Below are 72089 nucleotides of genomic sequence, written 5' to 3'. Positions count from 1 at the left end.
ATATATATATATATATATATAGATATATCTATATGTATATATATATATATATATATATATATATATATATATATGTCTGTATACATATACACATATATATATATTGATGTACATATATTGCTATAGATATGGAGAGGGGGGGACACAGAGGGGGTGAGAGTGACAGAGGGGGTGGGACAGGGGGTGTTGAGGTCGTCATATACAGTCATACCTGTAGATAGTCAGATCAGTCTGTCTATGTATATGTATCTACATATATCTATATCTGTATGTGTGCATTACATACTCTATCTATCTACATCTGTCTATGTATTCCTACATCTCTATGTATGTATACATATATGCATATCATATATATATATATATATATATATATATATATATATATATATATATACATACATACATACATATTTTGACATACATACGTATCCATATGACAGGTATACCAACATGTTTGTCTACCATACTGTATACACACACTAACATACTGCTAAACATACATAACTGTGAAACTTACTTTGTACATTGCACTACAACCTACAGTCAACCTACATTGATATGTGCACATAGATGCTCTCACATACTGATGTATGTACAGCCTTCACTGATAGTTGCTGTATGTCCCCTGCCCTTTACACATCTTCATATACATATGGATACAGACCAATGACACATATGGAGGGTTCACAGTATGTAGACCTTTATAGTATTACTTTACATTACCTGTGTTTGTCACAGCTGCTTGTGTTGCCATCTGGTTTTCTGTCCTGCTGCTCCACTTGCCAGTTGTCAGCTTTCAGGTGGCTGTTGCTGAACAGTTTTGTTTGTGTCTGCTTAATTTCAATCTTCTCTGTCTGTCTGTCTGTCTGTCTCTCTCTCTCTCTGTCTGTCTCTCACATCCTCCTCAGGGTGCAATGAAAGTATTGCATGTGTGGACTGGGAGTACAGCATACTTTTGTAGGTATCTGCATATGTCCATGTGATGGCCTCTGCACCAATTGTTAGCCAACATTTGCTAATTGCATGCAGCCAGTTGTGTACTGATTGCAGTTCTCACTTTGATTTCAGAACAGTGCTATAAAAAGGTATGTGAGATAGGCGTAGCCCTTTCAGATTTTAAGGGCAGGGACCATGCTGGTATGCTGTGGATAATGTTCTGTGAGTGTAAAGGTTGGTATCTCTCTCATATTTCCAGCTGTGTTGTAGATTAACATTCCTCCATTCATTTCTCCAGTTTCCTGTACTAACTGTGTATGTACACTGACACCTACAACTACTACTACTGTTAATGTTTGTGTGTGTGTGCTTTCCTTTCACTTTTGCTTGCACTTTGTTGCTAAGGCTTCAATATTTGCCCTTTACAGTCACTACTTGTATGCCTGCTAGGTGTCCTGACTGTAGTGTGCTGCTGTGGCTTTCCTATTTTCCATGTACATTCACACCTTGGAATGCTTGCTATATCTGCTAGGGTGTTACAGCATGCAGTGTGGTCTGGCCATGGTGTGGGCCTTGACATCTATTAGGGTATTTGAGTATGCTGCTGAGCAGGCCCCAGAGACTCTCAGGTTCATCTGTTATCTGCCTCATGGAATGGTACATATCAGTGGGGTACACCCATTAAATTGTCTGGTATGCTGCAGTTGTGACTGTGGGTTAGCATGAGCATATGTATTACTACACTTATTCTGCCATGCAAGTGGTGAATACTTTCAGGACTCCATAGTTACCATTGCATGTGTTGTTACACCTTTCTGCCTACTGTTTGTACATTTCACATGGAGTCTGTGGGGCATCCCTGTAAATCATTCACTGTTGCTATGTCTAGGCTCTTAACTATTCAAATATGGTGGTGTCAGACCTCTCATGTGTACAAATATTTGCAGGTTGTCCACATTTCCGCCTCATATTTTGGTCAATATCTCATGCACAGCTTTTTCTGGCAAATCACTCTGGGCTCAAGTCAGAATATAGTGACAAACATTTAAGTTTCAGACTTCATACCCTTCGAAACATCCCACAAAATGCAGACCCTGTTACTCTCTGAACTGTCTGCGTTTGTTGTAACATTATTTGTAATGTGTCCCTGGTTTTGGGCCTTTGCTCCACATATTTTATTACTTGGTCTGGATGTGTTCCTGTAAGAGGTTGTGGGGTATGGGCAGTGATTATCCTGCTGTGAGTATGTGTGTGGCTTGCAAGGTGCTACAGTGACATTATTACCTACTAGCTACCAACTAGCATGGCTGTTTCTGTTCACACACTACTATTATAGAAATCCACTAGTTTTGACAGTAATTCTAAATGACATGCTTTGTGTACTACACATCCTATATTCCCTTTACATTCATTCCTACTATTACATGATATATTTATTTTAGCACAATGTTCTTGTATAACAGTCATGGCTTAGTGGTAAATCATGCAGACTACTGTTTCCAAGGTCCTGGGTTCGTGACTGCCAGTGGGATTTTATTTTGCTTCTGAACTGACTACAGGACCTGTCAATCAAAGTGACTAAGGCACTTTTAAGCAGTTGTAACCAGGTTAGCGTGGGTTTGTGCGGAGCTCACGCATGCACATTGGTGTTTAGCTCCGCACACACAAGCGCACACCCGCTTACAACCGCTTAAACGTGCTTACTCTTGCGCACACCCACGCTATTTTCTTTGAAAGAAATGAAAATGGGGAGACAGGAAAGTGGTGAAAAAGGGGGTCACAAAGAGGGTAAGACAGTAGGGAAACAAGCTTGGGTTTTGCAGGAGGGATGTAGGTAAGGCCCATAGCTGCTCATTTCATCAGCAACAGCTGTGCATATGTTTGTAATTTGGTGTGACATTTGATACCTTCCACCCCTGAGAGAGGTGTAAGGACAACAATAATACTTGTTGTACAGCCAATTGTAATCGATAGTTTCCATGTCTGGTAGACATATGTGCGGAATGGGCAACTATGTATGGGGCATAATGTTTTTGTGGGTACAGAGTGCCCTTTTTTTTTTTTCAGGTGAGAGTGGTATGTCAGGTGAAGGAAGTCAGTATAGCTGGGGAGGTAGGTTGGGTAGGTCAACAGACAAGACAAACAAGATGCATACAGGGGCGGTGTATGACACGTGTGTGGGGATACACAATTGACGGGGACGGAGGTTTGGATATCCAGAGCCCATGAGCCCACAGATGGCAACAGTGGAACTGATATCCCCACCCATGGGCAGTTGCCACTGTTCCTTCACTGCCCAGGATGGGGCTGTGCTGGGGGCTGTGTAGGCCGGGCAACAGGCATGCCCGTAAGTTGTGCCACCTGTGCCTCAAGCTGGCGTAGGGGCTCAAGAACAGAGTCCTGGATCTCCCTACACACCACAGTCCGGACGCTACGGAGGGTGAGTGGTGGTTCTCCTCCGGCCACACTTGCAGAGGGGGGACGGGCCCCATCCCCTGCAGCGCTTTCACCCGCAGGTGGCATAGGGCCACCGGAGGAGGGTCCAGACTGGGCAATAGTGCCAGGTGCACTCGCCAGCTGCGGTGGGAGAGGTGGGTCCACTGGAACCCGCCTTCCCTGTCATCCTATGTTTTGCATTATGTCATGACAGTTTGGGTTAGTAACATACAATACCATTCGCAATTAGTTGTAACGGCATGCATTAGTATTCCCATTAACCAAACACCCAGATATTCACACCATTGAACAGCGAGCATAACACATGCATAATTTGAACAGCAATACACAGTCCAACAACATGCAGGGTTGACTGATGGCAACAGGCCATCAGGTTTGGATGTATGAACAGGGCAGATGCATCAACGGACATGCAAATATTTATGACCCATCAGGACAAATGTCCAGGGGAGTTAATTGTGATTGCACATACCATTTTCACGTGGAATGGATTATATGTGGTTATAGGGTGGGGTGAAGAAAATATTATTAAAACCTTCGAATACCAATACATATGCTGTACATTTCTAATAGCTACAGATATATACACACTACTGTTCTAACTACAGTTTCCTATATGATTACTTCAATTTGGTGATAGGACTGTTACTGCTACATCAATATACATTTTATTGTTATTAATACACGTTCATATCTGGCTTTGTTCAGCTACATCATCCTGCTACATTTGCTTTATATAGCTATAGACAACTGTGGATGTTTGATATTTCAGACAATCAAACTATCTGCATATTGCAGACTGAGAGCAACATATCCAGATTTTGGGATACACATTCCAGCTGCAGCAACACTTTGGACACATTTCACAGTTTGGTTCTACTTGTCACATTCATTTCATTCAGCACTGACTTCAGTATAGTTTATACAGGGGTTATTACTGCTTTATTGGTGGATTCATAACTCTTTCTCACACCCTCTCACTTGTTTTCATTTTGCTATTCAGGATGGTACTTACTTCTAGGCTTTATTGACATGTTTTACCTGTAGTTATTACAATCCTTTCCAGCAGTCTCACTTCTGTCATGTTTCAGTATTTCAACAGGGATATATTTCACACATGTGATTTGCTCATCTTCTGCAGCTGTACTTTTCAGCCTGCTGCAGGTTGTGTACTATTATATTACAGGTGGGGCATCTTTATTTCAGACTTTATTTCAGACATTTTCATTTTTCTGTTTGGATTTCAGACTGCAACACACTTTTGTAATCAAGCAATACTTGCAAACACTTTTACACTGTTACTTGCACATTTTATTACTTAGTGACTACACTGCACTCTTTTGCTAACTGTCATACTTTTATATTTCTTTACAGTTACTGGGAGTGGATTACTGACCTGCCTGGTGGTGCAACCGCACCAGCCTATCGCCATAGGCTCTGCGGTTCACAGAACGGACACCTGCAGCTGTAATATAAATGAAGTAATATTGGAATACACATCTCCATAATATCAGCTAATTTAATTTCTTACATACATAATTAAATGTAACTTACTCAGTAGTGGGGCATTGGGCATTTGCCGGGCCTCCTGGATCCAAAGGTTCAATTGGTCCTGCTTGTGTCTCTTCAGGTCTGCATGGTGGTGACGGACCTGCTCACCAGTCCTTGGAATCCCTGTGGCACTGGTAAGATCATGAGCCAATCGGTCCCACGCCTCAGCCCTATATGCTCCCCACAGGATCTGGCCCTGCATGAGTTGGGCCTCATGATTGTGGACTAGGAGCCAGACCATGTATCTGGACTCCTCAACGCCCCACCTCTGTGCTCGAAAGCAACTACCCTCACCTACACCTGACATTCTGGCTGCAAGTCAGTTCTACAATCATTTATGCTGTGTATTCCCGCCTATGGGGCTTATATATGCCGTTTTTCCCGCACTTATCTGTGATTGGCCATTTTGGAATTGTATCCACTTCACAAAACCTGCTTTGTTATGCTCCACTTTCTATTCATTCCTATATATTTGCTATTACTGCATTTCTAAGTATGGCTGTCATAGCTAAGTGGTTCAGTACCTTGACTATGGTGCATGGTATCCTGGGTTCGACCCTGGCCACTGCTTTTTATATTTTATGACTGTCTAGACAGGCTAGGGGGTGTGTCTGTGTAAAGGCAGTTTTGTTACAGCTTGCTCAACGTTGCCCGTCGGTTAGCTTGTTGGCGCGGTGAGCAGCTCCGCGCAAACGGGGTGCGCTGGCTTACGCCTCATTTGGCTGTTAGCATGCATAGTACGCTCAGCTCAGCTAGGGGCACACAGTTTCAGCGTGTGAAACCACTGCTCACCTACAGGCACTCATTTTGCACCTGTTAAACCACTGCTCACCTACGGGCAGATGCACTCACCTTGTTAAACTGTAGCTCAGCTATAGGCACATCTGGCATTTTTTTATTGTTTTGTTACCTCACATTTCTTCAAAATAAATGGACTAGTTCATTACATTTTACATAAAATGTGATTTTATATGTGTACATGTTTGTCAGGGACTTGTTTTGTGCTTATTTTTCTAAAAATAAAAGTTGGTGTTGTGGGGGCTCGAACCACGAATGCCTGCTTTTCAGCTGACGTCTCTACTGCTACACTATTGCTTTTTGGCTTACTTTGCATATTTAGTTCTTATATGCTTTCCCACTGACTGCTAACTGTAGCTGCGCTACGGGCACGCCCGCGCAAACGAGCACACTCACGGGCAAACATCTTTACAATTTAAAAACAATATATGACATGTTCATTTATATATTTTCTGTTCATAGTCTGTGGGGGCATGTGTTGTGTTGTGTTTATTCACATTTCCGTGGACTCTGTCGTGGGTGTTTACTTTGGGCACTTTTACTCTTCTGGGGGTGTGTCCGCTTGCAGGGCTCGGCCTACGGACACGCCCCCTACTGTCTTACATGGATCGTGTTAGCCTTAGGTGTGATTCAGCATGCTCTCATGAATATGCAGAGCATGCTGACATTACTCCGTTTAACTGCAGCCTCCGTGTAAGAGTTATAACTCTTACACGGAGGCTTCGTGAATCCTGCCCATACACTTAGCACTTTTCAGTTCATGATTATTTTTGGAGAATAAAAACATTGTTGTTTTATTTATGTTTACAAATCTATATAAGGTATCAGGAAAGGTGTTTAATATCTATTGTTGATTTTTCAGTGCTTTGATGTTTAATGCATTGAACTTTCATTATAGTGAGTTTTTGGCAGATTCATCTCGACGTTTTAAATTTCGACAAAGTGTAATTTCGGTGAAGTCAAGTAGACCCATATATATATATATATATATATATATATATATATATATATATATATACACATATATATATGTGTGTGTGAGTGTGTGTGTGTGTACGTATGTATGTATATATATATATATATATATATATATATATATATATATATATACACACACACACACACACACACACACACACACACACACACACACAAACATATATACAGTGAAGGGATAAAAGATTAAAGTTCATTTCCAACAAATATCAGTATATAGCTGCTTAATTTACATGCTGGTTACTCACCTTTCGCATTCAGTTAATTTGTAAAGTCACTGAAAGGAAATAAGAATGATATGCAATTCACAGATTTGGTAGAGCAAGTTAGATCATGCTGCCTTATAATTCCTGGTGTATTCACAAGCACTCTCTGAGGACCTACAGATTACACTTTTGGTGTTCCATGGCTTCTTCTGGACAAGGCTTCTGGTCAAGGTTCCTCAACTGTCTCTACTTCTGGCCACAGATTGCTGTCTCTCTCACTCTCTCTCTTTCTATGAAGGGTCTCTGCCATTTTGACACCCTCCTAGGGATTCATTAGGATCCCCAGTATGGGATGTAGGGCTTGTGGTAAAAAGACTCTGATCTGATACCATGATGCGTTGTTTTGTAATTCATAGCCACATTGGCCGCAATGAGGAAAGACCTCGTTATAAGCTAATTTGCATATATATGAATCCCAGTTAACTACCACAAAGTGCAGAGCAGCACTTCTCATAGTAGTTAACTGTGGTGACTACATCTTGTAAAAATAGGCACCCCCCCCAGTTACTAACTGAAATCCTTTTTTTTATTTTAATTGTAATCCCTGGTGTCTAGTCTTGGTGTATGGGACAAATATCCTCTGGAGAAGATGACAGGGTACAGGGTTTGTTGGACTGCTTAATGCCGTTTAAGGTACCCTTTTTCTGGTATCTAATAGTTCTCCTCATCTTTTATTTAACTATGTGCCTTTAAGGAATGCCATATCGTGTGTCCCTGCTATCTAATATTTCCCACTCCCCCATCCCCCTACTGTTAATGTGCCGTTACAGCATGAAAATTTAATTTATCCATGGTATCTAGCGTTACCCCATTGATGTCCATAATGTTAAAGTGCCATTAAGGCACAATAATTTACTTTATCCCTGGGGTCTAGTGTCACCCCCCCAATCCCTGTATTGTTAGAGTGCCACTAAGGCACTAGAATTTAGAAATATCCCTGGTATCTAGATGTATCACCAACCACAATGTTGCAGGCTCTGCTCATTACTCTAGGGGTAGGTGGAAGTACAACAGCCAGTCCAGCTCACCCACTCCACATCTACAGGCATTCATTCTACATCTATGTATACGTGTGAACATGCGCACACACACACACACACACACACACACACACACACACACACACACACACACACACACACACACACACACACACACACACGCACACACACACTCTAGCCTAACTTCACAACTCCTTACTGCTATCGCCTAGGCAGACACATGCTCATACATACAATCACATATGAAGCCCCTCATATACACTCATTCACACACCTCCTAGCCATATCTCACCATTAAACTCCAAGCACTTACCTGTACCACAATGGATGAATGGATGGACACAGCATGACACACAGATGCCTTCATGGAGGCAGTTCTGGGGGGAGGGAGCACATGGCTTATTAGCACCCCTAAACTTCCTGATTATTATTTAGCATATCTATGGAGACAAGGTAATGACAAAGGCAGTTCACTATAACACTTTCTGTAGAGTTCATAAACATACAAAAACCACTGCAAAGCTGAACCACATTCTCCATTAAATCAAAGTACACATCACTGAGTTTGTTCAGCTGGATCAATGTATTTAATTGTAAAAAAAAAAAAAGAAGTAACTTAATAACATACAGTTGCTGACCCCCTATAGCCTTAAATATTCAAAAATAGAAAGTTCACTGAATGTAACATGTAAGTAATAAAGAAAAGCATCTATTTTTTGAAGGATTCTTTTATTCAGTCTCTGCCTTGATTGTTGCATCTTAACTCCTCGAAGACTATATAGTACAGTCAGGATGGTGTCAGTATTACTGAGAATAAAGAAGCTGTTCTTGCCAGTACATTTCAACAGCCTGCATTTTCTGACAGCAAAAAAAATCACAACGTTGGTCAGGATCGTGAGTATTCAGCGATTCTTTTACTGCAGCCATCTCATTTTTAAATTATTTGTGTACTTTTAATGTTTAGCTAATATAGATATAGATATCTACCTATTAAGGTAAAAATGAAAGTGAACTGTAAAGATCATATCATAGCTTGTTCCTCCACTTCCATCTGTTCCACCCCAAAACTCCACATACTGCAAAGATTTATGATTGGGTAACTGATCATAAATCTGTATTGTTATATATTCTCAAATAGGATCTCAAGAAGTATACTTCTCAAACCTCACTCCCGAGAGAATTTCTTGAAATTCATTCCTCAAATGCAGAATGACCTGGTTATGAATAATGACTCACTAAACCTTTGTATTATTTTGATTTTCTAATTTGCTTTCTTTTATTGTATTATAATTCATACGATTCCATATGATGTTTTATATATTAGAATCCTAATGGCTCCATTTGCTGTTTTTGCTGTATTGCTATCCTGATGACTGAATTTGTTTTGTTATATCATGTTATGAATTCTAATTATTCTAACTGCATATACTACTGTGCCCATATTTTTTTCAGCTACTCCATCTTGTGTTCACTTACTGCTCTCCCATTTAAATTTCTTACAGGTTTTCCACAACTGAAGCTATCTTTGGCATAGAAAACTGTTAGTTACAACTTGCTTGTCAATCTATTCATCACAATTGTTACGGCAATACTTTCATGCTGTATATCAACTTTTTGCACCATGAATTTTTTCGACAAACTCACCATCCAGCGCCATTATGCATTAGCTGCTTAATACACCAGTCTCGCATAACAAAAACATTTTTAAATATTTATGTATCTTTATTCTGGTCAAGATTAAAGAAAGCAATATAATTCACTTACTTTTAACTTCTTTGATGTCATTATTTGTTCTGGTAGCCGTTTTACAGAAAAGGCTGGACAGAACTTCGGATTTGGAAAGTTAATACATGGTCATTGAGATGCTACACAACTTCTTTTATGCTCTTTGGGTTAACACAGTTTTAAAAGCAAACAAAATTGCAACATATCTTCATCTTATTGTGATGTCAGAAGTTTAAATTGTTTATTTGTTTGGAGCAGTGTATTATGTATCCCTTGAAGATGACTTACCGCTAAGAGAAATGGTAGTCGGTGAGACCAGGTAATCATTATCTGACTACGTAAACATCACAGTACAGCAGTCGTTGAATAAGTTAAGTAGTGTGTTAATGTTCTTAACCCAAGTAGGGTGTTTTGATAATCCCAAGTCATTTATGTAGGAATAGTGGAGGTATTTGGGACTGCAGTTAAAAATGTTGGTGAGTTCATTATTGTTACATTACATTACAGAGACATTAACTTTTCTGCACTGGAGAAAAAAAACAATCTAGGCTGACAACTGTTAGAATAATGAAATAACTTTTTCTAGCAATCCTTACATACCATGAATAATGCATCTAATTTAGCCTGCCTGTACTCAGAATGGTTGCCTCAAAATCTGGGTACACCACAGCTATCTTTACAGAACATTTCTGCAGTTTATGCCTCACAGTTAGACGTTGCCCTTTTGATTCTCAGTTAGAGCGTCTTCTGTGTGGCAACATGAGTGAACGGGCATTCCTTCGTTGAAGGTTGTGCATTAGGCCCGGCAAGCCAGCACGTAAAACTCTACTGCCAATCATTAGCGGACCGGAGTTCCGCTGTGGCGACCCCTAACCGGGAAAAGCCGAAAGACACAAACAAATGTATCAGACCTGACCATTAAAAGACCCATGATTTGCTTATTCTGTTACATCAAATAAAGGCTAATTCTTGAGGCAGGTCAATAGAACTGGGTTTGAACCAAACCAGTGTAGACTCATAATGAGACCATCTAGGTCATGTTTACTAATCCGAGTCTTAAGAGAAGTCCATAAATAAAGATGCTGAGGAAAGTAAATGTTATATATTTGACTGAAGGGAAGTGCCTTCAATATAAAGACATATAATCCAATAAAGGTTAATGTTTCATCTGAATTTGAAAGCCCAGGTATAAGTCAGACAACAACCTATGCATCATTAATATACCATTTCTTCTTGCCTGTCTGTTTGTCAAGAAAAACAAATGTGAGTTGGAATCTGTATGAAAGAACTTATACCGAGGTACTGGGAAAAACTGAGTCATAGCCACAGGATAAGTCCCCATTCAACATTAATGCAATTCTTTCTTTTATCTCGAAGTCTCCTTCCCAAATCAGATTATAAAGGCCATGCTTTGAGTTATATGTTACTACTGACAGAATTATCTGATGCTATTTCCACCTCCTCTGACTCCTTTGCACAATATTCATGCCTGTAAGCTATGTAAGGTGCAGTTACATGAGTCTTGATGATAATATATACAGGGAATACAGCAGCTCCAGTAAATTCCCACCAAAAATACATTTAGGGACGTCATCAAAATCAGTTTCAATTTTTTTTTTTTTTACATGATTGTGAATGAAGTGGCTGTGCTGGAATTTACTCTGAATCCACTGAATGTTTCTGAAAAGCTATTGTGTTCTAGAAGCTTTCTGACACAGTTTCACTTAATAAACATATCCACTTTAAGCTTTATTTACATAGATTCCTGTGACTCTATAATATTCTTAGTCTACCAGTGAAGACTAGGAGAGGGGAACTTGACTGACTACTTAATAAGTTACAAAGGGTAGTCTTGCTGCTTTGGTGTATACTTCCACTTAACATGAGCCAGCATTGACTGGGGCAATTAATACTCATATCATCACATGGGGTACAAAGAAATTACACAACAGATTTACCTTCACCTATCATGCCTACTGCTTAAGAATCATGCCAAGTAATGACAAGCCACTTCCACAGCTTGTAAAATAATACCTTGGGCATTGGGCAGTTTATAAACCATGGGCCCCTAGTCACTTATTATTATTGTTGTTATTATTATTATTATTATTAGTAGTAGTAGTAGTAGTAGTATTACAGCCATGCATAAATGCACATTTTGACGTTCCTGATGCTTTTAAATGTATGTTTACTTATCATTTTTGTTTTAAAAGTATTTATTATTTACTAAAGCAAAATTTGATTAAGAGTTTGTTTTACATTTGAGCAGTCTTGAACAGTTTTCCAGTAAGAAGAGAAACTGTATTTACTAACAAATAACAAAATGATACATTTTAGGACATTTATACCATAAAAGACAACTCAAACTGTTGTCATTATAATCCACCAATGTCTTTATTCATTTTTAAGGTACCAAATACAGCATAGAATAATAATCTCCTTAATTACAAGGAAAGGCACATACGTAGGAGAGTCCTGTGTTTCTGACTAGTAGAATCATACATTCTGTATATCTTTTTCTGATCAAAAACAACATTATTGTAACAACCACTGACCAATTAAAAATGACCCCTACAGCAATAATTCTGCTAAGATCTTCTGACGTTCTGTTTGACTATCTACATTAGACATGAGTCCCGAATTTCATAAAAGAACTTTCTGCAAAGAAGAGAACTTTCTGCACTTTGCCATTATATCAATTTTTTTTAATATTTGGCAGGAAATTATTAGAAGCAGACTGAGAAACAGGAATTCATCTTGTGATGAAAGCATATTTAAAACAAAATAAACATTCCTTCTCTGTACACCTCACCCTTCACATTCCCCCATCTGATGCTGTAAACATATCTCTCAACTGTCCAGATTTTCACAGAATTTCCAGATTTTGCCTCATATTTGTGGTCTATTCCTCATAAAATCTGAGGAATAAAATCATCCCTGAGGATTGAAATCACTAAATAATGACAGACGTTTGAATATCAGACTTCATATCCTTCTGAAAATGCATGCTAACGCAACACTTTTTGTTTTAGCAACTTTCTAAGTTTAAAAGAGCAATATTTAAAAATTGTCGCTGTTTTTGGGCATTTGTCCCCCAATTATTTTTGGCTTTGTCCAGATTTCCTGTTCTAAGAGATTGAGAGATATGGCTGTAAAGCATCACTCAAATCATGTATTTTTTATGACTGGACAATGATTACAGGTTTTCAGATGTGCAGACACTTTAACACTTGCTATCAGGCAGACTTCACATGCAGTTTCCTTCTGTCCCTGACACAAGCAATTTCTATGCAGTCATTTCAAAAATATGATCTTATTAGCAACAAAAACATGCCTACATCTTGATGTAAGAAAACCACAGTCTGAATACTAAAAATAATTTTTATTTGTATAATTTCTACTTTCACATTTTTCACATTTTCTCTTACATATATTATCATGCAATATACTAAAATCTTGCATCACTTTATATTATCATCCTGTGGTGTACTATGATTTTTATCTGATGTGGTTAGTGGCATTGATTTAACCTGATTCATTTGTAAGTGGTCACTTCTGGATTCTAATCACTTTAAAATGCAAGCTTTTAACAGAAGTAAAATAAGGTCTAATAGTAAGGTAGTAATAGCTATATAAGCATAAAAAATCTTCACAATACCTCCTCCCTATTGGGAGAAAAGATTAGCTAACCATGCCCATTGGGAACCAACAGCTTCTTTATCTTGTGAAAGTACAGCAACGTTTTAGATCATTTATGGATGACTATGAATAGCACCAGTATTTTCAGGAATAAATAAGCAGCACTCCATTTGGATGAGTGTGCATGTAACCCCTTTAGAAATGAGGGTAAAATCAAGTGCCATTCGGTTCTGTAGCACCGCACTGCACATGGCAGTCATCTCTAGAGTAATCAAATTAATGTGCTCAAAGGTGGAGTTACTTAAAATTTCTGAGAGCTTAGACAGTGTCCTTAGCTCACAGATGGACTTTACTGCCCCATAAGCAGGCATAATTCCTGCTCTAGAGATGACCCCATCACGAAGATCCATGTGAGCAAGTCCTTTAAAAGAAGTTTTTTTTGGAACCGCATTATGGTAAACCCAAGAGTCATCTATTTTCTCAGATGAGTTTGGAATGTCTTTTGTATCTCTTCTGTGATGAGCATTCTGAATCATTTTTTCAGGTAAAACAGGCGTATGTCATATAGCTGGTATAACACATGCTATATAACAACAAGTAGACTGGTTTGTAGGTAAACATGGATAAGCTTGATCTCCAGAAATATATTAACAGTGATGCAATGCTGCCATACCCTGCCTCTACCACCATCATAAGTTTTCCAGCTAAATTGGAAGCACTGATTCCAACAAAAATGTTCCATTTTTACAATAGCAAATGTGTCCTTTAACAGCCATTGATAGTTGAAGTAGTATTACTGAAAGGTGGTGGAAGCATGTTTAGCCTTTTCATTTTTAGTGAGAAAGCTGGTATTAAATGTTGTATGAAGCTCTGAATCAATCACTGGTATAGAATTCTCCCAACATTTGCAGTAGGTATATGTGCATAAACCCAACAGTCACTAGTATTGTGAGTCTGTGCATAGGTGTACAAGGCGGCAGAAAATGTATTAAATATAGGGTGCCATTCAGGTGTTCTCAATTCAGTTCTAACCAAATGCCTGTCTCTGTTTTTAGCAATGTACGTCTGTCTGTTAAGAAACGGTTCAATACTTACAGTTCCAGTGTTTGCAGATGATGATGTACTCCTGGTTCCAGATGGCAAAAGCAAGTGAAAAGTAAAATAAAATGAGAATGAAAATCACACTAGCTGTCCCAATAATAGGGTCATAAGAAAAATGAGCATGTTGGGGCTGGAGAGGGTTTTGAAGAAACAGCAAACATGGGTGTTGACTTGTTTGTTCATAGTCCATAAGAAATTGATCCCCAAATAATTATTGACAAAAAGCATTGATGGCAGATGACTCAGCAAATTAATTATGTTTGGATAATGCATTGTCCATCTTGCTGTCCAAAAGACATGATAAATCTTAAATGTTGGATTTAGAAGCAAGAAAAAACATTGTTGATGATAAAAAAGAATAACTAAAGTTTACTTTATACCAGGATGAAATAATAGCATCACTTGATTTAATTTCCTGGTCTGCTGCAAAGGGTAGCTAAATAGCATTCACTTCCAGATTCGATATGGATGACAAATCTGGAATCAGTTGGATGGCAAATAGTTTGCATTTAGTTCTGGATTTGGTCCAGAAGACAAAAACATTAGTAGCTGTCAGTTCCAGATGTAATGTATCCCTGTTTTTTGTACAGTTCTGCTTACAACAGGTTCAGTTGGTTCAAGTGGAATGGCGTCAATGGAGTCTTCACTGCATTGGTCATAAGGGAGGGTCTTCTTCACAATGGATATCAGTAGCAGTGGGAACAAAACTAAGCAGGCCCTCTCTATCTGGGGCTGAGTGTGTCTGTCTGGGAGTGTACCTTCATGCAGACAAAATCTCTGCGCTACAATTCATGACCTTCCCATTCTGAAGGTTGTTATACTGCATGCAAAACAGACATGATAATTCTGCAAAACAGAACAGAGAAATTTGCAAGACGAGAAAATTAATTCATCCCTGTCTTGTAATTCCAGGTTCTTAGGAAAGAGTATAGCAGGCATTCTCATGGGCCTGCTCATAAAAATTTCATAAGAGGACAATTTTCTAGTGGTACTGACTGAACTTCTAATACTAAATAAGACCAAGGGAAAGGTGTCTGGCCACTTAAGAATAGTTTCTTCACAGATTTTGGCTAAATGGATTTTAATTGCCTGATTATCTCTTTCCACAATTCCCAAAGCTTGTAGTCTATAGGGACAATGAAACTGCAATTTAACATTTAGAACTTTGCAAATCTGCTGTATTTGACTCTTAAAGTGAGTGCCCTGATCTGATTGAATGCAACAAGGGACCCCAAATGTTGGAATTAGTTCTGATAATAATTTCTTAGCTACTATCCTTGCATCATTTTTCACACAGGGATGTGCTTCTATCTATCCAGCAAAAGTGTCAACAACTATTAATGTATATTTAAGTTTCTGTACTTGAGGACGTTTAATAAAATCTCATTTCATAAGGTGTAATGACCCCCAAGGCTTTTTCAGTGTTTGAATAGGTGCAGGTACAAATTTGGGCATATTGTGCTCTAAGTAAACCATACAAAATGCTGGGCAATGTCTGAAAGGTGAGGGGCATATCAATCATTTGTCATCTGTTTTATTTAAGCATTTTTGCCCAAATGAAAAGTAAATGGTAGGCTTTGACCAAATGAGTTAAATGATTTTGTGGGGCTACTAGCCGTCTGTCCAGGTGGTTGCAGAAAAGGTCCAGAGTCCAACAGCAGCCATCATTTATCCACCTTATTCTTTCAAAGTCATTTGTCTGATTCTAAAAAAATATAGAAGTTCCTGTAAATAAATGCTGTTGTTAGTTTTGACTACTGTAAAAATAAAGCCTGAATAGGATAAGACAATACAGTTTGTCTTACTGCCATTTTATTTCCTTTAGTTATAAAGGAATTCTCATTTCTGTGTGCAGCAAATTTAACAATAACAATTTTTTTGGTAATAATAAAGCACCTAATAAATCATTAACAAAAGCAGCATTTTGATAACAATTCTGACAGAAATCAAATACCCTCTTTCTTTCCATAGTGTTCCAAAATCATAAACTACTCCATAAGCATAACATGAGTCTGTAAAAATTGTCATTGAATGATCTTTTCCACTCTAACAGGATTCAGTATTAGCTACAAATTTGGCTATTTTACCAGACACATTTTTATTTAATTGCCTAGTTCATAAAATTCTGTCTGTGTACAAACAGAAAAGACTGCTAAAAGTTCACCATCATCTCTTCGAACACAGGAACAATCCACGAAAAGAATTAAATCTGGATTTTGCAATGGAACATCTTTTAAATGTAACCTTGGCGAAAGCACAGCGTTAACAACAACACAGTTGTGAGGCTCTCTTTCATCCACTGTAGTGATTAAAGAAGCAGGGTTAATGGGTGGACATTGAACTATCTGTAAAGAAGGGTTATTAACTAAAGACAACTCTGACAATCCTGCTGCAGATAAGTGTTGCGTTTTAGTCATTAATAGCAATACCTCTACACAATGCAGAACTGGTACATAAGTCTCGTGTCCAAGAGTTAAAGCAGCCACCATTTCTATTAAGCACTCTGCCACAGCCACTGTCCAAAGGTAGTGGAGGAGGGCTGCTGCTACAAAGTCAAGATTTGTACTAAAATAAGCAATAGGAATATAACCATCATTTCCATGTTATGCTAATAATCCTAATGCTACTTTATTCCTTTCACTACAAAACAAGAAAAATCTTTTAAAATAGTCTGGTAACTGAAGTGCAGGAAGGTTTAAGTGTAATGTTTTCAATTGTACAAAAGCTTGTTCATGAGAGTCCTTTTAGGGTAAGGGTTCAGAGGTATCCTTTTTTAGTAATCCTAATAAGGGGTTTACTACTTCTACATAATTAGAAATCCATTGTTGAAAGTAACCTGTTAGTCCCAAGAAGGTTCACAACTGTTTTAATGTAGTAGGGCAAGGTGCAGTTTGTATCACTGCAGTGCAAAAAAGCAAAATCTGTAGCACTGTCTGAAATAAGATGTCCCAAATATTGAAATTGCAACTTCAATAACTGCAGTTTAACTTTATTAACCTTACATTCTAACTCTACTAACTTTGTCAGAAGTTAAATAGTATCCTGTTTGCAGTCACTTGGGTTTTTTGAAACTAAAAGCAAATCAATTACATATTGAATTAAAATAGAACCACAAGGAAATGTAATCTTGTTCAGGTATTTTTTCATTGTTCTAGAGAAAAGGATGAGTGGATTCCACATAACTCTGCAGTAAATCTAGTCCAGGTGTACTGTTGTCTTCTATATGTAAATGGAAACACATATGGACTGTTCGAATGTATATGGATAGGAAAAAAAGCAGATGAAATATCTATGACTGAGAAGGTTATGGCATCTGATGGAACAGAACTCAATGCTTTTGCAGGATTAGGGACAACCATAAATGTTGGTACTACTACTACTGCATTAAGTACTCATAAATCTTGTACAATAACTGGTAAAATAGAAGTGTTACAGGGACTTCAAGCTGGGACAATGATACCTTGATGTAACAAGGTCACTTCTACTGACAAAAATACTTAACTACTGTAGGCAGGTGTTCGTGGCATTTCAATGTTACAGACACAAGTTCTGTGTCTTTTATGGACTATACCTCGTTTTCATGGGTAGTCCAGAGCTGTGGAGAGATTACTTTTAATTCCTCCTAGTCAGCATTATCTACATCTCATTCTGATGTTAGAATAGTGTAAATGGCATCTTCATTTGTACAGATGTTATTTGAATATAACCCTAAAGGTTCACTGGGAACATCTAGAAATGCACCATCCAGTGTACAATAAATGGTGCACCTTAATTTACATAATAAATCTCTACCTGCCAGATGTAAACGGCTAGAATTTATTACCATAAAAGCATGCTGTTCTTTTAGCAGACTAATTTGAATTTAAACAGGTTTTGTTTCTGGATAGTCTAAAAGAACTCCCAACACTCCCAAACCCAGAATTTTTTGTTCCGAAAGTGGCAGGTGTTCGATGTTTTCAAAAGGAGTCATAGATCTAGTTACTTCTGTATCAACAATAAATGGGATGGATGAATTTTGCACTATAATAGTAACAAAAAGACCATCCTGGTCAGTTGGTAGTAAAGGAAATACCAGTGATTCCTGCTCATGGCTGTCGTAATGGTTTTGTTGCCACACCGGCGGATGACAAGCAGTATTTCATACAGGAGGATTTCTTTCAGTTCCCCTGGTGCTTGAACATTTGGCAAATTTGGTTTCTGTACAGACAGTGGGCACTCATTTCACCAGTGTCCAGACTGACAACAAGTAAAACAAGTGCTTAAACTTGGTCGCCTTGCAGTGACTGTGGTGGTGATGCGGGGAGGGGGTGAGAATTGTGCTGATACTGTTTTGGGGGATATGTTTGGAAACATCTACCTCTTCCCCCACTACTTCTTCTTCCCCTTTCCCATGAGTCAGCATCAGACTGTTGGAGCTCAATGTCAACTAACTTTTTATTTTGTTCCTTTTCTTCTCATACACGTTGTGCTTGATTTACAATTTCATGGATGCCCAAACTTGGCCAGTTTCAGCAAACCTTTTTAATTTGCTCTTGTATGGGAGATAACAAATCATTTACAAAAGCTGTGGACAATCTAGTGGCTACCATGCCTTCCATAGGTTCTGGATGTCCTGAAAAGGCTTCTAATATGCATCAACTGATTAATATTCCTTTTGCACAATAGCTTGGATTCTTGCCCAATTAGGAGTTATGGATCATGCTGTGGTAATGGCTTTTAATATTTTATTCCTGGCAGTCAGAAACCTATCATCTGTGCATTTTGGGATGCTATTGCCTATATTTGATTTTTCCCATATTCTGAAGAAGTCAGGTGGTGCAGAGGGTTTTAATAGTGCTTTCAAGTCTTTAATAGTTGGATTTTGTAATTGTACATCTTCTAATATCTTTGCATATTTAGTTGAATGTATCCTAATAGGAGGAAGAGAATCTACAATGTTTGAAAATCTACTGCAGTCCATGGTCATACTACCCCTATGGTAGGTTCAGCCTTGCTGTCTCTAGCTGCTGCTGGATTTGGTACTTCTCACAATGTGTGCATTTGTGTAGAAGGTATATCAAAATCAGTGCAAGAATCAGAATCTGTTTCTTGCTCTATATTATGTTTGGTAGGGGGTGTCTACAGATATTCTTCCTCATCTCATCTTTACTCAGCCCTCATTAAGCCAGTCATTGAATATAATGCCTCCTTTTGCATGTATCTGTCCAGACGCATGTAACAACTGTAACATCCACAGGGACACCTTACTAAAAGGATATAATGCCTAAATAGCATGTCTTACATGGATCGACTCATGGCCATGTCACTATACTTGTTATACTTCAGACTGCTAAGTGGTGACCTGTGTCAGACATACAAGGTACCCTCTGACTCAATACTGATGGATTTATTGCACATCAGCAAGTCAAATGGCATCAGAAATACTTGGCCAAGGGATATAAACCTCTTCTGCAACATTGACAGAACAGTTTGGAGGAACAGGTATATCTCGCACAAGGTACCGCTGCTCTGGGACAGATTCCACATCCACATAAAACAAAATTCAACCCTGTCCATATTCAAGTGCAGCTTGTTTTTATGAAAAGGAGCAGAACATTTACCCCAGGACTGCTCCTTTTAGTACTAATGGACAGAGGCAGCTCCTAAATGCTTTATCCCATGCATATGTCGCCTCAGATTATCTATGGTATGATCCCAGTTATTCTCATTAGGGGCAATATATAATTATTGACCCATGAGATGGGTAAAGCCAATCTCTAACCATATGGAATAAGTTAAGTTGAGCACAAAAAGGGAACTTGGTTTCGCTTAAAACGTCCCTCAACGACAGCTAGCCTAGTTCTTACCAATGAACCTATGAACCTATGACAATCGGAAAATGAGAAATCATTTGCCTAATCTGTTTCAGAGTGTTAGCTTTTGGTGAAGAACCTTAATTAGGGAATCTTTTTAATTTTCCCAAGTACTTAGCGTTAGTTCTGTATTTATGCTTGTGATACATTTGTTTTCCTTTATTAGCTATTTACATTAACATTTGATCTGATGGTGTTACGGAGGGTCCTGAGTGCTATTGTTGATGCAATCTAGTGTTGTAAACTGACTCAGATAGACAATTAGAAGTGCTTAAAGTAACTTTGTTTATATCTGTGAAAGTGGTAATTGTTTCTGCCACATTTGCCTACACCTAGTCTCTTGGAGAGGGAGAATTATCAGCTTCTTGAGGAACAAATGGGTTATATGGTGGAGAGGTGCAAAAGGTAATGGAAGCCAGACATCATTTGGTGAGTCTGACTGTGTAATTGATAACTTATCTAATTGTCTTAATGGATGCATACCCCAGGAATGAGATTTCTCAACTGGACATTTTTTAATGAGTTTACTATTCTATTTGCTGCTATTTTAATCTAGTTTTATTTCAAACTTCTAACCAGTTATTAAAGGCTGACCAACGAGAGCCTGGCATCTTATTACCTTTTTGTTTCAGTTTATTTTTTTATATTACTCTAAGATTTTCTTATTAAACAAACTCTTTTCTAGAAACTGCAAAGTGCTATCATTTTTAGTTAGCTCCGACCATTTTACCAAGTAACTGCAGCTGTCTCTTCCACATTTATTAATCATATACCTGCATGGAATCCCATGCTCTGGGTTTTTTAAAACATTGAATTGGCATCCATTATAAAAACCTGCTCTCATACAAAGGGAGAGAGATGTGACTATAATTATAAATTTGTTCTCATTCTTTATGAAGGCATCCTTTCTGATCCTTTTCTTTGCATTTGATTAAAAAATACTTTCACACTTGAGAAAGATACGCTGTCCTTGCATTTTATTTATTAGACCCTGCTAGCATACAGTGAAAATACAATGAAATAAACTTTATACAGATGCAGTCAATTTCTCAGACACATACAATTTACCCTCTCACATACAATTAAATCTAATGGAGAGATTATCAGTAAAGCTTACCTGCAGAGACAGTAAAATCTGCAGATAGCTAAAGAAAGAAATTATATATTGGTACACCAGAAATTTGAATGACAGTAAACCTGCCACAATGAGCCCAGTGGCAATTTCTAATGCAACAACACAGAAAAAGCTTGGAAATAAAAGTATACAGCAAATAATAATCTCTTTTATTTCAAAGAAAAGCACTTATGTGGGAGACTAGGAAATCAAGGTCCTGTCTCTCTGGACAGTAGACTCATGCAATCTTTCTACATTTTCTGATTAAAAGCAACATTATTGTAACGATCATAGAACACTCACTAACCAATTAAAAAATAAACACTACAGTATTAATTCTGCTAACTCAGATCTCCTGATTCTCTGTTTATGACTGTCTTTGTTAGGCATGACTTCCAAATTCCATAAAAGAACATTCTACAAAGTATAGAACTTTCTACAGTTTGCCACACCAGCATTTTTCACTTTTGGCAGGAAGTAATCAACAGAAGCACAATGAAAAATACTCCAATCCATCCTGAGATAAAAGCATACTTAAAACAAAATACACACTCTAGCATTTTGCTTTCTCTATATGTATCCCCTTCACACCATCAACTGCAATCTCTTTATTGACTGTGTACATCTCAGATTTCTGATTATAATAAAAATGGCCATTGTAAATTATTACTTGCTGCTTTACCCAAATGTGCATTGGGCATTCAAAGCCAGGACAATGACCATTGATTTGATCATGACAGCAACATCACTCATCTCGTTCCCAGAGAGGCCCTGTATCCAGGAATTATAGCAAAATTGTTGATTGTGTACACCTCAGATTATTTGATTGTGGTAAAAAATAATGTCCACAGTAATATATCTCAAGTTTGTTTCACAGAAACACATAGTATCCACAGCAAGCTATTCCAACTTATTTTACACTAATTTACACTAGCTCTGCAATGCCAGATTAATATATACTTTTTACTGTAACTTAAGTATTCAAACTTCACTGTTCTTTTTAATTATTTGTTATATTTTGCTTCTGTATCTCTGGGCTAAGATTAAAATTGGTCCACTGGGATAAGTACTGTACTCTAGTTAAAAAAAATTGAATAAAATAATTAAATGACTGTTTAAACTGAGCAAATGATAAGACAATAGGTTATTTTCATTTACAGACAACATTCCACTGCTACACCACTTTTATAGCCACTTTGTTGACTGTGTACACCTCCAATGTCTGACTGTGATAAAATAATGACATTCTAAGATATTTTAACTTTGTTTCACACATAGTCATAATATAGTATTTTAACTTGCTTCACACGAATTACACTAGTATTATAAAGATAACCCACAATAATGAGCAAACGGCAGAAATCAGATTCATCCACAGGCAGCTCCTTTCCCAAACAATTATAGCCACATTGTTGACTGTATACACCTCAGATATCTGATTGTGGCAAAAATAATAATAATGGCCACCATAACGTATTTCAAGTTTGTTGCATGCAAACAAATTATGGCTATAGTAATATATTTTATGTAACCATTGGAAGCACAGGGACCAAATGGCTGAAAAAACAGCCTAACATATATTAAGTCCAAGATGATCATTTCCCAGAATATTTCATTTTCTCTGACTTAGTATATTTACATTCAGGGAGTGTGGTGGGCTTGTCCCCCACATCAGGGTACAAGGTGCCTTGCCCCTTTGCAATAAAGAAGTTTAAAGGAGAAGAGTGATGTTTAAGATTCTTTCTTTTCTGGGATTTTTGGCCTTTTTTGACATGTTGGCACTCAATATTTTTGCATGCTGACATTTCAATGGGGAGTCTATATTTCAACTTTTTTTGCAAACAGCAGCTCCAGTAAATTACTTAAACTGGCCTTGCATTATACCAACCCAGAATAATGATCAAATGATAGCAGTACTTTTCATTCACAGACAGACCTACATCCAATGGTTATGCTAGTTTGTTCTCTGTGTAAATCTAAGATGTTCCACTGTAATAAAATAAAATAAGGACCACAGTAGTATATTTCAGCTCTATTTTATGCAAAGTCATCCACTATCCATATCAGCTTGCTTGCCAGAATTAAAAAAAAAATGTCTAATTGTCTCATGCTAACACAGACAGCTTCTGCTCTTTTGCACAGTAATTGTCCATTTTACCATTTGGGCAAAACATTTGTGGATGTTTTCTCCTTATCTCCCCATGAATCAGATAGTAATTGGGATGGCAAGGATTAAAAAACTATAAATTAATTGGTCAGGTATACAGCACCTGCCTCACCTAAAACTAAGCCTAAGCCTGTCCCTAACCTCTGTCTTATCACCTTAACTTAAAACACACACACACACACACACACACACACACACACACACACACACACACACACACACACACACACACACACACACACACACACACACACACACACACACACACACACACACACACACACACACACACACACACACCCTGTAACAGTATCACTATACAAGATACTTAGAGACACATCACATACACCACCACACATGCACAACACTAAATATATACCCAACCCTAGCTATTATTCTGTCCCTAAATTGCAAACACTTGCATGTGCAGTCCTATGCATAATACAAAAACCTTTGGTATATCCAAAGTTTTCAGCACTGAAATCTCAAATCCACACTTACCTTACCCACATACTCTCAATCCTCCTTCTTTCGACAGCTCCAGGACTTAGTAATGAATGTTCATGATGAATTTTACTTTCCAGGCACTTCACCCTGTTGATGAACTGATGATTCAACAGAAGAATTGCATCCATATAAACATAATATGTATGCATGTATATATGGTACACTGACTGGTCCAGTGATCCAGGAAATTAAATGCATATGAAATGTCCTTTGAATTCTCAGTGATGTTTTATTACAGAAAACTATGAAATTATAATTTAGAACCCAGAGTCAAAAAGGGTTCAGTGTTCCTTTTAAGGCTATTTTTTCTGTTACTTTGTGAGTCATAAAAGCTGTGTGTGTGTGTGTGTGTGTGTGTGTGTGTGTGTGTGTGTGTGGTGGTGATGTCTGTATTTTATCTATCTATATAAACTTATATATTATATATACACACGCACACACACACACATATATAGTATGTATATATATATATATATATATATATATGGGTTCACTTTATAATTTCGAAATACCGAGTTTCAGTATTTCAAAATCATAAAGTCGAAAACTGAAAATCGCAAAAGTACATAATCGCAAATTCGGATATCTCGAATTTGTGGTTATGGCTTATGGTACGACACGTGCAGTGTTGGGAGTGTATCGTGTATGGATGTAGGTGCAATTGAAGGTAAGTGAGTGTTTTGTAAGGGTTATGTGTTGGAGTTTGAGTGTGTCTGAATGTGTGGATGTATGTATATGTGTGATGTTTGTGTGTATGCGAGGGACTGTGAAATGTGTGGGTGTGTGTTTCCTTTTTGTGTCTGTGCGATCTCGCAGTTAGTATATATAAGTAGGGGGGTGTGGGGAGCACAGCCCCCCACATGGGGGGTGCAAGGGGCTTGCCCCCCTGCTTACATGTAGTGTAGCTTTGTTTGTGTTTTTGTGTTTGTGTGTGTTTTGTTTGTTGTAGTGTGGGTTGGACAATGTATGTGTTGTGTGATGTATGGTTTGTATGTGCTCGTGATTGTGTGGTTCGCGATTGTGTGCTGTCGGGATTATGGGTGTTCGACTTTATGATTTTGAAATACTGAAATTCGGTATTTCAGTATTTCGAAATTAAAACGTGAATCTATATATATATATATATATATATATATATATATATATATATATATATATATATATATAGACACACACACACACACACACACACACACACACACACACACACACACACACACAGATACACACACACTGAGAATGAGAGAGATGGATATATAATAGCAGGCAAGGTTTGTTCTGCTGTAAGATTCAGAGATGCCATCTGTGTGGCATACAAAAGCTGGTATGGATGATATCTCTGTTACAGTCCTAACAGATACATAATTCAGACAGTCATGTGTATCTGTAAGTGTTCAGTGTATTTTGTTGTGAAATGAGCTATGCACTGAGCAGCAGCATCTCACTGTAGCACTTATCACAATACCACACTGAATGCCCAGTGATATTAGTATGGTGCTTGGAGGTGGAGGGAAGACACAAGTATGCAGCAGCATGCCCTTTGAGGTTATAGCATGAAGCAGGGACAATGGGTAGTAATCCAGCTATACCTGTATTATTTTGTAAAATGTCTGCAGTATATTCTTACATGTTTAGAACAATTGTATTATAGAACTAAATCATCAAACATGCTTAATTCCATTGTCTTACTGATACAAAAAGGATGTAATGATCCTGTTAGTATATCTATAAATAAAACTCTAATGTGCATATAGCCAAACTGGTGGGCTGAATGTGGCTTTTGTTATCTTACTTTTTTCCTATCCCTGCTTTGAATGCAACGAAAAGTTGTCCATGACAAAGTATTAGACAAATTACCTAATTAGTTAAGTATTTCTTGGGCTACACAGGTGGACAGTTATGATTCAGATAAAAAGGAGATTCAGATAGTGAGGGGGATCAGATATATGGTGCTTTCCTCTGTAGTGCAAACAACTCACTGGAGGGACCCAGAGAGGGAAATGTGGGTGGAATGACACCTGGTAGTATAAGCAATACACTTTTAATAGGCATAATATATATTTGGGAAGGAAGGCTGTAATTTGAAGGGGAAATGCAGCATACACTATTGTGAACTCACAGCAAAAGTAGGCAGAAGATGCATATGGGGGAATGATAAAATGAAATAGTACATTATTTATGGGAATCTCTAGTCACGTTGTGGTCTGGGGGTGGGAGGGAACAACAGTCTGGCTAAGGCAAAAAGAAGCTCACCATCTGCATCTTGTAATCATGAGTTTGATTTCTGTAATGAAAATATGCATACTATGTACCTCCTGGTCTGATTTGACAAAGACAGTTGTACTTAGTGACCTTAAACACTGTACACAAAAGAAATCCATGAAATGAATGTAACATGAAACAATCTGTACTGATGAACCATTCACCATCTTGTAAGGAAACACTGTGCATCCATCACTTTAGTAGTGCCTATGCATGCACAAAGCAATTGGGTAGTAGTCCACACAGTGTTCCATATAGGACATGGGCAGCTTGGGGAACATTACATCTAGCACTAGGATGGTAGAATGAACAGTTGTCTGCACTGTAATGTGTTAATTACTGATTCCTACATACTGACTCCTTTCCACATATGAATGCTGATTTGTATCTTATTTGGAGGGTTGCATTTTGTAAATGATGTCACAGACATGTTAAAGGTCAGTGTTAGACTTTACTGATTTGAGTGAAGCCAGCCTAAAGCCTAGGGACTGTTGTGTGTGCACACGTGGGTGTGTGTGTGTGTGTGTGTGTGTGTGTGTGTGTATGTGTGCATGAGTGTGTGTGTGTAAGTATGTTTGCACGTGAGCTATTAAATGTACATGTGTGTTAGGGTGCTGCTTTGCTGCTTTTGCAGCGGCTTCATATGAGTGACCTGGAGCATCTGTGTGTCCATATGTGAAAGTCTGTTGGTGAAGTAGCTGAGAATTTGCAAACTGTGGTTCCATAATGTCTGGAAACAACCTTGGTACACAGCATAGATTTTCTGAGATATGCTTCTGATATTACTTCTGTTCATCTGTGTATGTTCTGTATTCAGACAACGGGTGAGTTACAAACAGAGAAAATGAAAATAGCGAGAGAGATACAGACAGACTGACAGACATGAACTGTCACCAGACTGAAAGTTTAATGTTCTAAAAGTCCATTGTTTATTTAACATGACTGACTTCAACCTTTGAATCAATCACAGTGTTTTTCATGCAGACTGCCACTTGGCAGCTAACTCTTTTGCTATATGAGGCCATTCAAAAGTTATTACATGCATCAATTGCAATAAGATCGTCAGACATATCATATGTGTGTTTGCTTAGGGCCAGAATATCAAGTGGTCCGATCTGCAGCCAAACCATAGATTTGTTTGTCTTTGCCAGGAGGCATCTGACATTAGCTTAGGCAGTTTGATGCTGCTTTATTTAGTTATATGGAGTTTGGGCGTATTGTCAGTGATAGCATTAGGTGCATTTAGATTACAGCTTATGCCTTGAAAAACAGTAATGGCAAAAGCACTAATGATCTTTTTCTTGAGTCAGCCCATGGGAAGTAGTTTATGTTTTGAGCAATGTACAATTAAGGGACACTAATGGCATGGGAGATATCAGATAAAATAAGTTATGATTAGGTTGTGAACATTAAATCAAAGAAACTAACAAATACTTTTTCCAGTGCTAAAAAGTACTTAAACATTTGTTACTGGGGAGGGATTATATGAGCATGAATAATATTTCATCAAGTCCAGCAGTGCACCAGCACTTGCCAGCTGTGTACAGGTTATAAGAATGACAGAAAAAAAGCAAGGAACATAATGGTTACAGTAATACTTCAGAGTTTACTTGTAAGGTTAAGGCAAGACTAAAGGCAAAAAAAAAAATATATATATATATATATATATATATATATATATATATATATATATAAAGTCAAAATGCATGATGAATAAGTAACAGAGCTAATTATGAACAGCTATAGAAATTCTAGGCCCTGCATTTTATTTATTTATTATTTATTTATTCAGTTTGGTAATGGTTGGAGCACTGTTCCAAATGGACCTATTCCAGTCTTAGCCCAGACAAATATAAATGACCATAGACAAGCAAGTTATTATGAATACAAACAAAATGTTGGAAGGAAATAGCAATGAATTAATAACAGCAATAATAAAATACACAGTATAAGGAATATAGGAAGGGACGGTGAGAGTGAGGGAGGAAGAAAAAGATTATGAGAGTGAAATAGTAAAGGGATAGAGCACAAAGTGTAAAATGTAGAAAAAGGAAGGTGAGGGCAGACAAAAATTATCTATATACAATATGCATAATGTGGAAGAGATGTCACATATTAGTACAGGGAAGTAATATGAGGCCGACAAGGGTGGCTGAATGGTGAAGGGGAGACTGGGAGATTAGGTGATGTGTCCAGACGGAAAGCATTTACAAACTGACTCAGACCTGAGATGATCTTTAAACGTGGCATAGAATATGGCATATGAGGTGAGGTATTTAAGATTAGTACATGGGATTCCCAGAGTTTGTAGCCTAGGATTTGGCCTAAAAAGTGTATGGGAAAATCAAAGCACTTACCCTGTTGATTATACTTCTAGGGAAATGGAAGGGGTTTAAGCAAAAAGGGAACCAATCTTCGTACAAAAAAAAACAAACTCTAAAGGTTATACTGGAAAAAAAGCTGATGTTAAGAAGAGTTCATTATGGTTGAAGTTAAGAAAAAAGTATGTCCTATACTACACAAATGAAAGAGAAAATAGCAATGATACTAGCCAAGGAAGAATTAAGCTTGCTGATCTCCTCAGTCATCCATAAAAGTGACATGAATGAATACATGGCATATACTCTCTCTCACACACACACACACACACACACACACACACACACACACACACACACACACACACACACAAAGATGTTTTATTACGGATCAACTGTGTTAGAGTAAGTATAAGCTGTGTCACAGAAATCTTCACCAAAGAGCTTGTAGTGCTGAGAAAATTCAGACAGATGAAATAACTTAAATGCATAAATCACAAATGAAAATGAGCATTAAAGACAGACACAATAGGTATAGATGTACACACTGTACCATGAGTAATTTACATAACATTATTTGTTTGGCCTTAGCAAGCCTGTACCATGATAAGCATGCCTCATATTTCCGAATAGTCAGATGTATTAAAATAAGCTATAATGAGGCCTAGACTGATAGACTGCAGCAATGGACTAAGTGAGGCAGCAAGTTAAGAGGCCGCAAGGCAGTTTAGGGTATAGGATCGGACACTTACCCGCATGCAGCAGAGACAGGGTTGAGACTTTCAGGAGACTTTAAAGACCCATAGAAATGCAGTATTGTGCTGGGCACTCTCATACAGTAATGCCACAATGGTGTGGTCAGTTGTTAATAGGACCGGGATATAAAACAACTAAGTTAAATATGGTAATCAAGGAAAAATCTCAAAAATTTGGAGACATCCTGGAGATCCTCAAGCAAGGGCGTAATTGGTCTACTGATAACCCTTCCTGACAGGAATCAGTATTCCTGGAAGCCTTTGGGTCTGGCCCTTCTACCTCCTGGGTGACTCTGCCTGCTGATGAGCTCATTGACTGGATCTCTAGGTGGGCATGGAAGGAAAATGGCACTGTTGAGCAGATCCCCAAGAGACCAGACATGATCCTGGCACCACTGAAAGGAAGAGAATTCTGGAGCAAAGGAGTACCAGTAGATACCATGGTTGTAGTGGTAGCCACAAAGAAGGAACTCGCATAACAGAGTTCATCTGTCCATCCCCCTAACAGGGAGTCCAGAGCATTGAACAGATCTGGGAAGCCTGTATATGCTTCAGCGACTTTTGCATTCAGGTCACTGAATTGTTTGACACACTTCACCAGACTTCAGAGGGATTTGATTAAAGAACTATCCAAATCTCTCTCCAGGATCATACTACTGAGGCAGAGACATATATTGCCTTACAGTTCGCTACCCTACAGTCCATTTCAAATTCATCTATGAGGCTCGTTTGACATGGAGCTGAAGTTACCTCCAGGGTGGCAGGTTCAGACATTTCTATTAGGAGACATACTTGGATGCACCTGTGTAATTTTGCAGAGCCCTTCAAGTCCTCCTTTGCCAATTCTCCCTTTGACAGAAGTTCTTTGTTTGGTCCCAAACTTAAAGACACATTATCCAGATGTGAGCAGGATGATAAAACCCTGTTTGGAGTGGGGGTATGTTTCTTAACTCCTCAAAGAACCTTCTCTAAGAATCAGTGAGGTGGTCAAAAAATGTGGTTCAAAAAATCCCAGGGTCTTTTTCCAAGACACCCGTGGAGATAGTTCCCCCAAGGCAGGGGAGGAACTCTAATGGGAGACGCCACCTGTGCAGCAGAAGAGGTCCACGGAATCAAGGATCTAGGGACTTGTTCACTGACAGATCCTACCAATGCTTCTGAAAGGAGGCCCGATTGCCCACCTCAAGAGGCAGTCAGGGGTCGTCTATCCCTGCACCAGAGAGCCTTGCTAGACATTACAAAAAATACATGGGTGCAGAGGATTATTTCCAAAGGTTATATAATACCCTTTTCCCTCCCCCCTTTTTAACCATACACAAAATTCATGATGTTCCACCCAGTCCAAGGAAAGCAGTAGCACTGGAAATAAAAAGCTGCTAGAAAAAAAGAGTCATCCAAGCAGTCCCCCAGACCAGAAAGAGTCCAGAACTTACTCAGGATTCTTTTTAGTGCCAAAGAAAACAGGGGACTGGAGACCAATTTTGGATCTCAGCAATCTAAACAAATTAATTCAGTATACAAAGTACCAGATGATCACGATTCAGTCCATTTTGCCTTTCCTGCACAAGGATGTCTTGATGTGGTCAATAGATCTTCGGGATGTGTACTATCACATAAAAATGAACAGATAATCCAGGAGATACCTATACTTCTGATGGGAGCCAGTCATTACCAATTCAGAGCTCTGTCCTTTGGCCTCACCACTGCCTCCAGGGTGCTTACCAAATGCACTGCAGTAGTAGCAGCTCACTTAAGACTGCAGAGTTTCTGGGTGTTTCCATACTTGGATGACTGGCTCATCCACTCCGACCAGGCATCTTCTTATAAAAGCATGAGATTATATACTCCAACGTTGCTCTCATCTAGGAATTACCATCAATCACAACAAATCTCAGCTAGAACCATCTCAGACATTAGCGTTCATAGGAGCCTTGTTCAGTATGGAATCAGTGACAGCCTCCCTTCTGTTACCAAGAGTACAAACTATTCAATTTCAAGTCAAAAGGATGATTTAAAATTCTTCTCTATCAGCTCAATTGATTCTATGAGCCTTGGGGTCAATGACTGCTGCTATAGTTCTAGTTCCATTAGCAAGATACCACATGAGAAATATTTAATGGGCACTTGCAAATTAGTGGTCTACTCTGCACCAACCTATTTCCACCCAGATCAGAATAACTCAAGCATGCAAAAAGTACCTCTTATGGTGGATTCACTCAGATCAGATATTACAAATCTGTTCCTTCATTCTTCCTCAGCCCAAAACCATAGTGATAATGACACTTCCCAAATTGGGTGTGGAGGGTACTTCTTGGGAAAGACAGTCCAAGGCACCTGGTTCTCCAAAGAGGCCAACATGCATATCGATGTCCTGGAAGTGAGACCAGTATTCCTAGAGTTGCAGGCCTTTCATGACTCTCTCCCTTCTGGGACTATTGTGATTCAGATGGACAATATGTCAGTGGTATGGTACAATAACAAACAAGGAGGAACCAGATTTTACCCTTTGTGTTGAGAAGTTCTCAAAGTGTGGCAGTGGGTGATCTCATCCAATCAATTTCTGATAGCAATGCACATTTCAGGGAAATCCAATGTGATAGCAGACAAGTTGAGCACATTCATTTTATTGCTTCATGAGTGGTCTCTCAACAAAAAAGTTGCGGAAAAGATATTTTGCCAATGGGGCCAACCTTGCTGCACCTCTGCATCTCACCTCAACAACAAGTGCAGAATATTTTTTGCCTTGATCTCCTCACTGGGGGAATCCCTGAAAGATATTCTCCTCCATGATTGGCCCCTGATCTCCATTGCAATTACTCCCAAACTCCTCTAATCCCCAAGTTTCTCCAGAAAGCATCTAGATTGAAGAGCACAGTCATCCTCATTGCACATTTTTGGCCTCATCAGATTTGGTTCCCTTTTCTTTGGCCTCATCTAGCTCACCCACCATGGATTCTGGATCCAGTTTCAGACCTCCTGTCTCACCTGACAGGCATGGTTCACCCAGACATTTCAGACCTAAAGCTGACTGCATGGTTTACCCACTTTCATTGATAACCAGAGATCCAAGGCTCTCCTTCCCTGTACATTGCATTCTTTTGCCTTCCCATAAAGCTTCCACTAGAAAAATTTACAGAAGTAAAAGGAAAAGATTTGCTTTTTTGGCACAACAAAGAGACATTGATCCTTTTTCAGCACCAGTACCTAAAGTTCTTGAGTTTTTGGTTGCAATTTTAATGACGGGGCAAGCTCCTCGACTGTTAAACTTCAGCTAGCTGTCATTTCTAATTTCCACATAAGAGTAAATGATTCCTCCTTAGCTTCTTCAAACCTTTGTAAGGCTTTTATAAGGAGAATTTTTTTTTCCATCATGGGATTTAAATAAGCGTTCTCCAAATCTCCATTTGAACCATCAACAAAGAGTGAACTAAAATTTTTAACCTGGCAAACTCTCCTTTTTTAACTATAATGTTTGTTCAAAGTCTCTGAACTTTTATTTTATTTTACATTTTATAACTGGGTATATCCGACTGAGCAACAGCCCATTTTCAGTGGAGGCCTGGGGGGGAAAGCCCCAATAGAAAGAAACATATTACAAATGACAAACAGAGGATAACAGTAATTACAAGGGTTTTTTTTTTTAAACACATGAGTTTTTTAAAAATAGGATTGACATACTTCTAGTTTAAGTACTGACAAAAGACATATGCAATTTGTGGTACAAACAATGGTGATTCATCAGTAGGCAGAAGACAGGAAGGCAGTAGTAGTTACAGGTGGTTAAAAAATGAATTGCAGGAAGAGAACCAGTGTGGAGAAGTGCAGGTGAGCAAGCTGAGGAGTACGTTGAGAAGAGTTAAGACAAGTAGAGAAGCGGGGAAACGTTAATGAATATAAAAGTGAGTAAGGACAAGTGGTGGGAAAGACTGTAATTGAACTTCAAGCCCTATCTTCTAAGCCTTCTTATTTATTTTACCATAAAGATAGGATAGCATTACAAACCAACCCATCCTTCCTTCTTAAGGTGGTGTCAGAATCCATCAATCATTCTACCAGGCTTCCAGTTTTCTTTCCAAATTTCATGAACAAAGGAGAATACGTTACATTTGCTGGATGCTCACAAGAGTTATGTTTCTATTTGCATAAAACAAAAAATTTGAGAAGAACAGATGAATTATTTGTTTCTTTTGCAGAATCAAAATTGGGTAAACCTGTTACAAAAATAACTCAAGCCAAATGGTTAATGGATTGCATTTCCTTTGTCTACAATGAGTTAGGTTTGTTTTTGTCAAAACTTTTAAGAGCCCATTTAACCAGGTCCATGGCAACTTCATCAGTATTTTTAGCCAGGTCTTCCATGGATGATATCTGTAGAGCTTCAACTTGGGCTAATCCTCATACCTTTATTAGTCTTTACAAATTGTATCTGGTTTCGAGGGGAAGAGCAGCCTTCAGCTCAACAGTACTTAGGAATATCCTTCCCTAGAGTCCTCCCCATTCAGGTAGCTGGGGATGCTGTTCCACTTGTTGAAGAATGAATAAAAATTAACAACCTTAGATAAAGAAGTTATATACTCATCATAATGTTCCATTTGTGTTGTCCATTATCATTCTTCCTCAACTCCCCTTCCTCCAACCCCCTACCTTTTGGTTTCTGACTTCTGGAAGAAGGAGAAGATAAAATGGGAACCAATGTTCTTGCCTTTGATCTCCAGGTATTGGTTTCTCATTTTATGATTGTTTCTTATTTCTATGAAGTTATAAGTCCAGCAAACAAGATCTGAGGTATGGTAGTGGACTAGAGCATTATGGGTAAGGGAGGAGCTCGAGAGTTTCCAGTATTTATGAGCTGTAAACAGCGGATGATTCTGATCTGAGGGTCGGATTTGAATCCAGTTGTTGAGGAAAAATGAAAATGGACAACACAGGTAGAACTTTATGGTGAATACATAACTTTTTTTTTTTTTTGCATCAACATGCAGTTTCTGAACAACAAAAATTCTGAGTGATTTACCATAAAAATCAAACATTTTATGAGAGATGATGCAAAATGAAGGACATTTTGCAAAAGTAAGGACAGTTGAGAGGTATGCTGCCATCTTTCTATTCAGTTCTTTTGACATTTACAAACCCTTTAGACTCTTACTCTTTCTCTCTCTGTGCTGCATCTATGTTTGCATCAATGGCAAATAAGTTAATCCTGTTCTCTTTACCATTAGATACATCTAAATTAAGCACACTGATAAGTACTGGAGCAAGGCCTTACCCTGTGGTCCTTTCCTGGACATTGTCCTTGTTCCTGACATCACTTGTTCCACCACAGCCCACTCAATCTTCTTCCATCTCTTAACCCATTCAGTCCTCTTACCAATCCTGTACAGGATGGAAATAACCACTTTGGTAAAATCCTGATAGACCATGTCTTCTGTTACTTCTCTGTCAAGCTGACCTGTAATCTAGTTGTAAAGTTGATAAGGTTTGACTGATAGTTGCTTATATCCAAGAACTCATAAAAGTAGCTGTTTTGAGGATTGCTATTCTTCAGGGATGCAAACAGGTTTTCCCCTTACAGTTCTGTAATTAACTTTCAATGCTGCTGATCTTAAGCTAATAGGTCTATAGTTAAAATAAAAATGTCTGTCCCCCTACCCCCCAATTTGAGGGTACTGCTCTTGCTATTCTGCAGTTGCCATGTATTTCTACACAAATAAGTAATCTGTTGAAGATCTCTGTTAGGGATCTGTCAGCAAACTGACCAGATTCCTGAGGACTCTGAAAAATACCTCATCTGGTCTCTGCTCTTCATCCTAAGTTGCAGCCAGTCCCCACCCCACTACTTCCTTATATTTCCTGGCATGTGTTTCATGTTCTCTCAACTCTGCTGCTTTTCCCAGTATGGCACACATTCTTTGCTTCCTTTTTTGAAAAAAATAATCAAAATATTAATTCTGCACCTCTGATTTTTCCCAGTTTTATGTAAACTCCTTCTCATCTTTTCTTAGCCTGATCATTTCTGCTCCTATGTTCCTCCATTCTGCTATGAACTTAAAAAGCTGTTCCTCCCCTTCCTGATTCCATCTGCCTTTCAATTGCATCCTTCCTGCCCTTACCACCTTTGCTGTCCTACTATTAGTCTCCTTTTACTATGTTTTTTCCACATGCTCGTCCCTTTCTTTTCACCTCTTACATACCTTATCTTTTGTTCTAAATGCTAGTCTCACATTATTTCTGTGTACCTTCTCTGTCCTTCTAATCTTTTTGTATTTCTATCTTCTTCTAAAGCCCTCATTCATCACTTTGAGTATTTCAATCCTAACTCACTTCCAAAGCTTGTTTACTTTCTCAGTTTGATTTCAGTTTTCATATACATCTTTGATACTTTTCCCAGCTGACATAATCTGTGATCTTACAATCCCACACCATCATCCTTGTTTTGGTATTCTTCTCCATTCACTCTAAAACATACAGTGACATGATCATTGTTGGCTAATGGTGCATTCAACTGGATGTGTGTGAGTCTCTCTACTTTGGGTTAAGATGGCATCCAGAATTCTATCTTTTAGAATATGGTGCTGCATCAGCCGGCTGAACCTTGTCATGGGGCAAGAGTGAATCAGTTCCTGCCTCCTCTCTGCTCCGGAGATTGGAATCTCCAAGGTTGGGTCTGGCAAGTTAAGATCCCCATAAATATTATCCTTTTCCTTGTTTGCCACTCCTTTATTCTCCTCTGCAGTCTCTTCTCATCCTGATTTTTGTGGAAGGTGATACACTCCCTTAATCTGCCATCTCTCCCTCTTCTTCTACCTTAAGTACCAGAGCACTTCAGCTAAGTTCTAAATCTGCCCACTCCCCTCCCCTACCCACTTCATGGAGTGGTGTTTCTCCTTCTCTCTAACCTCACATTTAATATCTTCCCTTATGTTGATAGCTCCTCCTTCATCTTTCCATTTTTTGTTATTCCTGGAAGGTCCGTAAGCAGACACCTCCATGTGTCCCCCTTTTGTTTCTGGCCCTTGTATCTGTGTTACCAGAAACATCATCACTTTCATGATACAGCACTTCTTGCAGCACATTGTATTCCTGCCCAGGCTAACTGCACTGTAAAGTAATACAACCTAATCATGCTGTAAGTCAAACTAGTTTATTCCTTTGCTATATTCTGCATCTCTTTTCATCTTCTACCTACTGCTCTGATATATATCCCACCTTCAGCTTTTGTTAAACTTGTTCATTCTTTCCATTTTGGTTTAAATGTATGATCACTAACATGCACCTTTCCAGCCTTCCTTTCTAGGCTAAGATAGAGACTGTCCCTGGCAAGGAGTTGGTCTCTGTCTGCCAGATGCCAGGCCCATCTTCCTGCCAGCCCAAGTGTTCTCTATTTTTCACTGCCACAGTCTCTGTACTCCCTAATGCACTTTTTTCTCAACCTCCTGCTTGCCAGGATAGGCAACAATCCTGAAAATACTGCTTCCAACCTACTGTCATTCCATCTCTTTCTCTGGCACATCTCTAGCCCAAATTGCAAGTATTCCACTTTACTCTGACACATCATTAGTGCCTGCATGTGTGGCATAATGCATCCTCCCCCTCTTATTGGCCATCTTATCACCTCCTTCCATGTTTTACTAAGCATAATCCCCAAGATCAAGTAATGGGGTCCACACTTTAAAATTAACTATTTCTGTGCTTATGCGTGTTTGTGTATGTATATGTGTGCGCGCGCGCTAATTAGAGTGAGAGAGAGGGAAAGCATGTGTGTTCCTGCTTCTACTCATGTGTATGTTCTGCACTGTAATTTGCCAGAATTTTCTGGTACAATGAACATTAACTTGAAGAGGGTATAATTAAATGTCTAGAAAGGACTAAGAAGCATTCTTGTGTTTATTTTTTTAACTTCTGTCATGTTTAGGGGCACTATTGCTGTGTTCTGAAGTTTTTAAATTTTCATAGACATTTCATTAACTGGCACTGTACTGTGCCATAATGTCACTGAATTATTGTCAGTGTGCTATGTAGCATAGGTATGAAATGGACTTCAGATATGCAGCGTTAAAATGATCTCTTTCTCTTTCTAAAAGCATTTCTTAACGACTGAAGACTGATAATGTATTCCATTTTATAATTATAGTTTTTCAACATTCAGAGAGCTCCAGTATGATTCATATTGTTATTATAGAACATGTATAGCACACCATCTCAACAAGGATTTATCAATGCTAAATGGACAGTTACACCTGTGTTATGACTTAATTCCAAGACATCTCAAAGCTGAGACATTATATCTGGTGAATGAAGAATTGCCTCTTAATTTTGTTGAAGTTTCCTTATTGCTGGGAAATATCAACATTGCTTGTTCTGAGCCTACAACACCATCAAAAGAAGTTCTGGGGAGGGGAGTGGCCAGGATGCTGACAGGCTAGCAGCACAATTTTCTTGCTCTGCTACTCTATTTCTATTTCTGACAGGAAATTTTATTTTTATAATATCCTGTGTGATGTTATGAGGTAGTGCCATCTGTGCCAGGGAGAGTACGGCAGTATATGTGTACATATGCCAGCATAGCTAGCTGGAGGTTTGTACAGAATTTTAAGTTATTTGACTATCACACTGATTTGTATAGATGTTTGAGTTAAAATATATTTGTAAGGTTACTTGTGTTAAAAATGCATCAACAGTAGGTCCTGCTAGACAGAAAGAATATATGCATGTATATGAGGTTGTATTGTTAACTGATCAAATGTGTATGTTTATCAGAGAATCCTGAAGGGCGGAAAGTTTGAACTTGTGTTATAGCTTTCAGATGCTGCCACAGATCTTAGCAAAGCTCTGTATGTATTGTACCAGAGTCGGGTGACCAGAGGTTATGTCATCCTCTAACCAGCATCTGGTTTCTTTGGAACTCTCGCAGCAGCACTTTGGAACCTGACAGGAAAGATTTCTGACAGGATATATATCTCACAAATCCACACAGGCAACATCTGGCTTTTGCTGTGGTAAGACACTCAGCACACATCAACTTGTCTTGCTTTAGTAAGTAGTCAGGGAACAGTAATTCTTTAGTTAGTCGTGGGCATTTAGTGAGAATAGTTTAGTATTGTTTTCTGCATCTGAGAAACTATCTAACTGTATTATTTTTTTTATATCTCTGCGGTTGAAATTCTGTTGTTTATTCTATTCAGTATTCTCCTGTTTTCTGTTTTATTATTTATCATTAAATATTTTAATACCTTTCATTGTGGCTGGTCCTTTAGAGAATACTTTTAAAATCTTGAGAGTACTTATGCTTGTTTTAGTGACATTGTGAACACTCCTAAAAGCCTTGCTGCATTGGTCACATCCTACCATTTGCATTAGTATTAATTTTACAAAGTAAAATTGTGCACCCTTTCTAAGAGCTTTAGGGTAGCTGACTGGTGGCAGCATGATTACCTCAGAGTTTGGGCAGAAAGGGGCACAGCTAGTAAATCTGTGCAGCTTTTCCCAGGTGTGTATGTGTGTGTGAAACTCAAATATCCAAGTGTATGTGTCAGCTATTGGGAACAGGGGCACAGAACTCCAAAGTGGTCAGTGTGGAGTTTTGTGTGGATTTGGAGAAAGAAGGAGAGTCCAGCCCCAGTTCTGGAGTGTGCTTCCTGTGTGCTCTTAAGGGAAATTGTGCTTGGTACAGGCAGATGCATCAGAAAGTACTGTGTGAATCCATCTTTCCTTTTAGTGACCGTCCCCCTGGGGAGAGACTTGTCACATCCTTAACCAATTTTTGAACAGAATCTGTTACCTGATACTACATAGAAGGATATTATCTAACAATTCTAAATACTTGATTTTTTTTCCTTTCAAATTATTCATTTGAAAGGTCTGTACCAGTGCATGTGAAATGAGTCATTTAAAGACAATCTCTCAGGATTTGCCTTTAAGAGAAGAACTCCAATCTGTTCTTTCTAACATACAAGAACTTTCTTTAAAAATTGACAGAATGAATAACAAACTTGACAGCTTTAAAAAAAAAGTGTACCACACAGATGGATCAGCTACATGAGATTTTAAAAACAACAGAAAACTCAGATGGAAAGGAAAATGCTTTTAACGTCATAGAAAGCAGAATACCTGAAGATGAGAACAAATTGAATTTTTACTGCGACAGACTACCTTATTACTAAACAAAATTGATGATTTGGAGAACAGATCCAGGAGAAATAACATTTGTATTTTTGGACTACGTGAAAAAATAAAAGGAGAAAATATGGTCAATTTTCTTACTGCCTGGATTTATAAGATTCTAAATTTATCTGAAGCTGTGTCATATGGTATAGAAACAGTAGACAGGTCTCTAGTTTCTACTTCATCAAAAACTAACTACACCGAGATTAGCTATTGTTAAGTTCTACTTATCTCAAGACAAGGAGCTAATACTTAAAACACTCTGGTCCAAATCTCCTATTAAACTGGATGACAAACTAGAAAGATTTGATAAAGACTATTCCAATGCTGTGATGACCAAAATGAAAAGTTTTTTTACCTCACATAAAATAACTTAAGAAAAGACGGTTTAAGGTACATTTACTCTTTCCTGCTAGGCTCAAAATATTCCTTCCAGATGAAATTAGACACTTTGAATACCCAGACTTTGCACTATCATTTTTAAAAACAAAACAAAACAAAACAAAAATCCTAGACCAAATTGAAGATATGGACTGGAACAATAGTACTTTGAAGAGACAAGCAGAAGTAAATTCCTGGAAATCCAATGAGAAGAAAAAGAAACTAAAGGACACATGACTCTTAGCTTTAGTATAACATTAATGTTAATTGTTTTAATAACAACATTATTTTCCATGATAAAGTTTACCAATTCAGTTACTGGAGATATAAGTGTAAAGAAGAAAGCAAGGATTCACTTCTCTATAAGGTAAATAAAGATCTGTTTTCCTTTTCCTATATGTATTGCTAAGCTAATATTCTATATTTTATTTTTCATATTAAATATATGCTTTAGCTTAATAAGTAATAAGAAATTAATTATTTAACTAATAGCAAGCTTTATTTACATATATATATATATATATATATATATATATATATATATATATATATATATCCTAGTTTCCTTTCTTCTTATATGTGCCACATAAATCTTAAAGTGGCAGCTCATGATAACATAATCGCAAGTTGCTCACAATACATTAAATAAGTGTATTGTGAATGGATTTAATATTTATGATGTTTTTAACTTTTAATTCACATGTCATGGTTGATTGGAATATGTGAGGTGTATGTATGAGACTTAGATGTGCTTTCTCCAAGAGATATCAGACTGTTATGCTGTTTATGAGTGCTTCTTTACTAATACAGTGATAAAATGGCAGGTGTACACAGTGTGTATGAAGTAGTTTTCTCTTTTTTTTCTATTCCTTCTTTGTTTTTTATTTTTATTTCTTATTTTGGCATATTTGTGATATTTGGTGCCAGTTTATTTGTTGGGGAGGGGTTAGAAGAGGAGAAATACAATAGTAAAGACAATTTCTGTGTTTTAACTCATGCTTGTGGTAAAATGGCAATTTGCAAATACTAAATGAGCTGTGAATGAAAGCAACATTATTTTGAGACTTTTGAAGCTTGTGCACTTACTTTGACTAATGTCTTCCTGTTTTGTTCTCTTTTTGAGTGTCCAAGATCTCTTGAAGTTCCCACTGATGCTGCGAGCCTTGTTTTACTTGTTAAATAAAGATTAAATGAAGGAGGAAGCTAAATAAGAAGTACTTAGCTGTGACAAACATTTTAAACATCAAAGGGTACATTAGCAGTCAAGATTTAAAAGGAGAGTTTCAAAGAAATACTGAACAAAATATTGTTTTATCTTTGATCTTAACGCACAAATTAAATGCAAAATAGTAAGAAGGTGTTAATTAAGTTGCACTCTCTGTTATATTTACTTCAAAATTATTATTTTAGCACTTGTAAAATCTGTATTTTGCTCATTCAATTATATAATACATTTTGTAGTACTGTGGCACCAAACACAATATAGAATTCATTTCTTCAGTTTAGCTTTTATCCTAAGATAGTATATTATTCAAATTACACCCTGTTCTACTAATTTAAAGAGGGGAGGATTATTTTGTTTATGACTCCGTTGATGTTAACCTCTTGCTTGGTTGACTTGTCCAGCAACATGGAGGAGCTCTCGGATTATGTAGTCCAGGTGGGTATGACCCTAGCCCTGAGCAGCATCCTACCATCACCCAGAATGATACCACAGTACAAGCAGAAAATGATTGATTTCAACAACTGGCTAAGTTTCTGGTGTCATTTTAAGGGGAACCAGTATCTGCCTGGGATGACATGACTGACAGACTTCAATGCTTTAAACCACAAATTCACCAGTAGGACTAGTAGACACAAGTTTATTTTCCAGGTTAAGCACTTTCATCAAAGTAAAATTGACTAACTCAGAAGTTCTGAGGAAGTCAATTTTACTTTGATGAAAGCGCTTAACCTGGAAAATAAACTTGTGTCTACTAGTCCTACTGGTGAATTTGTGGTTTTTAGTTTTTATTTTCACCAGTTTGCTACAATTATTTGGTTTTAGACCTCAATGCTTTACCAGAGATAGCCTGCATCTGTCACCCCTGGGCTTCCAGATACTGGCTAAGGCCCTTGCCACCCCTATAGTGCCTTTTTTAGGTGGTGTTCTAGAGACCAAATTACCATTGTAACATTTATAAACAAATGCATTGTGAGGGTCATGCTGCTCAATGCTAGAAGTCTAAATCTCAAAATGCACTCACTCGAAGCACTCTATAAAATGGAGAACATCGACATTTGTGCTGTAACAGAGACCTGGTTCAAGGCAGCAAAAAGCACCCCTGCACTACCAGGCTATAACTCATTCTACACCTTTCGGCCCCAGAACTTGGACTGAAGCTCCAAAGGCAGTGGTGTTTCCATATTCATAAAGGATGCACACACTTCCAGACTGTTAGCTCAACATAACGCATCTGAGATACTTCAGGTGCAGCTAACATTGGGTAAGACAGCGATTCAGGTTGTAGCCTGCTATAGGTCCCAAACCATGTCCCAAGACTCACACTCCATGTTCCTAAGCACCCTGGAGAATATTAGGGTCCAACCTAACACCCGTCCATTAACTGGGAAAACTATTCATGTACTAATACACTCGCCCAACGCTTTCTGGAATTCATTAATTCCAATGCCCTGGACCAGATCATTCTTACCCCCACTAGAGGTAGCAACATCCTTGACCTGGTCATTACTAACATGGGTGACCATTGCTCTACACCAATAGTTAACTCCTCCCTGGTTAGATCCAACCACAAACTAATCACCTTGGAAATCCACATCCCTCTCACCCCCCCACAAAGGCAACCACCATGAAAAACTTCTCCAAAGCTAACTCTGGGCTCCTAAAAACAGAGGTGGCTAACTTCATGGCACCCATGCAAATGGAGAATAGTTGCATGACAGCCGAATCATACACCAATACACTGTACGAACACATACACAAACGCATGGATCTCGCCATACCCAATAGAACCAAGCTGCTCTCCTCAAAAAAAAGGAAGTCAATCTGGTGGTCCCCTGCCATAAACAAACTCTACAACAGAAGGAGGAAACTGATGTGGAATAAGGTGTCCCAAGACTGGAAGAACTCCCTTATCAGCCTCAACAAAAGGTTGAGATTCCTCAGCAAATCCTCTAAAGCTAGCTATGAAAACAGAATTGCAGCAGATAGTAAAGACAACCATAAGGCCTTCTACAGTTATGTAAAGAATCTCCACGGCAATACCCAGATTTGCTCTGAGCTGCTGTACAATGGTACCTCCTATACCGAGCCAACAGATATTGCCAATATACTGGCCGACAGATTCAGTGCCAACTTTACCCCTCTCCCCCCCAAAGGACCAATCACAATACCAGTAGATTGCCAGGCACCCAGTATTACTGCTGCAGAGATTAAAACAGCACTGTCCAAGGCCAAGAATACAGCTTCTATGGGACCTGACAATATCCTCGGCTGTGTTCTACATGAACTACAGAGTGAACTGGCACCTCACCTGTGTGCCCAGTTCAATCACAGCCTCACCTTAAGCTTTGTCCCTACCGTATGGTGCACTGCCATCCCTCTCCACAAGGAAGGAGCAACTACAGACCCCGGGAACTATCACCCCCATTAGCTTGACAAGTCTGATATGCAAAGCTATGGAATGCATCATCATGGACCTAATAAACAAGGATATAGGAAATCTCCAAACTGGATCCTACACAGTTTGGTTTTGTGAAAGGTAGATCATGTCTGCTCAACTTGGTCAACTTCTTTGAGTCAGTCACCAGAGCTGTGGATGAAGGCAAGGTGGTTCATACAGCCTACCTTGATCTGGCCAAGGCCTTTGATACCATTCCCCACTCAGGAATCACAGAAAAACTCACTAAGCTAGGCATCAACCCCTATATCACTAGGTGGGTTGCAAACTAGCTCACAGAACCCACAGTGTGAAAGTAGTTGATTCCAAGTCAGACTGTCGACCAATCATGAGTGGAGGCCCACAGGGTTCAGTCCTGGGTCCTCTCCTGTTTGGTATCCACTTCTCTGAAGTCCAAGCCAACACAAAGAGACTCTGGCTGACAAAGTTCACAGATGATTGCAAGTTGGGAGCTATTATTAACTCCCCAAGTGATGTTGACATCCTACTGAAAGGTCTCAATGAGACCAACGACTGGTGCCAGAACCATAGCCTTAAGCTCAATGCCAAAAAATGTGTCGTCATCCCCCTCGGGAAAAACCCGGTTCCCTTTAATTACCACATTGATGGTAGTCCACTGAACACAGAAGGTGTTATAAGAGATCTAGGAACACAGGTTGACAGCAACCTCTCTTTTGACCACCACATTGCCACTGTGGTCAGAAAGTCCTTCTATGTGGCACATCTCATTACTAAGGGTTTTGCATCCAGGAAGAAAGAGGTCATTGTCTTCCACTATTCTTCCCTCATTAGGTCAGTCATCAAGGACAATGCCCCATTTGGCATGTACCTCACTAGACACCTGCAGCAACTGGAGAGGCCACAGATGTACCTCATAAAGAGGATCCTAGGCCTTAAATATATGTCCTATATAGACAGACTGAAAAAACTCTTTGCTTGACTTACAAAGCCATGTATGACCCAGCTCTGTTAGAAATGCTACATTTAAAGAAATCCCAATCCCTCCACACCACATGCTCCAGAAACCTCAACCTCATTACCACAATCAACAGAACATGCTGGAGGGACAGGTTCATAACCCAGAGATTGCCCATGCTATGGAATAGACTTCCCATAAATGTCAAGCAGAGCATCTCACTGGCCCTCTTCAAGAGGAATCTTGATGAGTGGATGGGAAATAGAAAATTCACCCTGGGGATCACTCCAGTGCTTCTACTCGACAAAGGCACTAGGAACTAAGGTCGGGTGGCACAATGCCAGGGTAATCTTATGGGCTAGGCTTGTAAAGTCTCCAAGGCCATTAGCCTAGTACACACCTATGAACCTATGAACCTGTATGTAGGCAATACATATATGTAAGTTTATGACAATGGTTGTGGTGAAGATTTATATTGGTTTCTGTGTGGATGTGCTTTTTTGAGCTGGAAGTGAGGAGCTCAAATACATGACAATATTCAAAGCTCATGTTCTGAGAGTTAATTGAAAGTCTGACGCATAGTAAAGGAGGGACTACTATGAAAGTAATAGTATGTTTTCCACAAAGACAGACAAAATTGCACAATCATTTTGATAAGCTTGGAATTTGGGTGTCTCTTAAAAAGACTGTAGTGAGTATATTGCCAACCATATGTTATTCCTCAGTACAAATATAATTCTGAGAATATATCATTAGTTAATTTAGATATCATAGTTGTTGTTTTATTACTTTATATTTAATAGTATGTTCTAATGAATATGATATCCTATTTATAGAAGAAACACATTTTGAGTAATAATTGTACATGCAAGTCCCCACAAACAAAAATTTTCCTAGAGAAGTTCATTTGTTCTTTGAAATATCATCTGCGTCTACCATAATATACAAGCATCTACAGTCTTGTAGTCAGAATTGTACTTAAATAGTTAATTAGTCACATTATTAATACTATATAATAGCATATTAGTAATATAACATAATAGTTATAAACAATGTTATATGTATTGTTTTTTGTCTGTGTTAAAATCTCTCTTTTCTCAGAAGTGAAAGAAATTATTGGATTTATTATAATACTATAATGGGTCTTATAAATAGAATAGAACCAAATGACTACAAGGTCTGCTATACTTTATATTGTATAAGTTTTATAACAAGCAAATGAATGTTTACAATCTAAATAGTATGTATATACTAACTCCTTTCAATTTTGTTAAATATGTTAGACCTTTCATATATCATAACTTTAGAAGAAGTAGAGTGATGCTAGATACTTATTTGTGGGTAGGTGGTAGTATTTGAATAGGATTTCTATTTAAACTAGAAGTTTTAAATTCTAAGAGGGGAGAAGGGAAAGAACAGTGCATGTATAGCAGTTTACAAATTAATTGTTTTTTTTTTTGGTGTCTACTATTCTTGATAGAAAGTTTACAGTTAACTATCTCAATTATCTTATATTTATATCTATAATTAAGCAGTTCACTAGATACAATAATATTTTTTCAGTATCATATTATTTACAAATGTATGTGGGTACTATATGTAATACTTATTTACTTTTTCAAATATCGGCAGTATGACCAGCTTGAAATGCATATCAAATAATATCAATGAATAAAATAATGTTTGTAAAAGGGGTACTTTATACAAATTCTAATAAAATATTTCATTCCCAAGTTACTTTTTTACAGGAAACACACTTAATAAAAGAAGAGTTGGACAGACTTAATAATAAACACTATTCTGCATTGACTAGCTCTCAATATAAACAAGAGAGAGGGGTGACTATTTTATGGAAAAATTCTTTGCCTCTACCTAAAATTCTGAATACATTTAGTGATGAAAAAGGTATGTTTTGTTCAGTGACTATAGTATGCACTTTTATTAATGTGTATTGGATACCTGGATTAGGAATACAAACAATTAAACAACAGTCGGGGGAAATAATACAAATATCGAAGGGAAACAGTTTTGCAGGCTACTTCAATTGTATTTTATCTGACAAGGATATCAACACTAGCTGTAAAAGGTAAAAAACCTTTCTCAGTCAAGGTTTTGATGGAATTCACTGATCTACATAATATGAGAGATATAAATGAGTTTTCAGTATCAGACTCACTCTTCTTTACACATTTCTCACACGGGCATGGAACACAATCACTAACAGACAGAGTATATGTTTCAAATGAGATCACTAGTAGAATAGATATAGTGAAATTAGCATCTTGCCCATTGTCAGATCATAATGCAATAACATTTGAAGTTATAACAAATTCTGGTAATAACATCCCATTTAAAAGGATTCCTGCATATATAACCAATATGAAAGACTTTAAGGAGTTCTTTAATAAGGAAATTCAAACTTTTATTGAAATTAATCATACAGGTAATACCTCAGAGGTTTCTGTATGGGACTCTTTAAAAGCATACCTATTTGGCAAAATTACAAGTTGGTATGCAGAGAAAGGAAATAACGGGGCAAAGAACTGATGGATTTACAGGAGAAATTGATAAATCAAAATTACGTAGTCAAAAAGGAAATACTAACTTAACAGAAAAAATAAATAGCTTAAACAGTAAATATTTGAAAATTTTCTAACATAAAACTATGAAAAATCTGGAAAAGATTAAAATAACTAATTATTCCATACATCCTAAATCCATGCATAAATTTGATACTAGAATAAAAATGATTGTTAAATATAACCTCATCAGAGAATTATACTTGCTGAAATAGAAGATATTCTGGATGTTTTCAGGTCTCATTTTAATAAGAGTAATCAACACAAACCAACAATGGATATGCAAGATCTAATTAAAACATTTATAAAAATATAATGAAAATAGACTGTTAGAGGATCAAATAAAAATAATTGACATGCCTATAGCAATGTCTGAACTCGAAATTCAAATTAATAAATGAAAGCCCAATAAGGAACCTGGAAATGATGGTATAATACCTGAACTAATCAAAATGATGATAAAGAATGCTTTGAGTATTTTTCTAGAGGTATTTTCAATAGTTAAATGACTTAAAAAGGTACCACCATCCTGGAAATACACCATAACATCCCCAGTTTTAAAACCTGACAAGGACTCAAGACAATGTTCTTCATACAGACCAATTTCACTACTAAATGTAGATTATGAAATTTTCATGGCAATCTATGCTTTTAGAATAAAACAATTTCTTCTAATGTTGATGATCAGACTGGGTTTATAATGAACAGGAACACCTATGATAATATCAAGAGAATGCTATCAATAATTGATCATATTAATTAAAAAAAAGAGCTAACTTTGGTTAGTCTGGATATCAATAGTGCATTTGACTCAGTTAATTGGGAGTATTTATTATTAGTACTGGAGGAATGTAATTTTTCAAACAATTTCTTACAATTAATCAAACTTCTCTATAAAAACTCTTTTGCATACATTAAGATAGGCTCATATACTTCCCAATCAATCATGATCATTAAAGGTACTAAACAGGGTTGTCCCTTGTCCTGATTGCTTTTTACTGAAGTTATAGAACTTTTTGTAATTATATAAGATCAAATAAAAACATTAAAGGCATACTAATAATGATTTAATCCCCAAAACACAATTATTTGCAGATGATATCCTATTAACTTTGACTGCTTGCAATTCTTCTCTTATCACAGTATTCCAAGAAATAGAAATATTCCAGAATAAATCAGGACTTAGTTTTAATGAAAATAAAATTAAAATGCTACTTGTTAATTATAACAATACAATAGATAAGAAATTACATAAACACATTGTGAAATATGGTACAATCACTTACATAGGGATAATCTTGTCTGATAATATCAAAGATATAACATCCCTTAATTATAATAATAACTTAAATTCCATAAACAAACCCTTAATAAATGGAATATTTTTTTCAATATGGAAGAGAGATTCTCCTTAATTATGTTCATAGGTTCAAAGATTAGTACTAGGCTAACTGCCATTGTGAGCCATTTTAAACCTAGGCAGTTATCCCTTGTGAGACTCAAACCCTGCACCTTGTGTTTGTAAGGCAATATCTTTCCAAAAATTCTGTATATATTACAATCGTTATCCCTATCACTCCCAAAAAATATAAAAAAGTCTTCTTCTTCTTCTTTTGGCTTTTCCCGGTTAGGGGTCGCCACAGCGGATCACCATCCGCTCATGATTGGCAGTAGAGTTTTACAGTGTTGAGTTGCCAGCCCGGCACCCAACCTTCCACAGAAGGCACACACATGCACACACTCACACCTAGGGACAATTTAGTGTGTCCAATCCACCTACAGCATGTCTTTGGGATGTGGGAGGAAACCGGAGCACCCGGAGAAAACCCATGCAACCACAGGGAGGAAATGCAGACTCCGCACAGAAGGCACCCCAGCCGAGGATCGAACCGGAGAACCTCTTGCTGTGAGGTGGCAACGCTAACCGCTGCACCACCGTGGCCGCCCCAAAAAATATAAAAAAGTATAATTCTTTATTTTTGAGATTTCTATAATTCCCTAATAAGCCTAGATTGGCTTTAATCACCACTAGAGACTGGACATTGGGTGGTAATTGTCTTCTAGATTTATAATTACATACCTTATTCTCCATTGTTAAGACAATAATTTCTTGGTTAAATGACAGTTATAATGCCAAATGGAAAGATATTCAGGGAGATATTTTTGGTAAACCCAATAGTTTAACAAAATCATATCATAATAAAATTGGTACTAATAAATTTCATTGGTTAGTAAAATACTATTTTGCAGAAAACTAAAATAAACTAGTTAACTCATATTTTATTAATATAATAATAACCTTTAAAAATTTCATTTTCTGGACACCTGAATACAAAAGATGTTTTTTCTTTGTATTTCCAGTTGTCTATACTCAAAATAGTATTAATACATTTAATTTAACAACAATGCTTACACTGAAAGATAAAAACCTGTTATACTGGTATCAATTACCAGACAACGGGAAGCTACAAAATGTTGACCATATTATTAATAAGTTTGAGTTAAGCAAAGACGTGGCTAGAAATTCAAAATTATAGACAATTAGCTGAATATAAGATTAATGTAATGCAACCAATAGTTAGAAATTCCTTCCCCACATTCAGTGATTTACTCATTATGCTAATGCATCAGAATATAATTGGAAAGGGACTTCTACCTAAAATGTATACTGTACTTAAGAAATCAACAGTATGTTACAGAGAAAACTATTGGGACTATTTTAGACTTGTTAATAATAATTTCCCAAGTGAAGATGATAAAAACTAATACTCAAATCAAACTACTTCATCACAAAGGTAGAGGATATTCTCTTAGAAGTTCTTACATAAAAGCTTTATTACACCACATAAAGTTAAACTGATATATAACAAAGACATAGGATGCTGGAGATGCAAACTAAATGTTAAAGCTGACTGGCAGCATATGTGTTATGACTGTATAAAACCCTAAACATATTGGGATAATATGAATTATCTTTTACATTCTGGTTTTACTGATAAATTTATGTTGACCAAATCTGTTATTTTATTTAATACACCTATTCCCACTTGTGTCATGAAAATAAAATACACTCTTTTATGGAGTATCTTAACATTAGCAAGAAAAGTCATCACCAAGAACTGGAAGAATGAGACTACTCCTACTATGAAGGAATTTGTACATATGACAACTGAAGTCTGTTATCTTGAACTTATCACAATCAAGACAAGAACATTTAGAATCACCTCTTCATATAATATATGGTTGAAATTCAAAGAACTGCTGGATAAATATATTTTAATAATTAACTAACAACTACTCTTAGCACGCTTTCTATTTAAAAAGCTTTGCTTTCTATTAGACACCGTTGCAAATCATTATTTTAGTTGTATATTATTGTTCTTTTAGATATGCATATTTGTTTCATAATATTTATATTATCATATATTAATGTTTTTGTTAAAATTTTCAATAAAAACAATTGAGAAAGAAATAAGTTCTGAAATAATATCTGTTATGCAGGTAAGATGGCCATGCACAGCAAATCTGGGAATGTGTTTTTGAAATTATAAGGAATCAGTTTAGCCTGAATACGTAAAGTAGAAACTATTAATTTAATTGTGCTCTTTGAATGAGTGGCTGTTTTGCAAGTTAGAAGTTATAACACTGAAAAATTATGACATTATAAGGGTTTATGACATTTACCCATCATAAAGGATGATTCCATGGTTGCTTGCATCTTAAAAATGACACTAATGACCTTTACAAGGTAATTTTAAATAAATGGCTATAGTTATGTTATGCACTGAGGAAAGAAAATAAATGTTGTGTCTTTCGGCTTTTCCCGGTTAGGGGTCGCCACAGAGAAACTCTGGTCCGCTAATGATTGGCAGTAGATTTCTACGTGCCGAGTTGCCGGCCCTGATGCACAACCTTCAACAAAGGTACGCCCATTCACACATGTCTCCACACAGAAGATGCTCTAGCTGAGAATTGAACAGGATGACGTCTTACTGTGAGGCGACAATGCTACCGCACCACCACCGCAGTTCTTTAAACATATTTAATAATAAATAATAAAGGAACATGAAAATACTAAATATTTATTTACTCTAAACACCAGAGTTTCAATCACAGGAAATATTGAAAATAACACAGGTGGACAGGTTCACACAGTTACAGAAAAAAAACAATACTTAACTAATCTCACTATATTTTCCTGACTGATCTAAAGAATTATTATTCCCTTGTTACTTACTGGAGCAAGGCAAGATGAAGTAGGTGAGAGATCCTTCTTTGTCAGGTTACAAAAAACAGAGTGCTCTGAGACTACAGCCTCAGCTAGTATTAAAACATTATTTTAGTGATGGATTACAGAATGACATCACATACATCTGGTCATCTGACTTCTGGTTCCCATGCAACCCCCCCCCCAACTGCTAGAAACTGCAAGGATTTAGCATATATGTGTCAATAATACACACACAGAAAGCTTGCTATGATCTGATGCAGCTTCTGGAAGTCATAAAAACATAAAACATGTCTACTATTCCTACAGGAGCTAATAAACCATATTTCCTACAGACACTGTGCCTCTGTCTTCATTCAAAACTGTGAGATAACATCTTTATGGCCTAGGCCCAGTAATTTAATTTCTTACTATTTTTCAAAGTCAGGTGGATTGAGATTAACCTCTACTCTTCCAATATCCACTGTTGCAATACATACATTTCAGCAGTTACAATAATACACACACATTTCTTCTTCTGTCCAGCAGGGCACTCTGTTAGTACATTTTTAACACAAGCTGCTTTACAAATACATTTTTAACACAAGCTGCTTTACAAATACATTTTCAGCACACACATCTGTATAAATCAGTTTGATATTCAAATAACATATAGTTCTTTACTAAATTCCAGCTAGCTGTGCTGGCATATGTTACACATCCACTGCCCTACTTCTTCTGGCATAGCTGGCAATACCTCACATCACTACACAAACAAACATGAAGGTCCAGAATACAAAGCAATGCCCAGCACTACAAAGTAAAGGGAACTGTTGGAAGCAGGAGGTACAGCCATAGTAGAGCACAGGTATGATGTGTTGAGGAAAACAGAATATTCTCCATCTGTCTAGAGGCAAAGAAGTCACAAAGTAATGGAAGTTGGATGTGTGTTTGTGTGTGTGTGTGGGGGGGGGTTCTTCAGCCATGGCTCAGTTTCACCTTTATACTACTTAAGCAATTATGATTTACACATTAAAAAGTGCCTGTATATGCATAATTGCTATTTACTCTGAGGGATGCAATTTCTAAACATAATTTGCAAGAGAGAATATACTGTGCTACCAGTATGTATTACTTACTTCTCACAAAAACATTTATGTTTAAATAACAAACAAAATGCATATCTTAATGAACAAGGATAATGTTCACTAAATCATGTCACTTTTCAGTGACCTCTAACTGACTGAGCCCAAGTTACCAAACTGCAGCACATTAATCACTTAACTAAGTGTCTCTTCATTGGTGCAGTATAATCCATTTAAAAGGATTATTTACTCCAGATAACAGAAGTGGGAGAATGAAAAGTGAAGACATGACATTGTTATGCAATCTGTTACAAGACTAGAGGTTCTCTGTGAATGTGGGACAGAGGGGAGTGTATAACTGCTCAGTCCACTAACTGAAGAGCACGTGGTCTGTTTGCAGTACTAACCACGTCATCTTTGTAAATAAGTATTTAATTGCTTGCAGAATGATATAATACCTTTTGAGTGTATAGTGCTTAGACTACCTAAGCATCTGAGTTTTGTGAATAAATTATCACTGTTGGCAAAATAGACATTAAAAGTCTGTGTACATTTAGTTTAGAGGCTTGAAAACTGCATACTGTGGTATTTACTCTTCTGTGGTAGCAAAGTTAGCAGTTAGTTTAATTAAAACGTGGTTGCAGATTACTTACCAGCCCACTCTGAATAAATCAAAGAGTGGCATACTAATAGAAATGGGGGCTGGAACCATGATTATATTTGACCTGTGCTTGTAAAAAAGAAGTTATGTACTCACCATAAAGTTCCATCTGAGTAGGTAACTTCATTTGTCCGCAACCTGTGGGGTACGGATCTGAGCTGGCAGCATACCAAGCCAAAGACCCAAGCTCCAAGCTCCACCCCCGAGGAAAGAAAAGAAATACATACTCTAAATTAAATACACAAAGCCCTACTATATGTTTACTGAGAATTTTGTCATTGTATCATAGTCTGTGATCACTACATCTGACCTCGATACTGCAGGAGGTCTGCCACAAGGCCCTACTCCTACAAGTTTACTGAGAATTTTGTTATTGTATCATGTAAGCACATTTATCATGAAGAACCTTGCTGTGTATTAACTTTAATAAGTTAAATCCATGACTTCTCTGTGACTGAAAGTCTATGAAATAGTCAGTGCACTCTAAGGATGTCTTACTAAATTAGCCACTGTCCCCTTTTTCGTGACCAGTAGACTATACTGCATATGCAAGTTATTTAGCCTCAGTAAATGACAGACAAGCTGTTTTATTGTGCAGCTCCTTGTTAATTGCTTTGTACTAGCTATAAACTGATTGCTGTCAGTTATTATTTGCCTGAGGCTGGGATGGTCTATGCCCTCAGTGTTATCTCCTCTTACACTCAGTCACTATCTTCCTTCACAGAGCAGGTATGTGTCCTGTGTTATTACATTTCTGTTTGTTCTAAGACTGTGTAGAGCAGTGAAAAGACTTTGGCAGTCAGTTATATTTGTAACAATTTCATTCAGATCGGATAAGCTTAATGTATGCTGAGTGTGTTTCCATGTAACAGATATGTATGTAATGTGGGTTATGGTTTATATATAACACTGTTTTGACATACTGTTAATCCCACGAATGCTTTCTAAGAGAATGTTTTATACTGTGCTTATCAGTGTAGTGCAATGTTCTGACAATTTGCTCAATACAGCTGTATCAGTGTACCTCCAGGTAAAACTACTGTGAGCTTACACTCATAAACGTTCTCACCATCACTCTACTCTCACACTTCCCTGTATTCTCTTGCTCTGACTTACTGTGGTCCTTCCTCCATCTCATTTTTGTTTAGTAAGTACTAACTTTACTGCCACAGTATAATATTACAGTTTAGCAGTTTTTCTTTCTTTCATTTCAGAGCCTGCTGTCACTACATCTGACATTGATACTGCAGGAGCTCTGCCATAAGGCCCTACTCCTACAAGTTTACTGAAAATTTTATCATTGTATAATTTAAGCACATTTATCATGAAAAACCTTGTTGTGTATTAACTTTAATCAGTTAAATACATGCCTGTTCCATGACTGAAAGTCTCTGTGAAATAGTCCTTGCACTCCAAGGATCTCTTACTAAGTTGGCCACTGTACCCTTTTCCTTGACCAGTAGACTATACTGCATATGCCAGTTATTTAGTCTCTGGAAATGACAACCTAATAAAAATCGTCCCCTTATACGATGCTGTTAATGAATCCATTATAACTTTCTAAATATCCTAAATAGTCTTGCACCTCCTAGAAGGAAGAGACTAAAAACAAATAATGCAATGTGGGTATACAAAAAGATTAGAATGCTAATGCAGGATACAGAAAAAAAACATGGAAAGAATGACAAAAATATAAAACACCTCAATATCTTGAAAACTTCAGAATGCTTCACAATCATACTAAAAAGCAGATAAATGAAGACAAAAGCTATACTATAATAATTTTCAGAATAATACTAAACACAACTGTAAAAAATTTTGGATATCCATTAAAGAAATGTTTACTTTCTGGCCAAAAATGTAACCAAACACCTCCCCTGACAACTCACCACTCAAAACTGCAATACAGTTCAACACTTATTTTATAGATAGTATAGCATCTGTAACCAAGGATTCCTCAACATCTAATCCCAACCCTGCCCAACATCCACATATCACCACATCCACTTTCACCTTCAAACTTGTGCCCACATCCTATATAAAACTACTCTTAAACAAACTTAAACCAGTCTCTTCTTCAGCTGATGACCTTCCAAGCAAGTATCTAAAAATAGCAGCAAGTAGTATTGCCTATCCTGTTTCAATCTTTATAAATAGGTCAGTCCAGGAGTCCCACATTCCCTCTCTCTAGAAGAAGTCAAACATTATCCCTCTGATCCCTCTGCTCAAAGGAGGAAATTCAACAGGCATTAATAACTTTATACCTATAGCAATCTTATCTCCCCACAACAAAATAGTTGAAAAATGTATTGATAAACAATTGCTAGACTATCTCCTGCAGGAAAAACTCTTATCCCCTACACAGCATAGCTTCTGTCCTTCCCATATTACTAGCACTGCCCTTCTAACCTATATAGATAATGTCAATAAAGCTAGAGATAATGGCAAACTAGTCTCTCCCTTATTTCTAGATTTGTCCAAAGCCTTCGCCACAGTTTGTCATAGAAATTTTCTACTTCAAATGTCCTCACTAGGTCTCTCTCAGTCCACACCTCTGTGGCTCAGAAGCAACCTGTCCAATAGGTATCAGTCAGTAAAATGGCACTCCACATGCTATCCTTACCTCCCAGTCACCACTGATATACCACAAGGCTCTATCCTTGGTCCCCTCCTCTTTAGCATTTTCACCAACACTCTGTACATCCATACAACAGGCCACCCTAGTACAATATGCAGATGAATCCATTCTCATTTGTACATCTGACAACAAGGTACACCACCAAAAAATTACTCAGGAAGCTTTAACAGCCACTAAAACATGGCTTCCTAACTCACAATTCCTGCTCAACCTAAAAAAGACTAAACTAATACTTTTTTTACCCAAATCCTTTTCTCATGGAAAAAAACAAAATTTAAAGTCCTCTCTCTTGGCAATACTGAAGTCAATTTTCATAGCGAATTATTAGGGGTGATAATGGATGATAATCTTACATTCGACCTGCATATACAAAATTGCAAAAGAAAAATTCATCAAAAACTAAGGATGCTTTACAGAGACAAAAACTTTCTCACTGATGCACCTAAAACTATACTTGACACTTATCTCCTCCCCACTGTTCTTTATGGTGGTCCCATCCCCACTAACCTCTAGGCTTCATAAAAAATAAAAGGTGAACAATACTATAACCAGGTTGCTAAATTTGCAGCAAATACCCTTTTTAGAAACCACCACTGTACAGCACGAAAAAGCCTAAATTGGTTAGAACTGCCTCATTAACTAACATATACACAGTTTCATACCACCTATAAAATTATCCAGCATCCATCTGCCTGTCCAGCACTAAAAAACATTCTACACAACTATGTTCCCATTCGGTCACTGCAATCCAGTGACAAAAAACTCCTGTCTGTCTACAAACCTAGCAAATCTGCTGAGCATTGTCTATACGTGTACATGGTTGTTATGGTCTGGAACTCTTTACCTGTTTTCATCAAGTCAATACCCTCCCTCCCATCATTCAAAACCACTATAAAAGACGTATTAGTTGAAATCTGGCTCTGTTATTGCCCAAAACCAGGATAAGCTATATCCCTAAATGTGAACAAGTACCTTTTCATTCCTTATACCTCATTACTCTCCCTTCTTCACTTACTTCCTTACTGCCATACTTCTATCCTGATTTTCTCTGTAAATATACCATAAGCCTGTTTTTTTCTTCACTTTATGTTGCAATTCCTGTTTGTATTAGACTAACTTACCTTTAATTTCTCTACAAACTGTCTAAAATGTTTCTATTAAATGATTGTCATATAACTTGTATCAGTTTTAACCAATGTTTTTATATTATGTCTGATTTGTTATAATTATTTAAACTGCAGATGTTTTTGTTTTATTTTTAAAGATTGTAAAATTATTGTTCTGAAAATGCTATGTAATAATTTGGAGCTTTTCTCCCTGGGCTTCTGCTGAAAATGGGGTTCGACCCAGTCAGACTTTCCTAGTAATCAAATGTTTATAAATAAATAAATAATAAATAAAATACTGATAATTATTTCAGTCAGAAACTATGATTTTACATCTCTTCATTATGAGTAATGTATTGTCAGCATGCAAGTCTGTTTGAACACTGTAATCTCATATTTGATATTATGTGCACCTAATATTTATAGAGTGCAACAAAGCACACTTGATTACATCTGAAAAGTGGTAACTGATGTTTTCAGTAAGTGGTATAAATATATGGTGTTTTATAAATTATAGTGTTAAAGTGGCGCACAGCTACAATTATCCCACTCCACAAGGGGAGATCCATCTTGGATCCTGGAAACTACCGCCCCATCAGTCTGACAAGCCTGATCTGCAAGGCCATGGAATGTATTATCATGGAACTTATAAACAAAGACATTGGCAACCTTCAAACACTGGACCCCATGCAGTTTGGGTTCGTGATGGGCCGATCTTGTCTCCTAAACCTGATTGACTTCTTTGAATCAGTCTCCAAAGCCGTAGACAAGGGTCAGGTGGTCCATACAGCCTATCTGGAGTTCGCCAAGGCCTTCAACACCACCCCCCACTCTGGAATCATAGATAAACTTACTAAGCTGGGCATTAATCCCTACATCACTCGATGGGTTGCCAACTGGCTTACTGACAGAACCCACACTGTAAAAGTAGCCAACTCCAAATCCAGTTCCAGACAAGTGACAAGTGGTAGTATCTCAGGGTTCAGTCCTGGGACCGCTCTTGTTTGGCATATACTTCTCTGAAGTACAGGCCAACACTAAGGGACTCTGGCTAACAAAGTTCGCAGATGACTGCAAACTGGGAGCCATTATTGAATCCCCAAATGATGTGGATATTCTACAAAAGGGCCTTACAGAAACAGATGCTTGGTGCCAGATCCATGGGCTCAAGCTCAATGCCAAGAAATGTATAGTTATCCCCTTTGGGAAAAAAACATGTACCCATGAATTACCACATAGGTGGCAGTACACTAAACACTGAAAGTCTGATAAGAGACTTGAGGACACAGGTGGACAGTCGTCTCACCTTCGATAACCACATTGCCACAACAGTCAGGAAATCCTTCTATGTGACACACCTCATCACTAAGGGCTTTTCATCCAGAAAAAAAGGAGGTCATTGTCCCACTGTACTCATCCCTCGTTAGACCCATTATAGAATACAATGCCCCATTTGGTATGTACCTCTCAAGACATCTGCAACAACTGGAAAGGCTGCAGAAATACCTCACTAAAAGAATCACAGGCCTAAAGCAGATGCCCTATGCTGACCATCTAAAAAAATCCACCTATACTCTGTCACATATCGTCTACTCAGAGGTGATCTCTGCTTAACATACAAGGCCATGTCAAGCCCAGAGCTGTTGGACATGCTACACTTAAAGAAATTCCAATCCCTCAGAGTCACACGCTCCAGGGATCTAAACCTTGTCATCACAATGAACAAAACATGCTGGATGGATAGGTTCCTGACCCAGAGACTACCCAGACTCTGGAATAGACTGCCCATACATATCAAGCAGAGCACCTCTTTGGCCCTCTTCAAAAGGAACCTTGATGATTGGATGGGAGATAGGAAATTCACCCTGGGGATCACGTCAGTCACTCTGCTAGACAGGGTTCCAGGGAAGTAAATACTGTAGGAAGAACTAGCCAGGGAATTGTTATGGCTAGGCTTGTATAGGCCTTAGGGTCGATAGCCTAGTACCAACCTATGAACCTATAAGAAATCCACTTCCGCTTACAAAAAAGAGAGAAAGAAAAAAAATAATTTGTCTGTTGGATATGGGCTTATAACTTTAGCAACTTGTCAACTGTTTGGGCCCATACTTTTCCTGCTACAGCTGTGTCATGTCACTGGTTTAGCAGTAACATTGGATGACATACATTATTTATCTTATGTTGGCTTATTTTATGGCATGGTGACTGGGCAATCTAAGTGGGCAGAGCCCATTATCATTAAAGGCAAAGGGAAAAATCCTCAGATACAAGTATTGCACATAAATACTAAAACAACAACAGAAACACCAATGACAGATCTTAAAATAACTGTAATGACAGTACATTTTACAGTTTTGATCATTATCTGAGATATTAAATACAGTTATGTTTAGGAATTCAACTATACGATAGATATAAGAACATGATTCTGAACATAATTAAATATAATCAGAGAAAAGTATAGCTTTTGTTTAAGAAAACATGCAATACATGCATTGAGTATACAGTGCACTTATATTTTAGGAACATATGGATAACAACAGGCAAGCCATCATGGGACCATACGATGCCTTGCAATATACACCTTTAAGCAGGCGCACTTAAAAGTTCTTGCCACCCTTTCATAGATTTAATAGCGCTAAACTCTCAAACTGAGCATGGATGTACATGGTAATACTGATGTAAACTTGTGATTTTGTTTGACCTGTAGTGGCAACTTATTTCATAAGCAGAGAATACATTAAGTTAGGAACCTGACCTCCAACAAGTGTTGTTTATTTGTTGGTGTAGATTAAAATCCTTAGTATGGGTGTTTGTAGAGACACTGGTTTTATGAAGATATAGGAGGTCATATAGGATCTGGTCTTTCCAGCTTGAAAAGTGAGAAGTAGGTTACCTCAGAGAAGCCAATAGCCTACTAACTATAATGAGAGTCTTGCTAATCTATTGGGATAATTGATTGAGTTAAGGCTTTTAATTTTCTTGGTTAAAAATCTTTGGGGACTGCTAAAAAATGATATTTAGGAGGGATTATGAAATACTGAATGATAAATATAGGACTTAATCAGAGGATGTTAGAGAGGATTGGGAACCGAGACTGGATAAGCAATTCACAAGGAAACAATGGAAGGACATATGTATGGCTCCAAAGTAGGCAACAAAATCTAGAAGATTTAGGATTTTTGCTTGCATGTGCTTGCATAGATATTTTTATACCCTAAGCAGACCCCAAAGAATTTTTCTTAAGGTAGATGGCAAATGTTGGAGGTGTGGTGTGGAAGAAAGAGGTAACTGGGAACATATGTTTTAGGAGTGTAATGAGTTTGGTAGACTTTAAAAATTCCCTACAGAGTACTCTGTCAGAAATATTGAAAGAGTAAATTGTTGTAATTAAGGAAATAATTTTCTGAGCTGGGATTCAGGATTTGAATTGCTTAGACATAGTAACACCTTGTTAAGTTTAATTCTGCTGGCTGCCAAAAAAACAAAACAAAACAATTGCTAGAAAATGGAAATCAAAGTCTAAGCCACGTATATCTGAAGTATTGAATATTGTACCAGAGATAAAAGAACTGGATGTAGGAACTTTAGAAAATGTTAGGAGGAAATTACATACAAAAAAATGGAAACTGTGTGAACAATACACGCAGATTAATGTTTTGGAGGAGGAGCGAGGTTTAAGGGCAGGCAGGAATTGTTCAGTTTATGCACTGATGATAAATGTGATGTATAATGTTCACAAATGGGAATATGTTTATATGGTTTGTTTTATTTTATATAAATGTATGTTTGCATTTGTCTTAAGTGGTGATTCAATAATGGTGTTAAAAATAAAAAAAGTGGGAACTGGGAAGAATATCAGAACTTTACAGATGAAGTGATGTGCTTAAATTTGTACATATCAAAGGTGGTATTGTATTCTGTGATGGGTCTGATAAGGGACAAGTACAGTGGTAGGATGACTTCTTTAGATGAACATATTCCCTTGGAAACTAACTGGGCCAGATAGAAGGATTTCCTGACTATGTTGGAAGCATAATGATCGAATGAAAGAGTTGCCCACACAAGTCCTCAGGTATCTTATGGTCGTGTTAGTCTAAAAAGGAGTGCCATCTATAGCATATGAAATGGGAGCAGCTTTTTTTTCTTAGCCAAATGCTAATGTGCTACACTTTTTTTGCATCTAGCTTGAGACACTGTGCTACAGTTTTTGCATTTGACTTGAGACTGTTTTCAGTGCAGTAGGTACATACATATTTCAGCCCTTGCTGGAGCTGTTTAGTATCTGTGGTTGAACAGATAACAATGCCCAGCTTGCAGACATCAACATACTTTGTCAGCCACACTTCTGGGTTAAGGTTTTGGATGTCTGCAAAATAAATGCCAAACAGGAGAGGGCCCAGCATTGATCCTTGTGGTACCTCAATAGTTACAATTTTATGCTCAGAAAGGGTACCAGTAACTTTCACTACTTGCGGTCTGTTGGATAGCCAATTTGCAATCCAGTGGACAATGTAGGAATTTAATTTAAGTTTCTATCATTTTAAAATAATACCTGCAACTTTAAAGGGCAACAGCAATTGTTGACATTTCCTATTCTCTTGTAGTTTCACATTTTTTTTTCTAATTCCAAGACTCAGAATCATGGGTCTCAGAAATACAATAGAGAGCTCAGTAGGATAAGGATGGGAGGAATGTGAAAACGTGGAGAAAAAGTAAAAAATACGTACCTGAAGTATAAGTAAGTACAGTGCAACTGAGGGGGAGAGGTATAAGCACTGATAGGAGACTGGGAGCAGAGAAGGCAATAGAAGAGAGGTGACTAGGAAAAAAACGTGAGGGATGGAAGGAAATTTTGGCTTAGGATGTGAGGGTGATAATGGGGGTGGATAGCAAGTGGAGCTATAAGAGGGGTGAGAGATAAAGCAATGACAGGTGATTGGTTTGGAAGAAAGGATAGTAAAACAGAAAAGAAGGGGACTGATACAAAGGAAAAAATGGCATGTCAGGTATAGTCTAAGGAGAGAGAGGAAGGAAGCAAGGAGTCATGTTAGAGACTAGAATTAACTTTCTGTACAGCTGCAGGATCAAGAGTAATCAAAATACTTTTAAGTGCAGTTCTGAAAGTAATGTTGTGACAGTTTGTTTTAAGTGTGATGGCAGCTTGTTCTAATATTTAGCAAGGTAGACATTGAAAACAAATCCCCATAATTACAGGGGCATGTCCTGTGTCCTGTTCTGCAAAAATGATATTGTAACAGAGAATTATACCATGGGCAATCCTATGACTGAAGGGCAATTTGTTGAGTTTTAAATAGAAGGAGAACACCAGCCAATGGAGCTTTTTGAGGAAGCTTTAAAAGTGTGTAAGTGATGTGTGGCCAGCAGTGATAATAACAATCCAACAGAAAACTGTAGTAGCTTATTAGAGTCTGTGGTACTAAGAGGAGTGACATTATGTGAGGTATAAAATAGCTGGTGAAAGTATATGCTCTATCAGTGATGATATACATGTGACCTGTCGTGAAAGACCTAGTCCTTTGCAGCATAAAGAGTTTCTGGTGTGTTTTCCAAAAAATGATTTTCATACATATTTCCATTTTTTGTTTGTAGTCAAGCATTACTCCTAGGAATTAGCCAGACTAACAATTTCAGTGTGACAGCTGTCTTGAGCATTTGATAATTATTTTTAGGAGCATGATCTATGCTGGTTCATACAGTACCAAATAACATGCATTTGTTTACTCACAGATCATAGAACCAAATCCAGTCTCAGACAGAATTAGAGTGCAACATGGATTGGTCTGACACAAATTGGGAAGGGAATAAGAGTCAGAATGAGCACTGTGGAGTCCTGTACATACCAATTTAATCTAATGGCAGCCTAATGTTTGCACATTTCATTTTCAAAGATGGAGAAAAGCAAGGAGTCAAACACATTTGCCTTGCAGACTACTGAGAGACATTGACAGGGGGTGATGTAACCTTGTCCATCTTTCCAGGGATCTATATTATATGAACGAAAGTTCATAAAATTGAACTCTAAACAGGGAAAATGCTGAACTTTGAAACCTTTATTGTGGGGGGCTGTGCCCCCCCGCTAATTATATATATCAACTCCGAGATCACACTACAGTGAGGAAAGGGCAAAACAGATCGATGAATGGCATTTTTGCGTATACAGCCATTCGATATTTTGGACTTTCGTTCTTCTAATAGGAACCCCTTTCCAGGTAGCTGTTGAACTAGATGCAAGATTTAAGGATATGAGACAGTTGCTTAGAAGCAGATGGTGGCAGATACTATAAAAATCCTTGCTTACGTCAAGGCAGAATACTAATAAATTTGCCAAGACTGAACTCATTGTAACGCGGCTCCTTTATTTGTGATAGAATCAATTCCATGACCAGAAATAAAAACTTGCTGGGATTCAGTGACAGTAAGTGAATATTCATGTATTTGACTGATGCATACATGCATTTGTGTCATCCAAAACATGATGCTAAACATAGCATTTAAAAGCAGTTTTTTGTTCACAGATAGTACAGATGTAAGACTATCAGGGCACATCACTAGCATGAATGCTTTCTCACTGTAGTTTGCATTCCCATTAAATTACATTATGCTGTTCTGTACTGGGCCTGACAAAGTCTTTCCTCACATTCATACACGGGCAAAATGGGAAGACAGTGCAAAACAGGTCATGACAACATTTAGATGTCATACAGTGCATGCCTCTTATGTCATCACAAATTTATGAGTATGTTTGAACTTGCTATGAAACAGTTTACATCTGTTCAATACTTTTATCATGACCTAGAGTACACTGCATACAAGTAGTGTATGTAGATTGGAGCTTTCTGGATTTAGTTTGTCTTACTCTGGACTGGATAAGTTGTGTTACTGTAGCACTGGGCCCATAGAATGTATTAACTATTACATGCCAGTACTGTTCTATCTGGCACTTAATGCAATATGGCTTGATGTTTGCCATGTTCCTGCACATTTTTTGTTTTGTTCCATGTCCTGTTCTGGCTCTTTGTGACACCATTATCTGTACCAGGGTGCTCATTATATAGATTGAACACCTCATCCTAGCCTGGATCATATCTGATGGAATTCTCAGTGCATTTTTATTTCACACGTATTATTTATAGATCATCAGAGTGCTAACTGTACGTGCAGGGCTATGAAAAATGTTAAGGTCAGAACTGTAGAATGTCATATCTAGTGCTGTCACTGGGACTATATACTTCCCAGTAGCCGTTTGTCAACTATAAAATGTTGTGATCACCAGCCTAAGACCATATCTCAACTGGCCATGTAGCTCCACCAGTGAATGGTCTCCACATACATATTTTGTAGAGATAATTTGTTCTGTATTCTCCATTGGTACTCACCCTTTTGCCCTTGTCCCAATCCCTTCTTCCAACATCCCATCACATGATCATAAGTCAACTACAATGTTCATGGTTGTTTTCATTCTGGTCTATCTTATCTTTGGCAGGTCCTATCCAGTACTTAATCCCACATCAACCTCTTACCACTCCTGCCTTCTAGTTCTTGCTGTTGCTGATTATTTCTATGTTAGTATAGTATTTGTACTGTAGGTTTTTGTTGTGTCACTTGAATACATTTTTTTTACTTTGCAGAATGTGTGTGTGTGTGTGTGTGTGTGTGTGTGTGTGTGTGTGTGTGTGTGTGTGTGTGTTTGTGTGTGTGTATATATATGTATTCAAGCTACATTTATGTTCTGTGTTCAGTAGGACAGTTGTGTTCCTTTACTGTGATTCACATTTTTGTGTCTCCTCCATAATTTTCCTGCATTCTGACTGTACCATTTCTGTATATACACTGCCACCACTTTGACACACATCTGTCCTTTGGGAAACCTCTGCATGTGTGCCTTTTCCCAGTATATACAGCACATGTTACCCTAGCCAGCTTTTGCATTGCTGGATGGGATGCTGCTGTGTTACGCATGTAGGTGAGATGTACATATACACATTCCATGAGCCCACTACTGTTCTTGTTATAGCCCCCTTCCGTTGTCACTGGTATTAAGCTCTTGCTAACAGTGCCTCCTTCATGGTTGTCACTTAGGTTACTTAGTATCTGAGAAGTTCTGTCACTCAAGTGTGTATGTGTTTGTGCTGTTACTGTGTACAATGTATGGATTCATATCAACTTACTGAAGGCAGTTTTAGCAAGTGCAATTTTTGTGAAGTAACATCACTGAAAACCACTTCCAGTGAATCTGCAAGTAAGTCTTTTTTTTTCTGCAAAGGGCGCACTCCCCTGCACCCCCCATTCCCCCCAAATGGATATATGTCATCTCTATGGTCACACATTGATGGGGAAAAGTATAAAGTCCACTAGTGCTGAAAGCGGTTTCACCAATTCTATTTTGCAGAAATGACACTTACTATAAGAACCTTTGTAGAGCTATTATACCCTTTCTTCCTGTACTTTACACATCACTTTCACTGCATAATTTTCCAAATTTCCATACTCCGTCAACATTGGTCTGCTTACTAGTGGTATGCATCACATTTACTAAAACATCATTACTTCTGAGATTTACTTCTGTACTATGCACAGGTGTTGTGTGGTATTGCCTCACTTGTGTTATTATATCACACATCTCACTGTAGCAGATAACCTGGATGTATGTCCATCTTACCAGGCACAGTGGTGTTCTTTGTCATCTCACTGTTGATTAGTACAGTAGCATCACTTTGGTACTACAACTCTATGTGATTCACCAAGTATTTCAGAATCTAAGCTGTTTGTTTTCCACTGTTGCTACACATGCCACCTTGCATTTTGTTTTGTGAACCAGCATCCGTGGGTCTGACAAGCTGTACCAGTAGCAGTCAACTTGATCATAAGCCTTTTCTGCAGTTCATAAAGCTTTTACACAATCGTATTCCTTCACCATTGTAGTTTCACAAAGTATGCTTTTATTTAAAGCAATGATAAAGTATGCAGCACAGCTTGAATGAACTGTGACTGGAGACTTGAAAATCCCAACCTATGTGTGCGGATGTGCATTGTTTATGTTTTATAAGAAAATAACAAGAAATAGCTAGAAGAAATCTAACAATTTCATCACATGGCCAGAATCATATGATCATTAATAAACTTGAAATAAATAAAGAGCAAACCTTTTGCTTTCATTTTTCCTATAAATCCATAGTCAGAGTCATTGTTTATGTTACTGTGCCACCAAGGTTTAAATTTCATGGTTATAATTATTGTCTTGTGCTCTATGCCCTGATAGTTATTACATGAGAATAATAACTGAATAGTGACTGTGGTAAATGCATGCTGGGCTTCTTTAATTCTCTGCAGGTTCAAGATTTTCTATGGCAAACATCAAGCACAGTTGTCATTTTGTGGTAAGTTAAACTTCATGAAGCACAATTGTTATTCATTTGTAAGTGAAACTTTTTTAGCTATTTTATGGAAATGGTATGGCACAAAGGTGCCTTCAGTGGTTTAACAGAAAGGATGAGGTGGTGTGTGTAACATTTAACTTTATGCACTCTTGTGGGATGGGATGCTTTTCTTTTAAAGTTCTTAAGCTTTGACATCAGGATTTCTTGAGCTTCCCATCCGCCAGAGGTTTGTAAAATACATGACTTCACGTTTTATCCTTGTTTTAATGTTTTTCCTCTGGGATAGAATAGTACCCTTGTCACAGTCCCTTGACTTGTTATACCCCTGCGCTATACACTAAAGCCCTGTAACTGACAGCCTACTATGGCATGTTACTTTTTAAGGGCCAATTTGATGGACAGATAAGATATAGAGGGCTGCTAGGGATGTAATCAGATTTTGCAGATTCTTGTGATAACTTAAGGGAACTTAGAGGAATAAACAAAACATAAAGGGTCTAGGCAGCCAACATGTTTTAACAAAAACAAATACATAAATAAAATAAAGCTATTTGGGAACATTTCATTGATGTTTACTTTTTATCAAATGTTTTATTAATATTAGCAATAAGTAAACTGTAAACTGATAACTGTTGAAAAGTAATACATAATAATAAGTTTATGCAGCTTAGCTAACTGGAAGAGTTAAACAATAACACTAGTGTTAATACTGACTCTTGTATCTGTAGATTGATCAGTAGGTCATTCTGAGTTTGTTAACAGAATGAATCTGACTGGACTTCTTTAAGCAAGTTTATATTAATTAATATTTTATTTTAGTTTATTTTTATGCTTTCTCCAAGATCCATGTGGAGTGCATGTCCTCCTTGCGTTCGTGTGGGTTTCCTCCAACATTTTAAAGATATGCATCTAGAGCATTTCTCCCCCGGGCCTCCGCTGACAACTGGCTTCATTCCAAGTTGGACTTTCCTGGTAAACAAATGTTAAATAAATAATAAATAAAGACTATAACCTCCAAAATGTTGACACTGTTAGTAGTTGTGAAAATAAAGTATATGCTCACCTAAATAAATGCATTAACATGTCCGTTCCTACCAGAACCAAACAACAAGAGCAAATCAGCCTGGTGGTCAACATGCATAAATAAACAAAATAATTAAAGTAAAAAGCTTCTTAAATATACAGCAGAAATAAAGACTCACAAATCAAATTTGACAACAAAAATTAACAAAGGTACTAAAAAACATCATCATGAATGAACTTGTACTAGCGAGGGAAATTAAGGATAATTACATATCTTTTTTACTTATGTAAGGAAGTTACAAAATAAAACAGTATAAGAAACTTGTGTGTGTGGAAGTTTTTCAGTTCCTGTATGTCTAGTTAATCACTATATATTAAAAGCAGAAAAAAAAATCAGAAAATTGTAGTGGAAATAGCAAACTTAAAAACATCCTAAATCAAAAGACTAAAAAATGATTTTGAAATGTTATTAATATTATACAGAATTCTTAACTCTAGTAGGTATTCAGAAGTAATCCAAGCAGAGTAGGCAGTCTGTTTCCAGTTGAAAATCTTATTATTTATTAAGCACACAGACTACATCTACTACCATTTTCTGATTTATTTCTGTTTTTTAATTTATAGTGATTAACTTGACATACAGGAATTGAAAAACTTCAACACAGAGAAGTTTGTTACACTGTTCTGCTTTGGACCCACTGTGCTTATATAGTGGGTTGTTTGAGACTTAGGGGATACCACAGAGATTACTTGTTTGAAGTTACAAAATAGCATTCAACATTGGTCTGAACTTATTCATAATGGCACTACTTACTCTAATTCAGTAGGTATTGTAAATATATTAGCTAACAAATTCAGTACAATTTTCACCCCTGAAATAACTATACAAAACCCTCATATTTCATAGGATCTTGAACTCCCTAGCATCACAAAAGAACATTTGTACACTGTCCCTGGGACCTGATCACGAACCTGGCTGCCTGCTCAACAGCACTAAGTGTGCCAGTGGATCCACTCCTATAGATATTCACGCTGAGCGTAGCCACTGATGTTGTACTCGAGGTATGCTCCAGAGCAGTTCTGATGCCACTTCACAAGGTAGGTGACTCAGTGAAGCCTGGGAATTACCCACCTATTAGCCTGATAAGCCACATCTGCAAGGCCATGGAATGAGTCATAACTGACCTGATAAACCACAATATTAAAAGTTTCAGAAACTTTGACCCCCAGCAGTTTGGCTTTGTTAAGGGTGGATACTGTTTAATGAGTCTAGTAAATATATTTGAGAGGGAAACGTATACTATGGACAGAGGTCATGCTGTCCATACAATATATCTTGACCTCACCACACCATTTCATACCATACTGCGTGCTAACATAATTAACAAGCTAAATGTGTACCAACGTGATTCCTGTGAAGTTAGGTGGATAGCAAATTGGCTGAGGAAGAGAATCCAGCCATAGTAAGGGCAGCAGGTATATCCTCAGAGAGCATGAATATAACCAGTGGAGTGCTTCAGGCATCCTTAGTAGGATCTTTACTATCTAACTCAAAAAACAGGCTTTCTGGTTAACTAAGTTTTCAAATGACCATAAACGTGGTGTCATCCTCAAATCTTTTTCTGACATGCAAAAGCTACAACTTGAACTTATACATTAATACCTGATGCACATTAAGTGGGCTAAAACTAAATGCTAAAAAGTGCTGTTGCATTTGGTAAGTTATCTGTCAACACAGCTTATGGTATAGACAATAGCTCAGTCCAAAAAGATGATGCTGTATGAGACCTTGGAACATAGGTAGATGATTCCGTCTTCTTTGGTCATCATGTTGCAACAGTGCTTAGAAAATCCTTTTATCTGTTGCAGCTAATCGCAAAGGGTATCTCCTTTAGAGCCAAAGAAGTCCTTACCCCTCTATATTCCATACTGATCAGGCTCATCATAGAATGCAATGCCCCTTTTGAGACATATCATATTAGACATATTAGGCAGTTGGAGAGACCTCAGATATTCCTAACAAAAAAAGATTACGGGCCTGAAAAATCTAAGCTACCAGTAGAGGCTGGAGGTTCTATCGCTGTATTCAGTGTCCTGTAAACTACTTAGGAGTGATCTGGGCTTTGCTTTATGAGCCAAGACCTCTTATATCTCTACAAATCAAACAGCCCAGCAAACACCTGGACCAGAGATCTGAACCTGCTTCAGCAAATAAACAAGTCACTGTGGAGAGTCATATTCATCATGCAACAACCATCCTTCTCTGGAACAAACTTCCATTCCAGATTGAGCAATGTGACACATTGTAAAAAGCAATGTCTTTTGACTTCTCCCATTAGGGATCACCAGAGCGGATCACTGGTCCACAGATTGATTGGCAGTGGAGTTTTTACTGTGTTGAGTTGCCAGTCCAGCGACCAGCCTTCTCAGAAGGCACACACACATGCACCTACCTTCATGTCTTTAAAACTCACTCGACTGCAGGGAGGACATGCAGACTCCACACAGAAGGCACTCCAGCAGAGAACTGAACTGAAGAACCTCTTGCTGTAAGGCGACAACACTAATCACTGCACCACCACAACCCAGTGTGACACATTGTCTTTCTTTAAAAAAGAGTTATAACAATTAAATGAGTATTTATAAATTCACTCTCAGCATAACTAGTCTATCAGTCCTTGAAAAAGTGAGTGAGGTAAGGTCTAAGAGTGGGTATTGGCAAGGCATAAATGGGCACATGGCACAATTGCCTTATATTTACTATGATTTTATGCTTTCTATGATAAGAAACAAAGCACTAAGAATTTAACAGTGTAATGGGATTTCTGTGATTTAAGCAAACACAATCATCTAGTGCTGATGACTAGGGTAATATAAATTTGTACCTTAAAGTTAGGGCAAGATCCCTTAAATCCAGAAATTTATCACAAGTGTTCAAAATGGGGTTCCAAGATGGCAGGAGGAAGGAAATTCATTTTTTGTGAAGATTAAATGTGCCAAGGATGATGAGGTCACTTAGGTTATCCTATGCAACAAGGCATTTACCAAATGAACTGAGTGAAAAGGAAGATGAAAGCATTACAAAAGGAGCACAACTTTATGTAAAAATAGAAGAGCATGAAAAATGAGAAGATTCTTTACATATGACCGTCACCAATTGATCCAGTTCTAACGGCCTAAGCACAACTAGTCAATTTAATGCTTGATTGTAGGTCAGTTCCACTGACATCTAGGCATATGTATATGAGACCACTGTGTGCTGTTTTGGGGAATTTATACTTTCACAATTACTGTTCAACTGTGGAGTGAATGTTCAGGAGTTGTATGCGCAGGGCTTCCTCTTGCAAAAAATATTTATTTTGATATTTATGGGTGGGTTACAGGTATATTATGTTTTCAGTCATTGACTGTGTGATGATTGCTTGAATGATTTGCACTGATCCTTCCTATCACAGTATTAGAAACCCAAAATTTTGGGGGAACTTGAAAAACGGAAGTGTGCAGTGTCTACGAGAGGAGAAGTAATGATGAATGTGTAACAGCATGTATCAGTAAATAATAATTTCCAGTTTAGAAAGAAAAAAACAGAAGTTAAGTGGAAAGAAAGATGAAGAAAAAGAACTGATAGGAGGGTGAGAAAAGTGTATATATTGAGAAGCAGCAAGGAAAAAAGATAGGGAGAGAATAGATAGGGTGGGTATGTATAACAAAGAAATGAAAAAAATGAGGGCAAAACATCAGGACTGATAAATCTATAACAAGGACTGAATATGGAATGATGGATGATAGAAGAATGAGGGATTTGAAAAACTAAGACATTGGATGAAGTTGTGGTGAGAGCAAAAGGTATTTGTTTACAGACTTTAAGTTTCCAGAGCAGAGGTTGGGTGATCTATGAGAAACTGAAAGGGGACATTATGTAAGTGGAGTGCAAGGGAAATGACAGAGGAGGTGGTGGGGCATCTGAGGGAAACTAGATAAATTCTGTAGAGCAAAAGGAGGTAAAGTGGGTAATATACAGAAAAAATGATAAATTGCAGGCCAGATATGGGGAAGAAATGAAAATGAAGTAGGAGAAGAAAGAAAAGATTAACTGTGAAGGAGTTGTAAGGGATGTGGAATAATATACTGATGGTGCAGTACACCAGTAAACATAAGGATGAAGAAGACAGGAGATGTTGCCAATATGTTGCTGGAAAGGCATGGGTGTTAAACATGATGTGCAAATGTGAGTACGTAGACTATGGGAAGACGTAATTAGAAAGTGATCAGATACTTTGGGAAGAGGGTAACGGAAGAGTATTTAGGATTTGGGAGGGAATGCTGATGCTGACGGTGACATAAACTGGGTAGAGTGCAGTAACTAATATAGGCAAGGTAGGTCTAAATCAGAACTACAATGAAACAGAAATAGAATAAAGAAAGGGATGGATAGAGTGCAGAATTAAGATTATACAAACCATTAAGACAATGATGGAAAGGTTTGCTACATAGAGAAATGTGACAAAAATGGAAAGGGAATAGAAAGTTATAGTATAATAATAATAATAAGGGCATCTGAACAGGAAGATGCAAAGGGAAATTTCAGGGGTGCAAGAAGGAAGGTTTAGCCCACAGCCAAAGAAGCAGACTAGTAAGAGTAGAAATGGGAGGTGGAATTAATGTGTTGTAGGATTAGAAGGGACAGCAGGAGAGATGTGTGGAAGGTATGATAAAATAAGAATATTCTGTTGAGGATGTAAGGAATGGAGGTGAAAAGTTGATTTAAGGGATACAGTCTTTGAGGACGTATTTATTGCTGCT

Source organism: Protopterus annectens, chromosome 2.part0 (assembly GCF_019279795.1).
Source record: "Protopterus annectens isolate FY-2018-M chromosome 2.part0, PAN1.0, whole genome shotgun sequence".
Lineage (NCBI taxonomy): Eukaryota > Metazoa > Chordata > Ceratodontiformes > Protopteridae > Protopterus > Protopterus annectens.
The sequence above is the reverse complement of the archived record's forward strand: the minus strand, read 5'-3'. Positions refer to the sequence as shown.